General features: G+C 49.0%; 1 protein-coding gene and 1 long non-coding RNA gene across 5 annotated transcripts; both read right to left on the bottom strand.

Moving 5' to 3' along the window:
- Positions 1–1715: 1715 nt before the first annotated feature.
- LOC135828759 (uncharacterized) lies at positions 1716–34875 on the bottom strand. 4 transcript variants are annotated; one of them, XM_065341184.1, is made up of 13 exons: positions 34491–34875; positions 30904–30975; positions 26669–27757; positions 23237–23506; positions 22660–22830; positions 21753–21957; positions 21125–21324; positions 20003–20586; positions 18849–19057; positions 16737–16837; positions 9490–9635; positions 7605–8616; positions 1716–6855 (listed from the first exon to the last, which is right to left on the bottom strand). In XM_065341184.1, exons 1-13 carry the CDS (start codon positions 34533–34535, stop codon positions 4912–4914), a joined length of 6048 nt encoding a protein of 2015 aa, XP_065197256.1. In that variant the 5' UTR covers positions 34536–34875; the 3' UTR covers positions 1716–4911. The 4 variants fall into 4 exon arrangements, with proteins under 4 accessions (XP_065197256.1, XP_065197255.1, XP_065197258.1 ...); XM_065341183.1 differs by having other exon boundaries at positions 20003–20589; XM_065341186.1 differs by lacking the exon at positions 34491–34875 and adding an exon at positions 33423–33644 and having other exon boundaries at positions 20003–20589.
- An 11866-nt stretch (positions 34876–46741) lies between these two features.
- On the bottom strand, positions 46742–60150 carry LOC135828760 (uncharacterized). The gene is made up of 3 exons (XR_010555744.1): positions 60005–60150; positions 58430–58507; positions 46742–46861 (listed from the first exon to the last, which is right to left on the bottom strand). It is a non-coding gene; the product is annotated as an uncharacterized LOC135828760 (long non-coding RNA).
- Between the last annotated feature and the right edge of the window lie 11939 nt (positions 60151–72089).

Raw genomic sequence — 72089 nt, forward strand, 5'->3', positions numbered from 1 at the left:
CTCCAAGCAGTGACTACAGGTACCGGGTATTAAAGCTCGAGGAGGGCAGGTAATAATCACAATGGTCATGCTTCGTACGATTGGTCGTTCCGAGATCCTGGGCTGACCCCATGTGTTGATTCCATAGAACCAGCGCTGCCAGTGTCCCTCAACTAAACTGGCAGTCCGTTCAAAGTTTAGACAGATGAAGCACTACACCATCTACTTTTATTTCTGTTCAAAATATCCAAGAAATCACAAAGTACAATTCCATGAACGAGATGCTTCGAAGACGAAAACAAATCCAATGACAATGTTCAATGCTCCTTTCCAAAAAAAAGAAAAAAAATCGTAGACCTAGATTCGAGTCCACGATCAAAGCGGCTTCATTTTGCTCGCGTGACTCCAGCGGCCATCTTGGATTCTGGCCGCGTCGTAACAGCCGTGGGAGCTCCAAGCGCACTCAAATTATTTTTTGAATTTCGGCTTTCAGCCGCTTGTACAAGCTGTGGCTGAAACAAGCCGGAAAAAAACGGCTGAGAGTCAGCCACGGCTGAAAGTCGCTGTAGGACATTTTTCAGCCATTTCCATGGTAATAGTGACGTAAACAAGCGCTTGTTTCGGCTGAACGGCTGAATCGAGCTCGGTGTGACCGCGGCCTAAGGCCTGGCCAGAGAAATTTGTCATGAAGTTGGTTGTTCCAACGAGGAACACACGAAATTTGACTGCATGAATTAGTATTTTGACTGCATGAATTTGACTGCGGCCTTAGCACCACACAAACGCATGCGCACGTGCACACACACACACACACACTCACCTCAGACCTCAGACATGCCCATCGCGGAAGCACACTCACACACACACACACACACACACACACACACACACACACACACACACACACACACACACACACACACACACACACACACACACACACACACACACACACACACACACACACACACCACACACACTCGGATTCACAATGAAACAACACCATGCAGCTCTGGGAGTCCATGATCCATGCATCGCCATCCATCTCTAAAGAATTCCTTTGCTGATCTGCCATGCGTGCAGCGCTGGCTTGCACATGCATACATAGTGCCCATATGCATAGCGAATCCACAGAGAAACCATTCACATTCGATTCATGCCATCATGGTAGTCATAACCTCTATTGTAGAGTCAGACGATACATACACACTAGTACTACTAGTCATTACTCATGTACATACACAAGATGATCCTTGATGGTATTCAATGCAGTGGACACAAACTTCCACCCAAACACACCGTCAGTCACAAAAGGCCACACGAGACGAGACTACGAAAGAGTACTATAGTAATCGAAAGAGTAATCGAGTGCTCAATAGTAGTAGTACTACTGCCAATACTCTTCCTTGTATCAGGTTACAGAACCCTACACAATTTTCATTTTTCAGATTCCACAATGATTATCGTGGATACAGCATGCAATGGACCAAGGTGGGATTCTATGTGGATGCAGGCAGTGACTGCAGTTTCAGCTTACGCACAAGCAGACCCGCTGCCAACACGGCAACAGTGGCGCTCACAATCTCCAGCAAGTCACACACACACACACACACACACACACACACACACACACACACACACACACACACACACACACACACACACACACACACACACACACGCACGCACACACACTCTTGCAGCATGCACACACCACGGAGGTCATAACCAGACCGTTGACTTTTTTTACAAGATGTTCAACAACAAAGTGAGCCTTGGCAGCAAAACATACTTTGAGCAAAACAGAGCTTGGCTCCCTGCGCACTAAAGAGCATACATACGAGCCAGCAGCAGAAGTAGTAACCGAGACTCGAGCAGGCACGCCGCACTGTGCCTCGACGAGCTGGAAATGATACATTCTGCCCCGGCCCGGGGAACGCTGGATGTCCTCAGCCGGTGCTCAGTAGCAGTGCAGGCGCAAAGAAGTGTTTTAAAACAGCAGACCAAGAAGATCCTACAACGTCATCGTGAGTAGTGGTCAGTCGCGTGTGACACCATCGCAATAACTAGCAGCCGTTTGGGTAACAGGGTTCAGAAAGAGGAGGAGGCCTGGGGATCTAAGAAATGAGATGCAGACACTCCAGGCCGTGAGATAGAGGGCCCTAGTCTAGAAGATCTACTATAATCAGCGAAGAAGACATGGCAGCGGGATGTTCAGAATCAATTACTACACAGCAGCACAAGACAGCATGCCAGCCGGGCACAAAAAACACATACACACGAGACAGATAGATTCTCGTTGCGAGCGAAGACGAAACGACGCGCGGTTCTATCAGCGATACAAACCAGACTGGCAGAGCTGTGCTGCGCCGATGCACAGGTAAGGGGATGGCGACGGGGGAAGTGAAATTTAATCTATGTGTGAGTTCTAGGGTGCATGTGCCAAACGCATCTCTACGAGGCGAATGAAGCCGGACGCAGATGGGGGTAAACAAAAAAACAAACAAGAGAAAAAAGAGCAGCTATGCAGCGCAATGCAAAAAAAGTGTGAGCGGGCAAAGAGAGACACAGACTTTCCTGCGTGTGTGCGTGTGTGCGAATGCAAGTATGTTACCCAGCTGACACGGCTGAAGCGATGGGGCACAAAAAAACGACAAACAAAATAGGATAGCGAACATGAGGTCCAATGAATGGGGACCGAGAAATAAGAACAAACCAGCGGAGAATTAAAATAATTAGACATCACTAGGATTGTGAATTAGGGGAGGAGGTTCCAGAAATAGAACGATGGCAGCCTACTCTTTTTTTTTCTTTCGTCAGTTCTCACCTCTCATCTGGCTCTCAGGGTCGCCATCACAATCTCAGTGCGTGGGAGCAACATCATCATCGTTGTTGTCGTCGTCGTCGTCGTCATCACTCACTCATTCAACCTCATCACTCACTCTCTCTCAGTCTCAAAAGCGCTGAATGGATCGTGTGGATGTGCAAAGTATGTGGGGAAAATAACAAAAGGATGAAAACAGCACAAGACTGGGCAGTACACATACAGGATGGGTGGGTGGGGAGGGGGAGGGGGGGGGGGGAGTGACAGTGGCGCCGAAAATCAAAATACAGACGGTTGTCTCACAACGATCAAGGCGATCGGGTCCATCTCGTTGGCTCAAAGGACAGAAGGCAAGGATGAGCTGTTTTGCAGTCGGTCAATGAGCTTGAATCTCATGGTTCAAGGGGGTGACAAGCGGGGAGGCAATAGTAAGACGGAATACAAGTCGGAACAATGTAGGAAGGTGAGGCAGAGTGACACACAACAAAACAACACAAACTACAAAAGCAGCTGCAGCAACAAACAAACAACAAAAAACAGAAGAAGAAGCGGTCTTCACGGGCCAGGGGGGCCAGGGGGGGGGGGGGCAGAGGGGCAGATGGAGGAAGTACGAAACACGCATGGAGTCGGCAAGACATCTAACCTGATTGCAGGCGGGCGGTTGCTCAGTCGGCGGGGCCCGGACGATGAAGGATGATGCGAGGGTGGGCAGCGGATGCACATGGGGGGCATGGCTGGTGATTGTCGTGTTGAAATGCGTTGATCGGAGAATGACAGTTTTTGCAGGGCATGTTCGAACAGGCTACTGGCTGGGTACGACGATACATTTACAGTTCAGCTCATCTGTGCCTTCTACAACAGCGGTCAATGGCACTTCTGCAGCAAGGATGTATAACAACCGTTGTGAATCGTAAACTAAAGTTACTACTGATGGGCAACAAAGAGTCGCGCAGGTCATTTTTTGTCAGTTGCTTGTCCATGGTGAAGGCATGCAGCGATAACAGTAGGGAACACTCCAGCGGTGAACCCATGACAGCAGATAATCCAGGATGAAGACAGTGTAGCCGATGGATGAGTGAAGATACAATGGCGAGGCCAACAGAGGTGGCGACATTGCAGTTACGGTGATATGAATGGCATCGATCGTCGAGCCTTCTTTACCCAGGGTGTGAAGCAACCATAGGGAACACTTGAGCAGTGGAACCACGACAGCAGACAACTCAGGATGAAGACAGAAGACGAGATGCGTGCCGATGGATGAGTGAATATGCATGGAAAGGCCCACAGAGTGGCGACAATGCATTCTGCAGGATATTGTGATATGGATGGCATCAAACGTCGAACATTCTTATGCAGCTACAATAGGGAACACTTGAGCAGTGAAACCGCGACAGCAGACACCCCAGGATGAAGACCGTAGACCAGACATGTGCCGATACACGAGGGACGAGACATGGCAAGCCCCACAGAGCAGTGACAATGCATTTTGCAAGTTACTGTGGCATCAATGGCATCTATCAACGACCCATCTTTCCCGAGGGTACGCAGCAACAACAGCAACGGATTCAGCAGGTTATTGTGATATACGTGGTATCAATTGTCGACTCTTCCTCACCCAGGGTACGTAGCAACGATGTGCAACAAACAAGCATGCACCATAACTATCCGTCACCGAGGAGCAGGAGCGAAATCACAGCGCACCTTCAACTCAGCAACATTGGTCCTCGGCAATGGCTCAACATGGCTACGTCAAAAATGATGTCGAGCATTCAACTGATGGGAAATGAAATGACTCGATCTCCGCTTCGCCTTCACAATGGCCGACATCGGTCCCAGGACATTGCGAAGAGACGCGTGTACACAACAGCGCCATGCAATCAACACCAGCTGGGTGAGGCAAGTCAACGACAGGTGTATGCATAGTCTACGACAGAGGCATGTAGTGCACCACCAGCGCTGTGCAACCAACGATCATGCAGGTAGGAACAGTGAGCAACATCGGGTACGCGTCTTACGATTACAGATTATCAATTAAAACTAAGCAGACACACCTCCTGGCAGTACCTCTGCCCGCGACGAGTGGTGGAGGTGGGCGGTCGCCAGCGAGGTTACTGGTGGTGGGAGTTGGACCAGCACATCTCCTGCCACTTCTGGATGAGGTCCTGCGGGCGCGGCGCGTGGCCTCGCACGTAGACGTTAACATCGCTGGGTCCCTCGGTGCGGCCAATGTACGACGTGTCGTTCTCGTTCAGCTCCACGCACATGGTGGCGGCCAGCATGTTGAGCTGGTAGCGGTCCTCCTCGCGCACCGTGAACATCGTCTGCCGCTCCTCAATGGTCGACTCCAGGTAGCGCTGGAACTGCTCCACGCAGCGCTCGGCGTTGTTGTGGAAGCAGCGGATGCTGATGGCGAACGAGCGGTACTGGCTGGGCAGACCCTTGAATCCACAGAGCTCGTGCTGGTTGTTGAAGATGGCCTGCTGCGAGCCCTTCTGTTGCTGATCCAGGAACATCTTGACTGTGTTCAGGTAGGTCTGCGGATGCTCGCTGGATTGCCACTCCATCGTGTGCTCGCCCTCGAGCACGGCCAAGCGCTCGCAGACGGTGCCTGTCAGGAGGCTGGGCACGCACACCGGGTTGATGCTGACGGCGACGAAGCGGATTTGCTGGCTGATGCTCTCGATGTGCTGATGGATGATGTCGCTGACGTGGCGAACGGCCCCCTCCGTGGGGCCGCTGATCTTGATCTGCTTCAGCACTCCCTGGTCGTCGAGCACCGGGTCACACTTGGCCTTGACGTGGGACGCTGTGTTGGCGATGAGCGAGAGCTGACGCTGGAACAGCTCCTGCGCGATCAGCCGGTCGTTGGGCATGTCCAGCGTGTGCAAGTAGCTCTGTCCGTCAAAGCTGAGCGAGGCCATGCCGTGCACCAGGGCCGCCGTGGGGTCTGCGGCCGCAGCTTGCGACGAGGCCGCGGCCAGTATCTCCGTTGCTCCGGCGTTTGCGCTCGCGCCAGGATTCTGCAAGCTGGCACCGGGGGCGGTAGCCTGCAGCATCAGGCCCTGCTGCGACAGATCCATCACCGTGGCCCCCGCAGAGAATGCGTTCGGATCGGCACCCAGCCAGCTGGCCAGCTCCATCTTCGTCTGCTGCATGACGTACTGGTTGGCCGTCACCATGGCTACAGTGCCTGTGGCCAGATCGACGTCCAGGGCGGCCTTGAAGCGTTCGACCAGCAGGTGGTAGTCCTGTTGTATGTATTGGAAGAGCGTGTTGGCAAAGTCAGTTTGCAGCGTGATGGTGGACTGCGCCATGCGCTGCACACCGTCCAACATCATCGTCAGGGTGTCGGTGGCGGACGTCTCGAAGAAGCCGAGCGCCTCCAGGTACACCTCCACCGGCATGAAGTTGCGGCGCAGGATCGACTCGGTGGCGAAGGCCGTCAGGTCGATGGTGGCAAACTGCTGGTACTTGAAGGAGCCGGGCAGCATGAGGCCCTCGCCGCGCTGCACGATGTGAACCTTGGTATTGTACTGGTTCTCTGCCTGCTCCTTAAGCGACTTCCAGATGTCCAGGACGAGCGGAGCGAGCGACGGCGAGACACTGACGCTGCCTATGCAACCAGACATGTTGCTGGACAACTGGCCGATTTCCGACACCAGGTTGTTGATGTGCCCGGCGTATCCGCTGATGTTCAGAATGCCCGAGCTCCAGTCGGCCGAGGTGCCGAGGGCGACCGCACAATGGCCGTCGCGTGCATCCGTCAGGTAGACGGTTGCGTTGGTAGCGAAGAGCTTAGCGGAGAGCAGCGGCAGCTTGAGCGAGTGCTGCGCCACGCTGTACTTGGCCAGCAGCGACTTGACCTCGTCGATGGCGCTGGTGATGTTGTTACGAGTCAGCGCGCACAGGTGCAGGTGCGTGGTGCCGGGAATCCGCTCGACAACGGCGCCGCAGTTCCTGTACAGAGCGTCCCGGGTGGCCGGGTCCAGCTGCTCGTAGGTCTGCAGCTGCTCGGCAGTCAGCTCCATTTTGCCCTGGTGCTGGGATATGCGCTGCCAATAGGAATGGCCAAAGAAAACACACACACACGCGCACGCATGCACACCCACGTACACACACACACACACACACACACACAGACATGTGAATAAACACACACAATGACACATGCACAACACAGAATGGGCATACATGAGTGCGCTGTACGCTAGAAAACCCAACACATGCCTCCCGGGATTACGGGGGGTACCAGATCCCGCCTCATTATATTCACAGCTGCACAGAAAAACCCAACACCATTCACAAATTGTGCCCACGACATCATCAACGCAAGTGTACATGCTAGCACATGTAAAGCACTGCTCATTGAAATCCAATCAAGTGAGCCAGCTTTCCGCCCTGCACCCGTGAACAGCCCAGTGTTGCCAGATCGTGTAGGTCTGCACAGCCCCCAGCATAGACTTGACTCGCATAGCGAGATTTCCTTGTGCTGCTCTGCACAACGCTCCAGGCCCGGCTGAGCTTTGCAGGTCCCACCCACTCTATCTGCTGCATACGTACTCTTTGACGCAGCTTCCAATTGTCCATCATGCAAAGAGTGTTCTTTGGAACAATAATAACAACAACAACAATAATAACAACAACAACAACAACAACAACAACAACAACAACAACAACAACAACAACAACAACAACAACAACAACAACAACAACAACAACAACAACAACAACAACAACAACAACAACAACAACGTGAGAATAAAGATTTGAAACAACAACAACAACAAACCCCCAGGCTTACCTTGATATCTTGCACAGCTTGGTAGACGAGCTCGCTTGGCCCGATCAGCTTGACCAGGATGTCGGTGTTGTTGCCTGTCGGCAAGGAGATGGGACGCGGCAGAGCCAGGTCCTCCAGCACCTTGGAGCGGTTGGTTATGGTGTAGTAGACGCGCTTGTCTACCTGCACTCGCAGGACACGCTCCTCTAGCAGCGGGATAAGGCCCTCGTGCAGCGCGTACTCGATCTCCACGCTGGTGATGCCGTCCAGCAGCGGGGTGAGCAGCTCGCGGCACACAGCAATGCCGTTGTCGTCGCCGTGCACCTCGATGAAGCGCGTCGACGCCGTCATGACGACCTGAACGCGCTCCTCGATCCGCGCGGTGACGTCCTTGGCCTCCGAGCTCACCGTGGAGTTGTGGCGGAACCACTGGCAGCGGTCACCGGTGGACTCGATCAGCGCGATCTTCAGGTTGTTCATCTGCGTCTGGAGTCCCTTGATGGCTCGTCGGACGTCGTCCGCCATGAAGCCGCGCACAATGTACTTTGAAGCTGGGCTCGAGTACACGGCGGACACTGCGTACAGGTCGGAGATCTCGGCCAGTTGGACGCTGGCGCTTTCGCTCTCGACGTCGAGCGACTCCTCGGCGGGCGCCTTGCCGAAGATCTCGGCCACGCGATCCACCACGCTGGAGTCCAGGCCACTGAGAACGCACTGGACCTGATCGGTGGCGGAGTGCTGATCAACACCGCCCGGTATGGTCAGCATGACCTTCTTGTCAAACTCCAGACTGGCCAGGCACACCTGGGCGGACTTGACCAGGGCCTTGTTCTCGATGGTCAGGCGCTTGCTGGCGCACTGGGTCACCAGCTTGATGAGTGCCTGGCGCACCAGAGGCAGCTGGGTAGTGTTCTCGCCCGTCACCCAGATCTTGGGCGACGTGGCCGCGTAGCCGATGGCGAACAGCTTGTACTGTCTGCACAGCATCTTGATCAGCTCTGGGCGCACGGCACACAGCAGCTCCATCACAGACCTGCACGTTTAGAAGTACGATAGCAATGAGGGCACAGAAGCAGAAAGAAAAAGAGGAAAGGATGATTAAAGACTGCTCCGTGTGTGGGTAGTCCCAGGTTGTGAACGCCTGTCAGCAAAGTGCGTATTCCGTCTATGTGTATAATAATGTGGGTGCACCAGTATGTGGTACATTGCTGTGTCTCGGTGTGTGTGTGTGTGTGCGTGTGTGCGTGTGTGTGTGCGTGTGTGTGTGTCTGTGTGTGTGTGTGTGCGTCTGTGTGTGTGTGTGTGTGTGTGTGTGTGTGTGTGTGTACCGTAGTTCCGCGCATATAAGCCCATGGGCCTATATCCGGATATAAGCCCACCTCCGTTTATAGGCCCATGGGCTAATATACAGACCCAAACACCGTAGTACAGCATGTCAGTGCAGACTACATTACCAGTACCGGTACCTATGGTAGGCGGACAATCACGCACGGACTTTTACTTTTTCGCGTGCCAGCTGCCTTCAAAATTCGAATATAGGCCCAGGGCTAAAAAACGAACCATTATTACTGATTTATTTTCCCGGAAAATGCATTATTTTCATATATTAGCCCATGGGCTTATATGCGCGGAACTACGGTATGTGTATATGTGTGTGTGTGTGCATGGTGCGTGTGTGTATGGTGCGTGTGTGTGTGTGTGTGTGTGTGTGTGTGTGTGTGTGTGTGTGCGTGTGCGTGTGTGTGTGTGTGTGTGCGTGCATAAGCGTGCGCATGAATGTGTGTGCTCGTGAAACCCGTGGGCACACATCCATTGCATATGCAGAGTTACGTGTTTCTCTTGTGACGGACGTGCACGCGGTACATTTCGTGTACGTGTGTGCGTATGCACGAGTACGGAAACTTACTGTCCAATAGCGAACGCGGTGGATCGCATGTTAGTCAGGTGAGTGGTGGCGGCCATGACACATTTTGAGAAGCCAATGCAGGAGAGGGTAAGGCCTGTGGTAGTAGCCTGGGGGAAACCCCACTCCACCTTCTCCTGAAGATCCATCTGCAGTCAGAAAATGTATGAAAACACAAGAATTTTTTCAGGCAGGCAATGTGAAGCATTTACCGTAATCTCGCGCATATCAGACTATAAGACCCTGGTCTTATAACCCTGGTCTTAAAATCGAAAAGTCGCTGCTTTTGGTCCTTTCACAAGTGCATTTTCGCTCGATTATAAGACCATGGCAGCGGAGAAAAGCGGACCAGCGAAGGAAAAGCCGTTTTTAGGTGATTTTTGTAAGTATGCCCAAACCCTTGCTCCGTAGATTGGCGAAAGGAACTTTCGAAGTTGCAGCAAAAAGTGACAAGTCTTAGGATTGTGTTCGGGATGCTGAGTGCCGCACCAATGGACTGCTGTCGGAGCTTCTTGCGTTCCAAAGTGCAGAGAAGCTGAGCACCGATGAAATTCACACACTAGTGCTGCGGCTGTTTCCTCAGAGCGGACCGGTCGTCAGTGTAAAAACATTTAATCAGTGTAAAAACATTTAATCGCCGCCTCCACCGCTTGAAGGGACGAAGACGAAGCTCTGCAAGTCAGCGAAGCATTCGCCAGATTCCCTTGACCCATACCTAAATAGTGTATTTAGTCTGCATTCTGGAGCTGCAACACGTCCTGCGCAGGAAGAGGAAGAGTACGCCGGGCAGCTAGGAGAGGCCAGTGGCAGTGTGACGTCAGCATCGAGTATGCCAGAATCGGATTTGGAGGAATGGCCGCAGGTCATCATCATAAGCGATGATGATGATGATGATGACGACGTTGAGGATGGGCCACCAGCACCACCACCACCACCACCACAACAACAGCCACTACAGCAGCATCTTAAAGGATATGAGGAGGTGGTGGTGGTGCGAAGATAGCTCCGCGACGATGGCCTCGTGAAGGTCATGACTTTCACTACAAAGACCTTCATTTACACTACGGGTGAGGAGGTCACACACGCGCACCTATTTGAACAAATTGAAAATAATTTACTTTGGTTGGTGTTGCAACATCAGTGAGCTGACGTGCCTCAGAGCCTGTTACATCTTCTGTCAATTTCGAACTTGCTGCCGAAATGTACAGTCTGTCGGACACTGTCGCTAAGCTCGAACAGCAGCTCCGAGCGAGGAGGTCCAGACTTCAGAACGTCTGTAGACGTTTACACCGAGAGGAAAGCAGATCAGAGGAGTTGCAAGTAGCAGATGTAGAGCTACATGGGCTGAAAGAAAGCCAACAGGCACTCCTGAATAGGCATCACCAGAAGGAGCTGAAAGAAAGCCAACAGGCACTCCTGAATAGGCATCACCAGAAGGAGCACTAATTTTTTCTTTCTTTTGTGGTTCACATTACCTTGTTGGTCTCGCAGACCAGGCAGATGCCTGTTGAAGAAGTGGGGGGAAGTCCACTTTGATGGAGAGAAAGTTGGAGCTGGTGCCCTGCCTGGTGTTTGGCATTCAAGCCACAGTTCCACCAACCGCCTAATCTACTCTGCAATCAAGGCTTTTTGAAGAACATGGTGACGAGGCAGCAGGTTGCACTGCGGACTTTAAGGCTTTCCTCGAGAGGTGTGGACCTGAAAGCTCCGCTATCCGATTTCCGTGGCAACCGGAACTACATAATCTTCCACAATGGTGCAGGAGTTTCGTATCTTCACGAGATCATGTTGGATTTCGGGTTGACGTGCATGGCGAGACGAACCGCTTGCCGAAAGCCACACCAGAGTTTCGGCAGCAGTTTCAAGATACGCCAGGAGGAAATCCAGAAAGTTCGGCTTCAGCGCTGGAAAGAGAGGAGGCAGAAATCACCAAGAAGAAAGAACAAGAGAGGAAACGAAAAGAAACGCTGACAACCGAAATCACTGCTCCTGGAGGGATGTGGACGTCTAAGGAAATGGCAACGGAAGAACTGTCGAAAGTGTCACGACTTACGGACAAGCGCCAGACCCTACGTTCGCAGCTGTACTTTCGCAAGTAAGTGTTGCTCCAGAAAGTCTCGACGTCTATATACGCACTCTCCACAGGCGGAAAGCAGTTGTCGATTGGGGAGATGCTGGACAACCTGGTGACCTTCTTCTCGTGATTTCAGTTCTTCAGTAGATTCATTTGCTTGGAACTTCGTAGTTTGTTGCTGCAATTACGCTTGTTCGAATGTTAAAAGCTTCCTTTGCCTGCATGGTGAATGCAAGTTCCACCCAGGTGTGTCTTACAACGCCTATTGTTCGTCTGGAAGCCATCCACAGCACTTCTACAATGCTTTGAAACTGTTGTGATGATGTTGCTATGCTGTTGCTATGCGGTCTCCAAGGCAAACGTGACCAGGGTCGCCAAAACATTGTTTATTTCCATTTTCCGTTGGTATGATGTGTGTAATTGAGACATCCTCTCTGCTTTAGAGTGCTGTTTACAAGTGTACCTTGCACTTTACTAACTATGTCCACTGAAGTACTTCAAGGGCACCCAGAAATACAACGAAATGCACTAACTTCACCTTGTGAAAGTTGTATTTCTCGCCGGCCGAGCGCAGCGAGATAGGCGAGAAATGATTTCTCGCGAAATATTTTCAGTTGCAAATATGGCATCTGGTGTGTTCTTTGTTGTCGCTTCTTTTCCTGACTTCTTCAGTCAGTTTTGAGTCTCACCAGTGTGGACCGGTTTTTTCGATCTCCGTAGGATTTTCCTTGAACGAACTCCTTTGTCAGGATCCCTCGACCATAATGCTTCTTTCTCAGTGCCTTTGACATCCCCTCCGATCACATCGTCGTCGGCTACCCCCGCGTCCCCCGAATCGCCATCTTCGCCATCCAACTGACCAACATCCGAGGCGGACAGGTCCCCTGCGTGACGGAATCTGACACGACCCGTGGAAAGCCAGCAGTTGAAACCGCAATACCCACAGGACAAGATCCAGGAGCTGAGGACATTGTCTGGAACGGGCCTCAACCCCAAACTCCAGCAAACAAAACCCTCGCTCATACTCGTAGCCAAAAATGCTGCGAACAAGAGTTTGAACAAAAAATCGAACTGTTCGCAACCAAGGACGGCGCCAAGCCCCAGGTCCGTGCAAGACACCAGCAAGGCGCTATGTCATCCATCGACCATCGCGCGAGCCTGAGATACACATGAAACAAACTTCTGAGAATTGCGGAGGAAAAGTTTGGAATGTTGTGGTGATGATTTGATGCTGATGATTACGCTGCACGCAAAACAGGCAGGACGAAGAAACATGCCATCTCCAGCAAAATCAATGACCACTGCAGTACCTACAGTAGCCTACAGCCGCAGCTGCCACTGGGCAATCAGCCATCGCCAGCCGCGAGATCACGAGGCCAGATGACGGATCGTGGCTGCCGCCAGTGACTATCCAGATAAGTTGAATTTATTGTATGCTTTTTCTCATAGGTTTAACAGATTGGTGCCATAGTGTACTTCAGTCACCTCCGTTCGGGCTTTGTTGCGGTCGTGAATGAAATTACTTGTTTCTGTACTCCAAGCATCCTATTATAATGGAGATTGTCTCTCCCTTTCTCTTCCTCCGGCACGCACCAAATCATTCGGTAACGAGAGTAGCGCCGCCAACCATGCCGGATTTGTATATGGTGGTATAAAGTGCTTTCTTACGTGTAGGTGGTCAGGCGTAGTTGTACAATTGAATAAGCTCCAGCTTATAGTAATCGTGCGATTGCTTTACACCCCTACAGCAATGTTTGCAATTCCAGTACTTTATGCGGGGTAGGGTACTACACTAGTTCCGCTTCCAGTATATCCATTGTACAGCATCGGTGCATTATTTGTGCGTCAGTGGATGAATCTACAAATTCGTGTATGCGAAGCTAACTTTAGTAAATGCGCGTATGGCACACTGTGTGCTGGTGGCATAACCGTGTTTCGGAATGAGTGTGCTGCGCATACTGTGCGGGCGGACAAGTCCTGCTGTATCTGTCTTACTGAACGCATTGTGCGTCGTGCTATGTTAGATCGGTCCTGCCTGATGAGTGCATCGTGCACTGAGTGTCGGCTATGATTCCTGGTGTAACTGTCCTAATTGACAAGCACATTATGCGCTGTGTGGTAAAACTGTGTTTCTGGATGAGTGTACTTCGCATAGCGTGTTGGTGGACATGTCCTGGTGTAACTGTCTTACTGGATGAACGCATCGTGCGATGTGCTATCCCAGACCTGTCTTACTTGATGAGTACATTGTGCGCTGAGTGTCAGTGTTGATTCCTGGTGTAACTGTCTGAATTGACGAGCACATTATGTGCTGTGCAATGTCATATGAGTCCCGATAGAACTATCTCACCGAAGGAGTGCATCGGGAGCTGTGCGATGTCCAACGGATCCCGGTATGTCTGACTGGAAGAGTGCATTGTGCGCTGCGAGGTGACGGTGGATGCCCAGTATAACTGTCTTACTGGAAGAGTGCATTGTGCACTGCGAGATGACGGAGGATCCCCAGTATAACTGTTTTACTGGAAGAGTGCATTGTGCACTGCGAGATGACGGTGGAGGCCCGGTATAACTGTCTTACCGGAAGAGTGCATTGTGCACTGTCCAATGCCAGACGAACCCCTCTAGATCTGTCGCCCTGGATGATTGTGTTCTACACTGTGCGACGCCAGATGAGTGCCCATATAACTGTCTCACTGGATGAGCGCCTTATGCACCGTACAACGCAAGGCACTTCCAGCCCGGCAGTGTCCGCCACCTCCCAATATCAATGTCTTACTAGTTGACGTATTGTGCAATGTACGATGTCAGTTGTGTCTCTGTACGATTGTGTCAAAGAATGAGTGCATTACGCCACGTACAATGTTGGGTTGAGTCCCAGTAGAATGGTCTTACCAGATGTACGTATTGTTTACCGAAAGTTATAATGTCGATTTCCAGTATCATTGTGTCTCATTGGAGGAGTGCCTGCATACTGCGTGGGGTCAGCTGTGTCCTAGTCAAAATGTCTTACTGGAGGAGTTCATTCCAGTCTTATTCGCTCATCAGATTGTGTACTATACAATGTCAGACGGGTCCCCGCATAACAGTCTCTATGGGTGCATTGGGTACTGTGTAATGTCCGCCACCTCCCAATGTGCATGTGCACTGCGTGCACGTATCACTATCAAGTCCTGGCTGGCCAGTTCCTGACACCTGAACTACTATAGACACCCTACATGCTCTTACACTCAGTTTGGTGGGTGGTTCCTCATCACTGAACTGGGACGTACTGCACCAGATCAGGGTGCTAGGTCCTTGGACTTTGAGAAACTTTGTGTAGGTCATAGCCTACTCGTTTTGTCCCGTACTCTCTCTCTCTCTCTGTCAGTCTTCCTGTCTTGTTTGCATCTCTCTGCCTTCTTTCTCGTTTTCGCCGCGCTATGCTTTTTCTGAGTCACATCTGGCTGCGGCCAACTACCCTTCACTTTGTGTGTTGTCGCTATTGCTGTCTATGTCTCTGTGTATGCCAGTATATGTGGAGCGAGAAGTTGTATTTCTCGCCGGCCGAGCGCAGCGAGATAGGCGAGAAATGATTTCTCGCGAAATATTTTCAGTTGCAAATATGGCATCTGGTGTGTTGTTTGTTGTCGCTTCTTTTCCTGACTTCTTCAGTCAGTTTTGAGTCTCACCAGTGTCCCTGCCCTCCCACCCTTTATTTCTGTGCATATTATCAATGCTTTTTATCACTGTTTGCCGTGATGTGCTTGCCATGCCTACATGATGCCTAATCGCCATTGGGGATATACACCCGATTTTTTCCCTCACAAATGCGTCCGTCGGCGCGAGGGTTTTTTCCCGGCTGGCTCGGTCCAGGAAAATTAATCTGACGGTCCCAAGTGGTTCTGCATCATGGCCTATTTCTGCTATCCACTGGCACGACTATTCTATCTGAGACACTCTGTTCTCAGTCCTTGCTTGCTTCCATACCTCACTCGTTATCCGGTTCACATCTGGCTGCGGCCAACTACCCTTCACTTTGTGTGTTGTCGCTATTGCTGCCTATGTCTCTGTGTATGCCAGTATATGTGGAGCGAGAACTGTCCGTCTTTGAACGTTTATATCTTCTGTATGGCGTGTGTTCACCTCATTGTCCTCGCTCGTTCCTCATTTCTTTGTTTATTTGGCTTATGCGAAGACTAGCCAAGCTTGCTTGGTGATGTCTACGCGAACAAGGATATAACAAGAGTGTTGTAACTGCCTAAGAGTATAAATAAAAATAAATGAAAATAATGGAGGGGAATTTCCTACTGAAGCTTTTCGTGCATGGTCAGAAGGAACGGCTTTGTCGGATCCCCAAGTAAAGTTGTTTTTCACTTTTCCAAAAAAAACGTTGAAGTTCCTACCAATGGGCAAAATATTGGCAATCACTTCCTTCATTCTATGCAACTAAGCGCCTGTTTGGGGAGTGGAAGTCTTAACAAGTTAACTATGGTGTTCCTCAATGAATTCAAATAGAGTGAGTCACTGGACTGCGGAATAGTGCAAGGGGGGGGGGGGGGGAGTCACTGGACTGCGGAATAGTGCAGAGGGGGGGGGGGGGGGGCGCATACTTCACTCCTACATGATTAGACTTCATAGGGCAGCACTGTGCCAGTACTCCGCTTGTCACAGAGTCATGGCACAGTAGCAGATGACAAGACAGCAGGGCTTCCCTGCCGCCGACATGGTTATCCCGGAGTCACAAGTACTGGAGGCCTACAAATTTTCGGCGCATTTAAATTTCGGCCTCCCAGGGCATAAACCCCTTTTAATAGGCCGCATCAATTTTTCAGCAGCCTGTACTGCTACCGCCTGTATACAGTGTCACACTGAACATTGGAAAACAAGATTTCGGCCAAACATGACGAGGCCGAAAAAAGTCGACAATAAATATGCGCCGAATACTTGTTGACTTACAGCAGCCTGAACAAAAGCTCCTCTGATCTGCAACAAGATCTGCTGCCACTTTACGTCAGCACTTAGGCAAACTGCTAATGTCAGTTAGGTCCTTGCAGGGTGGCGCCGTTCCTACGGATGCTGACATCTCAGTCTACCGGAGTCTCGAGCGAACCGTGGAATTTTTTAAATATCTTATAAAGCAAACTTCAGAACTGAGCAATATACACACGGTTGGGCACTCGTCGTATTGCCTTCTAACCTTGTCAAGCAGCTTGGTCAAAGGTACTGCACCGCTCTCATCAGCCTTCAGCCACCAGTCGTACTCGCTAGCATCCAGTGTGAATTTGCTCTTCACGAGCTCTGCAGGTCGAAAGCAAACACGCACACGCACGCGGGTTCACGCACACGCACACAAAGACGCACACACACGAGCACATACACATACAAACATTAAAATACCTGATTAGACGAAACAGGTGCATCGTCATCATCAGTGACTGTCCTCAGCGGATAGTGCCAGGGAAACGCCACAACCTGAGCAGAGCATGGCGGGGCCACCAAGCTTACGAACAACTACAGATTCTCCATCTGAGGACCTATATCACACAAGGCAGGTTAAAGGCAGGTTGACTTCACATTACTCCGTATGACAGGTACAGGTAGCCGGGCTTAGTCCTGTAGAAGCCAATGGCAGTGAAAGGCTTCTAATCGAGCAAGGTATTTCTATGTAGGTCAACAGTAAAACCAGGCACATGTGTCATCAGTGTACAGTAAAACCTAGTGCTGAAACGATTATATCGATTACTCGTTCCTTACTCGATAAGAAATAGATCGAGCGGTTATTTCGATTTTATCGGCTAAACAAGTAGAATGGTACTTACGCTCGGTACAGGATTTCCCCCCTTTTGGGGTCGCACAAAGTGTGCATGCACCGAAAGTGGTGCGAGTACAACACGAATATGTACATGACTGTAAACTTGCACCATCGATGCACGTGTAAAAGTACAAGCACGATCTGAGAAACATCGACACGATCACTGTCGCCGTCTTTTCAGCTGACTACTTTTCTTACATACAGCATGCAGGACTGGCAGGCTCAGTATGTGTCTACACTAGCTGCAGGGGCTGGAGTTCCCTCCACGTGCGGGTAGTCTTGAGTTAAAGACAGTAAAGTGGTCTTCAGTTTCGTGTTTTCCGTTCTGTCGACGGTTCCCTAACCAGTTTTCTCGACGACGAGCTAGGCCTGGCGTCGGAGCCTACGTTGAGCATAGACAGGAAAAGCAACTAGTTACTTGTTGACGCGCCTCAAGTCTGCTCATCTGTCGAAATCTTCCGATTTGCACCCCTGGCCAGCTTCACTGACTTCATCGTCGGAGTCAGCGAAGTCACAGGCGAAGGGCACCATCAGCTCTTGGGTTGCAACCAGTGCGTCGCCTCTGTCTTGTCTGTATCCGTCTGGTCAGTCCGAACAGCTGACGGACTTGTTGCGGGATCATCGGATCTATGCGCCCGCTTTCCGTCGTTGGCAATGTTGGACACTTATTTTTTTTGAAATTCACAGAATGTACATTGTACTGATGTAGTTACAATAATAATCGTTTAGCCGATGAGCCGATCGTTATGGTATCAGCTTAGCCACTAAGGAAAAAACGTAATCGTTTCAGCACTAGTAAAACCTGTGACTAAGGAACACCCCTTGGGGCCCAGAGAAAGCGGTCTTTAGAGGCAGGCGGTCCCTAGTTAAGAGGTTTGCGCCGCACAACCATATTATGAACGTGAGACCGTCCGTGCCTGGCAAAGTGGTCTTTCGTACCAGGCTGGTCGCTAGTCACGGTGGTCTTTAGTTATCTTGAGCAAATCAGTCTTCTTCTCAAAACAGGCTTCTACAGTTCTGCTTACTGCAAAACCCGAACGTCTAACGTTTTAACGACCAATTTTTTCGTTATTTGAAGAAACGTTATTGCGACATGTTTGTGTAAAGATGCGCATCCAGATGGGTGGCCAGGTAGCCATCGTTAAACATTCTGCATGTTATCATGCCAAAATTACAAAAAAATGTTAAACTTTTTACGTCAACTTTCCGGTTGTACAGTATACCAGAGTGGTGTTGCTCAAGTTTTCGGCCTTGCACCATATCGCAGCCCAGTGTTTGCAAGTCTAGGGTTACACAACGCCCAGAGCGTACTTGAGTGACGCTGTGACTGCATTCCACTGAGCAGCACTGTCCGCCAGACGGGCCTTTATACGGACAATACTGTATCTAGAATGGACTCGGGTGGAGAGCCAAGGATGGTGGTGTTCGTGAACATTATAGCGTAACTTGTAGTTTCTTGGTCCTTCTTTCTTTACTATAAATGCTGTATCCGCTCACCGTAGGTGATGGTGACAGCTGCATCGGACACCTTCTCGGCGTCACCGCCGGTCAGAACGGCCTCATCGCCACTGTACTGGAACGAGACGGAGCTGTAGTCGGGTCGCTTGCCAAAGTGGCTCTTGGCAAACTTGTAGACGTCCTCCTCGATGGTAACCTGCGCGCTCCACTCCAGTCCCAGAGAACTGCCCAGGGTAGAGCCGGAGCGTCTGCAACACGCAATGAGATGAGTGAACGAATGCATACACACATCCACACACACACGCGTGCGCGCATACACAAGGAAGACAACTTAGGATTATGACATACGGAGGTCTATGATGGATTCAGGTAAAAATAATCCTGTTTTCTCTTTCTCTTCACAGTGTTGCATAAATGTTTACAGGCTATCAGCTGCACCAGTTAAAATCGATAGCAACCCTCCTTGAACAGTGCAGCTGTGAGCCTACGGTGGAGAGCTTTGAAGTGTTACCTGATGCAGACAAACCGTGTTTATCAATGAGATTGATTGGGTGCTATAAAGAATTGATTAGCATCCTGTACTAACACACAGTGAAGCGTTCGCAGGTCTGGTCCTGCATTGCACCGCATACCAGTGCATAGCTCCTTGCTCGTACCAGCAGTGCATGGTGTTGGAAGGTCTGTGGCTGCACTGCACAGCAACCCACACCAAAAGCGCACAGCCGGGTGTTGGCAGGTCCAACACTGCACAACAGCCGGATTGGATTTCATCGAACAGCGCTGTACATGCATAGGAAAACCTGTAAAGGCGACCGCCTCTCCTAGAAGACCACTGAAACCAGGACCAAGGGATGCTATTTCCAGTCCAATGACCCCTAGATAGGGAGACCACCTGGTACCAGAGACCACGTTTCGAAGGTCCCATGAGTGGCCGTCTTAGACAGGTTCCATGAGTGGCAACTGCTCGTACAGTAAAACCTGGTGTAAGCGACCTCTGGGTTTAGCGACCACCTGCTCTTAATGACCGTTTGTCCATGCACCGATAGTTCTACACAGACACTGTGGGACCTGGTTCTAAAGACCACCTGGCTTAAACGACCGCTTTTTCTTGCACCGTGGGGTGGTCGCTTAAACCAGGTTTTACTGTACAAGCCAAACATCTCTCACTATGATACTAGAACATGAGTGCTTACTGCAGCTGCTTGGCCACAAACTCATTGACCATCATCTGATGTGTTTCTGGGTTGGTGACCAGAGAGGAGATGGGCGGAGGGCCGACAGAGGCAGCAGCAACAGCAGCAGCAGCACCGGGTAACATCGAGTCGACGATGGGCTGGACGGCCACGCTCTGCGCCGTCTGCTGCTGGTGCGGCCCCGTGGAGGTAACCAGCTGCACTTGCTGAACGGCCGAGCGCCCGGGCTGCTGCCCGATCACGCCGGCGTTGGGACGCGGCACGATGGGAAGGGCCTGGGGAGAGCCGAGACGAGCGGCAAACGCAGCGCTTGCCGATCCGTACGGACCGACAGTGCTGGCGGTGGCGGCGGCGGCTGGAGCTACCTGTGTCACCTGGTGGAAAGCGTAGCCGACTGGGGCTGCGGCCGCTGCTGCCGCTGGTACTGGTGCTGCTGCGGCCTGAGGTGCGTTGTAGGCGGCCTGCGGTTGAGCTTGTGCCGCGACGCCACCGACCTCGGCTGCCGGGAATGGTGAGGGGGTGGCCGCATAGCTACCGGCGCTGGGGAATCGCTGGAACAGCGGCTGGTTGGTCAGCGGAAGCTGCTGCTGTGGTGGTGGAGACAAACGCAGACACGTACGCCGCATACGTTCATGCACGTGCACACACACACACACACGCACCCATGCACACACACATACACGCACACGCATGCATACACACACATTGTCAGTCAGCATTTGCTTCACTAAGACCTAGAGAAGGTTACAAGCACGAGGTTTTGGGGAACAGATGACCGAGATCCTTTGATAGAGATGGCATCTGTGCCCACATCACCCATAGTACGAGCCAGAGCATGCGGCTAGCATATCCAGAAGGGACTTCAAATGCCGCGTTTTGGGTGATACGTAACTTCTTTGGAGCAAATTCGCTCCGTCCGTAGGAAAGCTAGGACTAAACAACTACATTAAAAGAAAACCGGCCCAATTTGACCCATGTGGGAGCAACAACTAACGGCCGGTTTCTTTTTTTTGAAATCCCAATCGGCCAAATAATGACGGCCAAATGTTTCATTTCGAAATTGGCCAACGATTTTCATCGGCAAAAATGTGTTGATTTACAGAGCATGTAGAGGAGACTTACAGGAGGCAGGGTTTGCCGTGGGCCGCCAACGGCGGTGCTAAACTGGCCGAGCTGGACACCAACTGGAGTAGCATGTGCTGCTTGCTGCTGCGACTGCTGTTGAACCTGCTGCAACACCTGCTGGCTGAGGAGGGTCTCAAAGTCGTCAGAATCGTTGGCGGACGGTGGCCCAACGGCCAGAGTCACTTGGTTGCTGGCACCTGAAAACGGCAGAGGAGAAAAAAACAAAAACAAAGGATGAACGCGTGTTAGATAACTGCACACAAGCAAAGACAGCTACATGTGCACACACAGAGCGTATGCACATGTGCACATGTGCACATGAGTACATGAGCGCATCGCACACACACACACACACACACACACACACACACACACATACACACACACACACACATACATACACACACACACACACACACACACACACACACACACATACATATATTATCTCTTTTTCCGCAAACCCAGACCGGATGTGGGTCCAAGCGATCGGTATGCGAAAGGTGCCCTTCCAAACTGGATACAGTCACTGCTGTTGAGCATAGACAGACCCCCCCCCCCCCCACACACACACACAATTTGCTTGCATGGGTGATTGAGACGCGGGGAACTACGTTCCACTTGCCTCTTGGCGGCCTGGCATGTCCAGGCGTCAGGCTTCCGGACGGCACGTTGGAGTAAATGAGGGATCTCCCCACCATGGATGGAGAGTCGGCCAATCCACCAGACATGCTGCTGGGGTTGGCGATGATGCGCGCCTTGTCTTCATCGGTCAGCTTCCAGGTGACATTCTCGTTTCGGATGAGACGATTGCGGCACGCCTCGTATGCCTGCAGGACAAGAAAAGCAATGGAATGGGGAGACAATCTATGGCTTATGTAACGCACAATAATCTTCTGCGGCTTTCATGTGGTGACGAGGCCCTGGAGCTAAGCATTGTGATAACACCGTTGTTTAGGATACAGCCAAACATTTATTGCACACCTAAGCGCATATGCTTCTACCCGAACATGTTCACATAGTAAAAAATCATTTTCGTAGCAATGTTTCACTTCATGCAGCACATAACCAGCTCCGCTAACTGACCACCACGACATCATTCGCGGAACCTCCACAGCATGACTACTATTAATATTTATTCTAGGGGTGAAAGTTGGCACTGAGATGCCGAGTTCGAGTACTCTGATTTTCTCCGATCGAATATTCAAGTATTCTTCATCACCTAAAAATTGCACACCAAGGGCCTTAAAATCACATGATGCAACCCTGATCAAAGCGAGTAGCAGTCATTTTTCTCGGGTATATTGGTTGGTCACATCAATATCTACTGACTGCTGCTCTGAAACTGCAGATATCTGTGGTAAATGCATGTATCATGTATGAACGAGTACTCTGATTTATTCCGAGTACGATTATTTTTGAAAAAACCGAGCGAGTACTCGAGTATTCGGTATAATTCTTTCAGCCCTAATTTATTCATATTTCTCTAGGGCAGTGCCCACATGCGAAAAGCACACACGGTGCGTGCTCACCGTCTCCGCAATCTCCGTGGTCTGAAAGTCGACAAATGCGTAGCACGTCCTCTTCTTCTTGTTTGTCCTGACGCGGACGTCAATGGCTTTGTCGGCAAACTCGCTCAGAGCCATGTATATATCTTCCTTCTCCACATTGGAAGGCAAGGAGCCGATCCAGATGTAGCTTTTCTGAAGAAAAACAAGAACAAAAAAAAAAAAAAAATACTCAGTCACAAATTTCATTGATAAAATGCGGCAAGAAAACGTTCTGGAAACTTTCAATTGCTGCTATGATTGTCATATGAGTGCGGACATAGTTTTTTTTCATTGCTCTAAAAAAGAACATCGTACACCCATTAATTTATAGAAGAAGAAAAAGGATCAAGGAACTACAAGTTACGCTATAATGTCCACTAACACCACCAGGCACTAAACAATCAGCTCATGCGATAACATTGCACTTGGCTCTCCATCCGAGTACACCCATTGGATAGAGATTGTGGGTGCAAAAGTCTCTGAGATCACCAGATCAGGACAGTTATTTAGCCTGGGCAAAAACTGTACGAACGCATCAGCGACTGAAAAGAAATAATACCTTGGGGCCAAGAGCTACAGCGGCTCCTACGGCCGAGCCACTGGGATCGTCTCCCATGTTTCCGTTGATCTGCGGCAAGTTGCCGAACGAGGGGCCGTGAGTGAGGTTGTCGATGGCCCTCTCGAACTGGGACTGCGGCAGCATGCTGGACTGTGGCTGAGCGGTGGCGTTACCGGCGAGAATGTCGTGGTTCGACCAGACGGTCGCCTGCTGCTGCGAGTTATGGCTGTATATCTTCCAGGTCAATTCGCGACCTTGGTACGGCCGATTCTGCAAGACGGCAACACACAAAGACCACGTGTACACACACACACACACATACACACACACGTACACACACACACACACACACACCACACACGTACACACACACACACCATACACGCACGCACGCATGCACACAAAAACAAACACACACACAAGTGCATCAAATTCAACGTCTTCAGCGACTCATGGTTATATGAATAATTTGTACTTATTCATCCGGCCCACTTGAAACAGATGTGGGAGAAGGGCATACAACTAGACATAGCATGCAAGGTAGTGAGTGCCACAGCTGGTTCATATCAATGAGTTTAGCATGAACTGAAGTGAAGTACCGCTACTCAATAGGGCTTGAAAGTGATGATATCAGAAGTCAAAATCTAACGACAAATAACGACCTTTGAATCCACTTACGTCCAGTTTTTGTATGGGTCCAGTTTTTGTATGGGTCCATACACGTTTGGGTGGTTTTCCTTGGCAGCATAGTGACACATCCACCGGTTGGTGTGGGTCCACGACCCTGGTGGATGTGTCACCATGCTGCGAAGGAAAACCACCCAAACGTGTCTGGATCCATACACAAACTGGACCCAAGTGGATCCAAAGGTCGTTAGATTTTGACTTCTGACGTCATCACTTTTAGTGATTGCTCCAAATGCACCCTCTGCTGCTTCTGACGTAGCCTCTGTTGAGCCTGCGTGCAAGTCGCATTGCGCGTGTGTCCGCGGCCTCATTGACCGTGTAAATGAGCTAGAGGATGAGCAGCGAGAGACACATGCTTGCACACGAAAGTATCTGGACGCTGTGAGTGGTGAGCTCCAAGAAACGAAAGCAGAGTTGGCAGGTCTGCGGCATCATGTTGAGAAGCAGCGCGACTTCTCCCTGAAGGCGAAGGCGTTCTCGCATGATGACCGAAAGATCCGGTACTAGACTGGTTTCTTCAGCATTGGTCTGGTGATGGCTTGTTTTCGTTTCTTGGAGACTTCGGTGAAGTCCAATCGCTCTTGACAGGGCCAAAGCACTCGCTCCTCTCACAGAAAAGTGGAGCCCCGGTAAAACTGTCGCTTGAAGACCATTTCTTCCTTGTGATGGTCCGGTTACGTCTAGGCCTAGACGTTCAAGACTTGGCAGACCGGTTTCATGTCAGCCCTACGACTGCGAGTCGTATTTTCACTTGATCAACTTGATGTATAACACGTTTTCGGAGTTGCCGCTTTGGATGTCACGCAAGAAGATGACAAAACTCATGCCTCCCTGTTTGAAGCAGTGGTACACATCCACCAGGACCATCATCGACGGCACTGAGTTCTTCATAAAGCGTCCATCCAATCTTGCTGGCTAGAGTGCCACCTGATCTAGCTCCAAAAATCACGATACGGTAAAAGCCCTTATATGTATATCCCTGTATGGCACAATAACATGTTTCAGTAGGATCAATTTCCGATGTAGAATTAGTGCATCAGTGTGGCCTGCTATCCCTCTTGGAGGCAGGCTACAGTGTGATGGCGGACAAGGGCTTTCACATTCAGCATCTCCTCAGCTCGATCGGTGTCCAGTTGAACATGCTCCCCTTCCGTCGAGGTGAGCGACCAGTCACACCTGATAACGTGCTAAAAACCCAAAAATATTGCTGGTGTGCGCATTCACATTGAGCGTTCTATCAATAGGATTAAAAGGAATTTTCATTAATTGGCCGAGTTATTCCAAACAGCTTGTTTGATATGGCTGAACAGACCATTCATGTTCGTGCTTTTCTACCCAATTTTCAGCCCGCTTTGGTGGGATGAACCACATCCCTGCACATGCATTGATAAACTAACTTGAGGTGTGTTTACTTTATTACGAAATCAAAACGACTCTTACTTGATAACCATGCATGCGGTGCTGATACAGTAAATCCTGGAACTAACGACCACCATGACTAGCGACCACCGTGACTAGCGACCAGCCTGGTACTACAGACCACTTCGCCAGGCACGGACGGTCTCGCATTCATATTATGTGGCTGTGCTGTGAAAACTTCTAACTAAAGACCACCTGCCACTAAAGACCGCTTTTTCTGGCCCCAAGGGGTGGTCGTTAGTCACAGGTTTTACTGTGCCTAGCTCTCTTTCTCATCGTATTTTAGAACAAACAAGACCCATCCGACTGTGTGCTGGGCAAGGCAAGGACTACCTTCAGTATTGTGTGTATGGCATATGCGTGTGTTTATGCCCATGCGTCCTTGCGTGTGAGCGTGCATGCACGCCTTTCAATATCATACCAACTAGACTACTAGTGAACTATCCCGATCATTCAACGCAACTATGAAAGTAGCCAGCATAAGTCTCTTTTATTGTTATATTCCATTCCAGGGTATATTCTAGGACGAATTTCCAACCGGTTACGGTCCAATGAAAAATACAACCCAAATATGGCACTCGACAGCAATTTAACAGATTTCTTGGTGCTTGGTACAAACTCGTGACCCTAGAACCAGCCCACGCGGCTTCGCTGGAAGTATCCGTCCAGAAAAAAGCGTTTGACCATTCACAGCTCCATTCACCCACAGAAAAGTACGGGCGGTTGGAACTGATTTGTTACTTTTCAACCGGTCGCCAACAATTTCAACCGGTCTAAAACCGGTTGGGGCGGTAATAGAAAATTTCCTGCATTCGCACTGCTTCCGTTGCAAAGCTGGATACAAAAGCAACTCAAGCAGACACGCTATCCAGATGCTCATACTAAGCCTTCGCGTACAACGTTTTACTTTCCCTGGCAGCTTGCGTTGTTTTTAATCCATCTTTGGAACCAAAATATTACACAATGGTGTCGAAGCGGCAACAAAGTGTTGAAGCAGAAGTCAAAATGGCGTAAGTATGGCTTTTGCCACGACTACACGGGGTATACCGCCGAATACTTTCACACGTGCATTGCACGAGGGGAAATGGGAGAGACACGGTATACACTGAGTGAACGGTATAATGTACTTATCCCATCGTACTTCCCCAAGTATAGAGCGTTACCGAGCGGGGTATGTCTTTGAACCGAGCTGGGTATACATATATATTTGAACAATTCAGGACGCACAGCTGTTTTCATGATCACTCCGGGTGCGGGGTAACAACACATTACGGGGTTGGGTCGGTTTTGGATGAATGGACTGAAAGTACTATTGATAGTTCTTACCATGACATGCTGGTAGCAGTCCAGAGCGGCAGCATCCGACTTGAAGTCAATGAACGCGCAGCAAAAGCGGAAGCCGACCCTGCTGGGCTTGATGCGTATGTCGATGATGTCCTGGCGCCAGATGTGCAGGTAGGCCTCCATCTCGGCAATGGGGATGTCGGGCCGCAAGTTGGCGACCAGCAGACAAGCGGCAACGCCGCGGCGCGGAATCGTATCGTAACCACGGCGCTGCGTCGCCTGGACAACAGGGTCCAGTCCGCCGCCGACGCCGTGCGAGAGCGGCGACTGATGCAAGCGCTGCTGCACTGGCGAGCGCATGGCCACCATGCTGTTAGCGGCGGCGGCTTGGAATCCGCCGTGGCCGTTGCTGAGGCCAGTGCCGGCGTTGGCTGCCCCGCCAAACTGGTAGTTGGAATTGCTCTGCATGAAGCCCGGGCCGGACGAGCCCCAGTTGCTGATCCCGTACTGGTTGGCCAAGCGGTCGGATCCCATCGCACCGCCGGCGCTGTTGAACGAGCCGCCGTTCAGGCCCAGACCCTGCGGGTCGTCGTCTCGCGGCACATTTCCCTGGTGCAGACGTCGGAAGTGCTCCTGATCGAGCTGCTCGTTGATCCTCAGCATGACCGATCGGCAGTCGTCCAGCGGTTTGCCGTGCAACTTGTCCAGTGCGCTGCGTGCGGCGTGCAGCGAAGAGAAGTTGACAAAGGCATACTGGTCGCCTTTACGCTCGCCACTTTTCAGGTGGATGCTGGTGATGAACATGGCAAAACTGCCGAAGAAGCCACGCAGCGAGGCCTCGGTCGTTGACTTGGTGAGCCGGCCCACCCAGACGGTGTTGACCGCCTTCTTGTCCGACTCATTTTTGCCGAGCTGGTTCACGGGCTGAGACTGGGCATGCTGAATGGGTCCCCCGGCAGCAGCGGCTGCAGGTGCAGCTTGCAACGTGTGCTGCAACTGCGGTTGCTGATGATGGTGATGTGGCTGGTGCTGCTGATGCTGCGGCTGCAACGGCGCCTGCTGGCGCAGTTGCTGCTGCGGCTGCTGCTGGTGCTGTTGCTGGTGGTAGGGGTAGCCGCCGTGCATTGGGCCCTGAACACACATACACACACACACACACACACACACACACACACACACACACACACACACACACACATACACACACACACACATGCAGGGTTATTATTATTATTATTATACGCATTCCCGCGTTGAAGTGTAGCAGCAGTATGCTGCGTCCACAGCTTCGCTTATGCAGAATGGCTTGGGTGAGAGGAGAGGGGAGAGAAAGCAACAAGGCAACCAACATCTATGAAATTGGCCACAATAACATGAAGAGAACCAACCTACATAATGCATGATTGCACAAGAATGGAGACGACCAAATATAATGGCTATAATCATTGTGCCACAAAACCGGTACACAGGAGATCTGACGAAAATGTAACGAAACATAAAACTCAGTTACTCAATACAGGTTCCACTAAATTACAAGAGAACAACGCTACAACGTTAGAATTGCCGCTAAATTATCGCAAGTGTAGAGAACGAGTCCAATACAAATGAAAACCATGAACAGACTGTCCCGAAGTTATTTTGGGAACAAATTGTACTACATGACTGTTAGGTTGAGTTGGGTAACTCCGCTCTTCTTCCTCGCTCACCGGAGGAATTTCTCTAGTCTCCTCGCGCAACTGGGGAGCACTCCAATGGAGAGAGAAAGATTTTTATAGGGCGGCTTGGTGTGAGAGGTGGACTGAGACTTGCCGTGACGGCGCTAACGGCGAATATCAAGACCTTACGGCCACGGAGCTGCGGGACTCTGCGCTGGTCGTCTATCCGTGTGGAGGCAAAGCAAACGCGGGCAACATTCTGCTGAAGCGAGCGTGGAGCTGAAGCTGGATTGGTGACTGACGTACCTGCTTACTCCACAACACCGGCGCATAATGATGTGCATGTACAAGACTTCGTGAGTATTCAACTCAAATTCGTGTTCCGTCAGCGTCAGTATCAGCAAGTACAGTCATGTAGTGCAGGGTTATAGCCGGAATAAAAGTGAAGACAGGCGGGGATAATTGGACCCAAAATTTCGTAGTTTTACCGCAATTTTGAGCCGCCATTTTATGCTGTGCTACTAAAGTGTACTTTATCATGCATATAAAAAGGTGACGCTAGCACTCTGAAGGGTGGCACATTCATTTTGAAAGGGGGAGGTCAAAAAGTGAAGGATGGAACAGCGCCCCGCTATGTCGCTTTGGTGAGAACCCTAACACGTACTGTGCACCATGTACACGCGCGCGCGCGCGCGCGCGCGCGCGCGTTGCAAGACATGCACGCAAATCAGCAAATGCAATGGATGTACACCTACAGCTGATGTACTCTTATAGCAATGATAGTGGACAAACTCTGAATGAAGCTGATCAAAACTAGACTACTAGACAACTAAAGCAAGCAATCAGACTGATCGTGCATGAAGTCATCCATTTTTCCAAACAAATACTCGATCAATTCGCTGCTAAACGGAAGAAGTTAGCCATAATTATGAACTCAGCATACACATGATAGGATTTAAAACAAAGAGTTTCAGGTTTACTAGTAACACAGGTGTATACAGCGTCAGAGTCTACGTTATACTGGTTTTAACCTCTTTAGCGCGAGCGTCGTACTAGTACGACGCACATGAGTTGCATGCCCCACGGCCGTCGTACTAGTACGACGCGCGCTGTACACTGTACAGTGAACCTGCATCTCATAGTCGTGGGGTCCGTGTTGAGTCCATAGTGACTTGTTCAAACTATCGCAACTCACTCAATACTTGGTCGATTCTCACAATCGAAACATGTATCTGCAAGAGAAAACTCTCAGCTGGCGATAGAAACAATCGCCGAAGCGATGCGACTACCGGTTGTTGAGATATGCGACTCGACACGGCAAATTTCAACTCGATTTTTTTGCGCAGTCTGCAGAACGCGTATTTTCCATCATGGATCCTTTTTGCGCTACCTGCTGCCATGGAAACAAGATTCAAATGATGGTAGTGGATCCCGTGAGTCCTCACAAAAAATTTGAGCTCGATACGAGCAAGGAGACCGAAATGGCAGCTGAATATTTGAGCTTGATTAGTTTTGGCCGTGCTCAAGTCTGTCGAGCGCGTGGATGAAGTTTGCCAGACTGTAGCACGGGGTTTTGGTTTCGCTCCGAGCTGGGTTTGATACCAGTTTGTCCCTCGTCTCACGACCTTTCCAGGAAGCTCAAGATCGTGGAATTCGTCCAAGGGAAGGTAAAGTTATCGATCCTTGAGCAGCTAGTACTTTCATGGGAAAATGCGACTTTTACAGGTGTTGACGTGGGGCGCGCTCAGGTAGCGTCGTGCTAAAGAGGTTAACTTATGATATAATCCAAAACTGGTAAACCGGTATTAGATAAACCTTGTTGTCGTTCACGCAATTGTTAGATTGACAGCATGGAACAAGGAGGAGGACACAGTGTCCTCCACCTTGTTTCATGCTGTCAATCTAACGATTTAGTTTTAACTTCTGTCCCACAGCCTTCACCCTCACATGGGAGTGCAATGCACATTTATTGACTAACTTGCTGCCTTCCACTGTTCGCACTTGTACAGACTACCGCTCATTTATTCGCTCATGCTTAACCTTCCTAGGGGCTCCCGTAAGAAGACCATAGGTCTGCGGGAAACACCCTAGTAAAAAAAAGGCCTCTTTAGCTCGTAGCTGTACTGATGAGGCCTTTATGGCCGAAACAGCTTGCTGTCTGCAGCATTGGGTAATATTAATAATAATTATTATTATTAGGGCTCAAACAGTCACGGTTTTACCCCTAACGGTTAACTGCTAAGCTAACGGTCGGTTTAACGGTTATAACCTATAAGCCACAGCAATCCTGCAGACTCTTTTTTATCCGTATATTTGACTATACTCATTCAAAAAATGTACCCTATTCAGTACAACGCACACATGTACATTCTCTTGCATGCTCATTCATACATACTCTCACACCAAGAGACCAGATATGGCTGAGTTGGCAGCCCAGAAATTGCGTACGCGTGCGACAGCCTGCGAAACTGCATACTTTGCAACGACCTGATACTTGAAAAATTGACTGAAAATTGACTGCGTAACCGTTATCTTTATCGGTTAACCGTTAATTCTTCATAAGCAGTCTGCAACCGGTTAGTCGGACTAACCGTTCGAGCCCTAATAATAACAATAACTTACTTCATTGAAGTCACTACCCGGACCAGAGTTCAGTACGTGTGGGAAACTCTGAGGTTGGTTGGAGTGGAAGTGCTGCAGAGCAACAATGATATAGCACAGCGCAGTCAGTATGAGCAGAGACACACAAAGGAGTGCATGCATGTGTGTACATGTGTGTGTGTGTGTGTGTACTTGAATATGCATGTACAACTACACACACTCACATACACACACTCACATACACACACAGACTCAGGCACATACACACAGACATTTGCATCTCCTTGGCTGCCAGGAGCGCCTGTGCGTACAGGACCTTTGGAAGATGTCTCAGAACGGTCGGACCAGAAACCCCGACGCATAATCAAAAATGAAGCTACAGACATGAAGGCACACACGTGCACACATCCATTTTTTGCTGTAGGTCCTCCATATCAGAGCCTAGCGATCATGCGATGACTTTACTAGTACATGACGTGCAGTTGCACTCTGATACGATCTACCTCCATGGGCAGGAGGAGGTCGTGCTTAGTATCCGACCTACTGTAAGACCAGGTATCGTAGCGTCAATTAAAGTTAACGATCTCCTGATTTTCGTGGGATAGGGAGGTGAAATACTGAATAGGCAAAAGGAATATACATGTAATAAGAACACACGACATGTCAACTATTTACTTAAACAAATAAACTGGAAACGGATGAATACAGGAATCATGACAGCTGACGGTACATAGTGGCCAAGCGACATAACACGAGTATACTGTACATTATAGTACAATTCTACTTATAAACTACAGCCGAGAACCACGTAGTCGAAAACTAAACAACGTGCCGTTCTATTGTAAACATTAAAAAAAGAAAAGAAAAGAAGAGTAAGCCACTGTACTCCAGGCTATTTCCTAGGCTGTTCCTGGTTCGTTTCCAGGAATATTATGCCCTAAGAATGGTTAACGTCAGATTGGGTAGGGTTTTCGGTTGCATCCCTGTGCCCACAAAAATACTTGCATCCAGGGTCGTGTGTGTGTGTGTATGTGTGTGTGTGTGTATGTGTGTGTGTGTGTGTGTGTGTGTGTGTGTGTGTGTGTGTGTGTGTGTGTGTGTGTGTGTGTGTGTGTGTTGCTATATCTAGCATAGCTTGTTCACTTTCATGGCTTCAACAATGTGCAAGGGTAAGTGTGGGTGGGTGGATGTGGTGTTGCGATGATCAGGTGTAAGTGTAAGTAAGTGGGTGTGTGTTGATGTGTGTGGATCTGTGTGGATGTGTGTACCTATGTCTAAAATAGCTTGTTCATGTTCATGGCTTCTGCAACAGGCATGTGTAAGTAAGTGGGTATGTGTGCATGCATTATTGTGTGAGTGGATGTGTGTGAGTGGATGTGTGTGTGTGTGTGTGTGTCTGTGTGTGTGTTTTGAACCCAGTCTCATGAACAATACAGGACACCAGGATCTGCCACAACAACCCAACACAAAAACATGCATAACTGTACTACTGACAGGACTTGACAAACATCCAACACACACACACACAACCTAAGAAGTACAGGATACCAAGCGAGTGAGTGCATGTGTTTGTGTGTGTGTGCGTGCGTGTGTGTGTGTGTGCGTGTGTGTGTGTGCGTGTGTGTGTGCGCGTGTGTCTGTGTGCGTGTGTGGTGTTGGTACATGGTGTGTGTGGTGTGTGCGTGTGGTGTGTGTAACACATTCATTCATCTTGGGCACCCTGTAAAGAAGAACTAACTTAGGGTCTACTGGGAATGCCCAAGTAGAAGTAATAAAATACAATACCAAGCGACCGCGCAGCTGTGAGACTCACGCTATACATGTGCATACGCAGCTCGACACAGGCCACAGCCACTCTTGACGGTCCAACCGGGACGCTGCCACTGGGACGTCCTCCGCGATTTACTGCCAATGACCAGCAGCTCGAGTCTTGCAGCAGTGCGGTACTAAACAACACTTCCCCCTAGTGGCAGCCTCTAGCCGCTGTTGTCGACAACGATCCAGAACATTATTTTTCCGCTGGCTGGCTTGGAGAAAAAAAGACAACCCTCGGCGACCCCAGTCAAATTTCTCCGCTCCTGGGCACCACGCGATACCAAGAACGGACAAACGGCAACACTGCCAGGACGTACAAGTGACACTCGCAGGCCAAACGCCAGGCTCGTGGAAGACCTCGCGCGCTAGCTTGTCGCACGAACTAGGCCTAACGCCGCTAGGCGATGCCAGTCAGCGCGCAGAATCAGTGCGCCAAGACTACTTGTTGTCAAGCGGGGTTAGCACCTACCGGAACAATCGGGAAACGACTATCGGTAGACCTCCGTTTTCACCCTTGGCTGAGCCTGATGACTCTACGATGTTACTTTTTGGAGCGATGGAAATTCGAACACACTATCCATTCAAAGGCGCCTAACAAAGAATAGAATGCACTAATGTTTTCATGCGGCAAGTAATAATAATTGCTGAAGCACAAAATTTCAGTTTTCGATGAATTGCTAACAGTAACAATCTTGTGACCAAGCCACAATCAATTCCGCCTGTACCTTGCGACGTCCGCGCCCCAATGGCAATGGTCTGCGTTGTGGATCACGCACCAGCCGTCACCTATCCCAATGCAAACGTCGAGATGAAGAAGGACAGCAGCTAGCAGAGCCTCGTATCCCAGATCTCGCTAGACATGTGCAGACAAATTATTATTTTTTCTAAAAATGGACTACGACCACGGTACGAGTCAAGACTCAACTCAAGTCGACTCAAGATCATAACTCTCGTTGAAAGCGCTCCGTCTAGTAGTCGTACCTGCACCAACCATCGCACGCGCAGCGGCGCACACATCAGAAGCCATTCGAAGGCTGACCTCTAACCTAGACCATTCAAGCCCACTTGCCCATGTCGACGCCATTACTGTTTTTTTGCGAAAAAAATATTTTACAGAAAGTCGGCAAGAAAAACAATCGTAGAGCTAGACTGCAGTGGAGGAAAAAATAATCAATTTATTTGTGGCAAATGCGCACGACAATGTCGGGGCAATAGGACAACTGCTAGCAGCATCCAGCTGATAGCAAACACGACTTCTGCACGCACATGACTGTACAATGCGGTATTCACGATCTGACTATGGGATGCAAGAAGGCGGTGGTGGGTAGACGGAGGCAAATCGCTCAACGCGTCTCACTATTCGGCGAACCTCCACGCCACATGCGCAAAAACTAGAGCGTTTCAAGGGCTTGTTGATCGGTCACGCTGCTATGTCAACAACAATATCCTGCCCCATAAATGAAGAGATAATTGCTACTGGAAACTTCCCGACATCTACGAGCCAAACACGACGCGAGTCCCCTACAGCAGCAATATCTAGAAATAATGTGCACTCACATTAGAAGCGAAAGGTCCAAAGGGAAATAACCCATCGCTATTGGTTCACAACAAAAGCCAGCATGAATTACAAAGCATAGCACACCGCACCCAATGAAGTTCATTCGGTCAGTCACGGCTCAGCTACTTTGCGAGCGAAAGTTATCGCTAGACAAAGAACAAGGCAGAATTTCATTGAACAAACTACAATGAACGCACCCGTACAAGCCAGGGGGACAAGAATGGACAAGACTTACCGAGCTCGACGGCAGCTGCTGTCGGGGTCGTTCGTTCAGCGGCATTGATGGCCGCGAACGAGGATCCCTCACTCTAGCGACCTGACGGTTCTCGTTGGGATACGACCTTGACTGCTACACAGGTTTTGGGCAAAGTGCGCAGAAAAGGTTCAGTGAGCTACGGTGAGATAATTATCCTGACTATGAACGAACCAAAGATACATTTCAATGCGTTTGTCCAGCTAGTGCCAGAATATAGGCCTCGAGACTGCCACGATTCCAGGCAACTGCTTGGCGCTGCCTGCTTTAGCAGCCCACAAAGAGCACCTCTTTTCTAGTACTAGTACTACTGCCTATGGAGAAGAGGCAAAACAGAAGACGAAACTCGGGCACACGAAACATTCAAGTGCACACACAGACAGTAGCCAGTACAGCGATAGTCTTACCATGCTTACTGACTGTCATGCCACCGTTCGTTTCCTCACTGTGTAGATCCACGCAGATCACGCGTAGATTGATCTACCACCTAGGCTACAGGCTACACTGCACTAGTAGTAGTACTTGCTGGCAACTGAAATCCGACCCCCTAGCGCCTCGTACGAATCGCTAACGCGGCTAGCGCACCGCTAGGGGGTCGGATTTCAGTTGCCATCACTGTAGCTACAGCAGTACCGTGTAGTACAGGTCAGCAGTACAGGCTTCAGAAGTGTAACAGTAGGCACTTCAGTCACGTGACAGGACCTGTCAAAATTTGCTAAGGTGAGAGTGCGTACTTGCGTGGCACCAGTCAAGTGCATGCGCAAAACTGCACAGGTACGCGCTATGCTTCGTTGTACGGGCTGATAGTTGGGCGCATCGTGTTGCTCTGACGTTCAGCTTTCGGTAGATCCCGCATACGTCATAGTGCGTACATTTTTGCGAGTTGTAGATCACGTATACTTCCAGCAAAGTGTTTTTTCACAAAGAACTGTTGTTTGCTCGCGTTTGAAACGTTGCTTATCGTCTTCAGCGTCGTCTTTCCATTCGGAAACAGTAGAGTTCTGGTTTACCAGGGTTTGCGCATCGCTGCGCAAGGAGACATTATGGACGTAGGCACTGAGAAGTATGCGCTTTAGGCGGAGGAGAACGACGATGCGTCGTCCTACCTGGGCGAATTCTCAAAGCGTACTGAGAGCCAAATTTTGACACGGTTGCGCTGGAAGGCCTGCTGATGTTTACGAACAATCAAAAGGCACAGTGGCTGCCGGAGAAACCCTCCGATGAGGGGATGCTTTGATATACGCAGCCAGGCACGCTTCACCGAAATTTCAAAGCTCACTAGCAGGCAATTCATGATTGCTGCATGGCGCAGTTGAAGGAGAGGGAGGCAGATATCACACCATGGAAAGAAGCTACCAACAGAGGTCCTGAGGAACTTCTTGCCAACTTGGAATCACTTGAAGTGGCATGACTGTGGGCACGAATGTCCTGTGCAGTAATTCGCGCGCGCGCGCGCGCGCGCGCGTACTCACCCTCCACTTTGCTGTGTACGGCGTACAACGTGGAAGTTCTCTGTTGTTTTTGTGCCAGAAGAATGTCTTTATAGCTCTTACGCTTTAGTACCCGCAGGAGCCTGCCAGTATGTCGTTATCAGTTCATTTCACAGCAAACTGAAGCTGTTACTATGGGTTACTATGGCGTTGCTATGGGTTGCTATGGAGTTGCTATAGTGATTGCGGTCACAATTGCCGTATTCTTGACTATTCTGAACTTTGATCTGTATTGTTTCGATCCATACATGGTTGTTGGTGTAAGTGAGTGATGTGTGCTTGAAAAAAACACTCTGATGTTTTGTGACTATATCCACTGATAATACTTCAGAGATGCTGTTGGTGCCACAAATTGTATTGATTTCGCCTTATGCAACTGCCTATCTTCAACCCTTCATAGCTGAGTGGTATCACTGTGGATTTCAATAAAATTTTCTGTGTGACCTTGTGATACCCACCACCATCGATTACCGATGATAAACCTGGAAAAAACCCGATTTCAAAAAATGGGGTGAAGTGCCTAGTAACAGTCAGTAAACCGTACTACTAGTACTAGTACTGCCAGTACTGGACCTGCGCGAGTGCGCGTGCGAAGCTGCACTGCATCAACCATGTCAACTGATCAAACAAGGCCAAGGGATCAATCATGCGCATATATATAATATGCACGAACGCCGTCCACCCAGGCCACGCATGCCATACATGGCCCACAGGCCCAGTGGCAGTCCCTTTCTCGACGTCACGTCGTCAGCTTCATGTCACTGCCACTGTGCCAGTACATACACAGTTGTACACTGCACTGTAGATCTACTTGCAAGTACATTGTAGTTGCATTAGTCCAGTACTACTTCAAGTACTTGTACTTGCATGCTGTGCTGTGCCACAACTTTTGAACGCACGTCAGACCCAGACTGGGCCAGAGTTGCCACCGCGTACCGGCTACCGCAGTCGATCGAGGGTACTACATGATGTAGTAGTAGTAGTCGTGCACTTACTGACGTCTTTACTCTTTATTTCCATGTGAACAGCCTCTTGTACGGGCAAGCAAAAACGTATTAACAGTTACATCAAAATTCAATTAGAATGAAAAAAGAGAGGAAAATGAACACAACGTGCACTGGAACTCAATATAAAAGGGAACGCAAAGTGCAGTTGAACACAATGAGCATGGGGCCACCAATCGGAGAAGACCTCATAGAGAAAATGACCCAAACCCAAACAAACAAGAACAATAAAATAGGGAACAAACATTAAAAAAATTTGAAGACACCGTACACATCAACGTGCTCTAAGGGTAAGGGTATGGCAGCTTCTTAAAAAGCTGTGGCGCTGGCGCTTTACTCTTTATGATCACTCTCTTTACTTAGTCTTAATATTGACTCCCATTGATTTTCGCTATATATGCAGAGCTCACTGACTTGTCAGTTTGAGCACTCTGGCAAGGTACGTTCGGGCCTGATTGGAAATTTTTATTTCCATTGCTATCAGGTTCGGCCTCATTTTCTCTGTGCTGCGCTGATGAGTTCAAAAAGAACGAAACAGCATGCTGTCCGCAGATTGAGGATTTTCGCTATACATGTACCTCAGCAGTCAAATATTCCTGCATATTTCACTCCTTAGGGCTATATTGACTGCTTATATTTGACTGCTTAGGGGTTGCGCAGTTGAACGGTGCCTAGTGCAGCATTGTCACTGCATGCGTAGATGGTGGTGCAACGGTTGTGCACTGATCATAAAACCGGGACTCTTGAGGTTATCGTTCTGGGATTTGAAATACGGACTCTTACGTCGTTACACTGAGGTGGAGTACACCTAGTTGGGAAACAGTGACCTTACCACAACCATCCACGGTTGGTAGAGCCCCCCCCCCCCCGGTCGGTTGCGACCATCTGAACCGTATGGGTGTTAGACCTAATTCAGAACAAAACTCGCTACTAGTACTAAGTTTATGAGTACAATTATTGTATTGTATTCTTTATTTTACTTCGCAAAGTCAAGCGGGAGCATTGCCCAATAATGATAGCGAAGGGGATGGGGGGTGACGTAACTGACGTTACATAATAATTATCTGTCGTAATCAAATGTGCCAGTACTCAGTAGTGAGGGATAAAAGAGCAAGAGCGGCAGAAAGGTAAAACTAAAAGTAGGCAAGGTGTATCACCGTTGTGTTAGTATCATCGGGTAAGGACATACGATAAAGGCACTAGTGGTATCACAGTATGGGTGGCGAGACACTACTAGTACTACTACTACTACTACTACTACTACTACTACTAGTAGTAGTATCACCAAGAGTGCATAAACAAGAGTACCGTATTATCTCTAATATAAGCACAGTCTCCAATAATAGCACGTCTCCAATAATAGAACACCTTGGGGCGGCATTCAAAAAATAAAGTGCTCAGTCTCCATTATAAACACACTGTGTAAATTCACTATCTGTACCGGGGAAAAAACCGTGAAATGTGTGTGTCTGACATATAAATTTGGCATGGCAACATGCCTCTGAAATGAGGTTGAAATAATAATGGAACAGTCTCCAATAAAGGAACGTCTCCATTAATAGCACGGGGCGGAGGTACATTGAAAAAATAAAGGACCGTGCTTATATTAGAGATAATACGGTATGCAACTGTGGTTATCTGGTTAGGCCACACCAAGTTATTTCATTGTTTCTCGTCACCTGAAAATCTCAAAAGGAACGCGGGCGGGCGGAAAAAAAACAAAATAGGGTTTGAAAAACAAAAACTGCTATTTACACTACAAAGGCCCAATTTATGACCTAAAATCAGACTATACACCACGCTTGACTTGTACCGGAACTGTGTGTAGCAAAGAAGACGACCAGGTCGTGTGGTGGTGTGGTACTTGAACTACCGGTATGCGTACATACACGGTGCAAAAGTCGTCCTTCGGTTCGTGCACTAGCACTGCACTCCAGATTTGACGCCGCGCGTACTTTTACAACGCCTTTTTATGCGTGTTTACCGGGACGCGAGATTTTTTTTTTGGTCCAATCCTCAAGAAAGGTACGCGCGCGGTGACGAGAAACAATGAAAAAACTTGGTGTGGCCTTATGGGTCAGTGCGCGGCGCGCTGCCTGCATTACGTAACTAACTTGCCTTCATCACGCTCTGAAAGCATGCATCCAAACTCTCAATTTCTCGCACGAGCCCATCCGTTTTTGCTCGATTCGTTCCAGTACCTACACAATCTCTGAATTCTGGCGCGTGAACTCCAGTTCCGTACGAAAGTTCATTTCAAACTGGAGGGAAAGTGCGGTGTTTGATTTTCCGCAGTACTGCGCGGACTGCAGCTGAATGATTGTAATGAAGGCAGCGCGCGCCCTACCACGCATCTGGCCCATAGAAAAGAGATCACAGTTGCATGCTCTTGTTTATGGACTCTTGGTATCACGGATAGTCGGCCAGGCGTTAGGCAGGAATGGACTATAGTCACACATCGCAGCAATGCGGCAGGCAATTCAGTTTAAATTTAGAGAGCCACGAGATGGTCCGCACATCTTCCGGTAGCGGGTTCCACAAAACAGCACTTTGACCGTGGACCGGGATTTTCCGGCGCGAGTGAGGCTTTTCTGGCTGAGAAGTCCTCCGGTTTGTTGACGACGTGTTCTTCTGTCGGTTGGACGAGAGATGAGGGTAGTTAGGGAGGGGCTGATCCGTGCTCGGAGTTGCCTCCGCACGAGCAGCTTACGCTTGCAGAGTTCCGTGAGGCCAGGCGGAATAGACTGTTCTTGGTCAGCAGAGGTTGGATGGCTGTGTGGACTGCGGGGTGGGTTCTCGTCAATGGCTTCTATACATGTACAATCTACAATGTAGCTGTGTGCCGCAGACGGGCGCAGTGTTCGCAGGCGATCTAACTGGCGGCCAAGTAGCCCGGCACAGACTGCGTTTGACCCATACTCCCCCCCCCCCCGCCCCCCCCCCCCCATAGTCTTCAGCAAGTCAAGCATGATCACCGCCTGAACGAACATGCGTCGCGATTTACCGAAAAGTGCTCGTCGGGACCGCCACAAAGCGCCAATTTTGCGGGCAGCCTTGGTGATGATCATCTCAACGTGGGGATCCCACGACAGTTTGGCGTCTATAATCACACCGAGATACGTAGCGGAGGTGGTTCAGGGAAGAACTGTACCATTGCACAAAACCTGTAGCTGGCCATCCATCTGCCGATGGGGCAGGACTGTGACTACCTTGCTCTTTGTTGAGTTCAGAATCAGTCCACTCCGGTCAAGATATCAAGAAGACATCCAGGAGCGAACAAAGAATACAAGACTGAAGAGGTCTCCCCTACTACTACTACTAGAATAGAGAGGGTCACTCAGAACCGGGTCTAACACCCCATACGGTGCAGATTGTCGCAACCGACCGGCGCTCTACCAACCGTGGACGGTTGTAGAAAGGTCACTGTTTCCGAACACGGTGTCCTCCGCCTTGGTTCATGCTGCTCAACCAACAACATGTTTGAACAAACGAAGTTTATCGAATATGCTTCTACTCGGATGGAGAGCCAAGGATTAATGTATAGAGAGGGTCACTCAGAACCGGGTCTAACACCCCATACGGTGCAGATTGTCGCAACCGACCGGCGCTCTACCAACCGTGGACGGTTGTAGAAAGGTCACTGTTTCCGAACACGGTGTCCTCCGCCTTGTTTCATGCTGCTCAACCAACAACATGTTTGAACAAACGAAGTTTATCGAATATGCTTCTACTCGGATGGAGAGCCAAGGATTAATGTATAGTATACAATGTACAAAAAAAACAAATGGACCAAGGAACTGCACGTTACCCTATGTCCGCTAACACCAGCTACACCACCAGTTACTAAACAATCAGCTCATGCAATAACATTGCACGACACTGACCGACGAACATCCGCCAACGTCCTTCACAGCTGAGACTTTCAGCTCGTGATTATCTTGGTTGCGCTCACCTTCTCCTCTGGATGTTATTTCTATAACTTAGAACCTTCAAAGTGTGAAGGCTGTTGGAGTGCGCATCCAAGATGTGCTAGAGCTGTTAGCCAGTTAGTTAAAGAACGTCAGTACCGTCGGTCAGTGTCGTGCAACTATGTCATCGCACGAGCTGATTATTTAGTAACTGGTGGTGTCCGCAGTGGACATTATAGCGTAACTTGTAGTTCCTTGGTCCATTTTCTCTTTTGTAAGAATATGATTGTATATGTACAAGAGTACTGGTAACCTTGGTAACTGGTAACCTTGGTATGAATTCAGCTCACTACACACCCTGCACACTGCACACCCTGGCCGCATAATAGAGGTCTACATACATGTAGAGTTAGGGACCGGCGGATTCTGCTCGAAAAGGTGGCAGATTCTGCTCGAAAAGCAGTGAAATTGGCAGAACCATACAAACCTTATGGCGGGCAATTCCTCGAATTCTGCTCCATTTTTTTATCCACATACCAAACATGCATGAAGCTTACCAGAAAAAGTACCGAATTCTGCCAATTTTTTCTGCCGGCAGAATCCGCTGGACCCTACATACACTGTACATATACACCAAGAGTATTACATGTACCGTAAAGTACCGCCAGAGCGCCCCGTCTCGCGAGAGCGCCCCACCTTGATTTTACAGCCAAGGGAAGAAAATCGTATGGCAGAATGCTACTAAGTTTGTACGATGTGAGAACCTTTGTGTACTAAGGTCACACTTGGTATGCTTGTATGTGGAGCTCGAAGGTAAACTGGGTACGGATTGACTGCACAATGTGCAATGTTTGTACAAGGTCCGTGTCGTATGACCTACAGACAGGAATACACCTCCACAAGGCGACCACGAAAGGACGAGATGGTGGGGCGCTCTGGCGGTACTTTACGGTACATGTATAGGCTTTTCTCCCTTTTGATTATCAGCACAATGAACCTAGTCTAAAGCCGACCGCTCTGGGGGCCTTCAAAATGCGGTCCCTGTGAACAGGTGGTCTTCTTTTCCAGGGTCATTTGACTGGCGATATCATCATCATCCCTTGGTCCTCGTTGTTGTGGTCTTCAGCTCTGGGATATGTGGTCGCCTCATCCAGAGGCATTCGACTGAAAAAGTGAAAAGAACATCCCTTTGTCGCGTTCAAAGTTGTGCTCTCTAGTCTAGGACATGCGATTGCCTTATCAGGGTGGTCGCCTTGACAGGTTTGTTTTACATGCACTACAAATAATTACATGTACATGTATAATTATGACTCAGACTGTACTAAATAAGTCTTGTTGGTTGACAGCTTGGTCGAGGACACCGTGTTCGGAAACAGTGACCTTTCTACAACCGTCCACGGTTGGTAGAGCCCCAGTCTAATAATGTAATATCACAACATCTCAAGACTCTGTGGAGACACTGGCTAATGTGAAGAGAGTGGGTGATAGCCAACCATTGCGAGAAATACAGATGTGCTTCATACATTACTATTGTACACAGAGTCAGTACAGTGTAGCGTTTAGCACCAGTCCTGGACTCTGGAGTCGAAAGCGAAGCGCCCTGGTTCAAGTCATGCTTGTTGCATGTACCATTCTTTCAGACCCTTCCCCTTTTTGGGGGCCCTGAAAGCGATGACATCACTATGAAAAATGACGCACGTACAATGACGCATGTACATGTAAGTCGTTCAGTCGGCACTCACGCAGTCGGTTGACTCGGTTCATGTCTCACATGAGTGATGATATCCCATGTTCGCGCATCTACATTGTACGTCCACTCTTCACAATCATGTTGTTGGTTTGACAGCATGAAACAAGGTGGAGGACACAGTGACCTTACTACAAGTACAAGTAAAACCATAATGGTTCAAATGGTCCGCAGGGACCGGGGGCTCTGCCAACCGCGGAAGGTTGTAATAAGGCCACTGTTTCCGAACACAGTGTCCTCCACCTTGTTTCATGCTGTCAATCTAACGTCTGTAACGATAAGTACACCCATCCACCGGTTGCAGCCTATCTTCGATAAACCGGTAACTACGGTAGTACCTATTAATTAAAAAGCCTCCTGAGTAGATGAACGTGCTGTGTCATGGTCTTCCGTCATACGATTGTACAACGCTTGTACCACAGTTGTTCTGCCTCGTGCAGTACCCTCTGCCCTTGTTAAGGTACTGAGCACTATTTGCATCAAGGTCCAAGGACTTCAGACACTTTGTGTACTATCGTATGACGGACGTAAGACCATGACACACCGTCACTCCCATCTACTCAGGAGGCTTTCTAATTAAAAGGTTTGGATTGTGTTCGCGTTTCACGTACTAGTAACGCAACGTCGTCGTTCCTCGCTCTCACGTCACTCACTGTGACTCAGCGTCATCAAGGACCATGTTATTCGATGACCATGCAAGACGGATGGAAAGCTGTTGATCGAACAAACGTTGAGCAGGCAGCGCGTCCCAGACGGCGTGATAAAACCAAATGTCACGTCGTCAAATGTCACTGTCAGTAGAATTCGTGCGTGCTGTGCCAAATGTGGCACATTCTGGTCACGCAGTACCATGGCTTCGCCAGTGGCCCTTAGCCTAGCCTTAGGCCTACCCTTCAGTTCACCGTTGCCGTTGGAAGGCTGTTGATTTGCGCATCGTGTGGAGATGCAATGACGTTGGTGGCTCCCACGTGGAACACAGGCTTCCCGCCGAATTACTAGTACTAGTAGTACATCACACTACACAGTAATAATAATAATAATTATTACTATTGTACTAACTAACCGTTGTTAGTTGACATTTGACTGACTACCAATTGCCATCTGGAGCACACTTCTTAGTTCAAAAAAGCAGTGCTTGTTCTTTCAATGTTCTTTTGGACAACATCTATCTTTTCATCTTTTATCCGTTCTGACGTGACGGTGGCTGACTGACCCGAAACGTCAATACTCTTTTTCGACATCTCTAATAAAAGAATTTTCATCCAGCGCAGGGGCGTACGCAGGATCCGGAATGAGGGGGGGGGGGGGGGTGCTCCAAAATTTCCCCAAAGATAATGCATTATTTCTGTGCGTTTGATACATGGATGGTTGATATCTTGATGTTTGCTTTTATTGCGCCATTTAACCGTGATTCAAGCATTTACCATGATTTACAAAGTCGAGGGAAAATGTAGGAACTTTTCTGTAGAATGGAGCAACCACGAGGCCTTGAAGTACCCAATCCCAAATATACCCCTCCATTTGGAGGACAAAATGTACTTCCTCTGTAAGCTAGGTCCAAGAGTACACTACTCTTGCTAGATCATAATTATCACGAAACCATTTTCAATTTGACTAATGTACTTTGAAGTACGAGAACAACTTACAATACTTCACATATTGAATGGGGCGAGAAGGCAAAGGTACCATAACAACTTCTGGCAGGAGTCACAGAAAAAGCTCCCAGGAGTTTTTATACACTTGCTTCTGGTATGGAGAAATAGAATCAGGTAATAGAGGAAGCAAGTGCAATGGATGGTGGTAGCTTCACAAACAGGATACTAGCAGAGGGCTGCCACATTTCTGTTGGTAGAAATCAGAAGCATTGTCTGAGGTGTTCAATGTCAGGATGGCAAGGGGGCAGCTACCCTTTAGAAGCCATAGCATTTTTAGGATTTCAAGGGCCCGAAACAACAGATTATTACACTTTCGTGAACAATCGTTTTCAGTTGGTTTGTCAGAACAACTGATCGGAGGAGCGTTTCCGGAAAATCGGAATAGAATAAGTCGAGACCCCTGACAATATGGATAACCCTCTGTCCTGCCACATGAAAGTACATGTAACATGGTGAGCTATGATCACCTAGTGACGACAGCGAGTGGAAAGCAAAACATCCGTTAGAAAGATCTGATAATTGTGCCACGAAAAGTCGCGTTCAAAAGTGTCTGATTTATGAACATCTCCATTTCACAATGAAGTTTACTAAATATCAAATTCAATCACATCTCAATGTATAGCGTCACGCAAGACCTTTCCAATGGGCGGTCATTTGCGTGAATCGGACAATCGGTTGTAAAGTTGTGGTACTTTTAGCGGCATGGGTACATCAAGTTAGTTGGCCTACATGTACATATATGTCGAAAGTTTTGAGGGGAGTGCTTCAGCACCCAAAGCACCCCCACCCCCTCCCGCCTGGGTACGCCACTGCAGCGCATGTGGCAAGAGTGAATAGCAACTACATTGTACATGTACATATAAATAGAGCGGTTGTCAGTTGAAAAGCCCCCCTTTTATTTACAGTGCAGTTGCTGTGATGTCCACCACTTTCTGAACGATCTATCTTTTCCGAACTCACTTTGGACGCTTTCTCTTTTCCCAATACCAATGTTCATTGTACACACAAATAGGAGATCCCCTCGATAGGCGTCAGCCTTTGCTAATCCTGAAATGCTTTCTTGCAGGTTTGCCGAGTGGAAGGTGCGACGTGCTCCTCGTGTGCTCCGGATGGCAGCCGTCAATCAGTCAAGTGTACAGCCATCACTATCCGTTTCTCCCGTAAACTGTATCTTCCTGTATTCAGGTGCGTTCATTCACTTCTGTGCCGCCTTTTCTGCCTTCGTGCCAATTCTGAGGTACGTAGCCGCACCTGCACAAGGTCTCAAGTCTCGCTTGGATTTGTACTGCCACGAGCCTCCTCTCAATTTGGTTATTCCTCTCTTTCTTATTTAGCCGCTGACCGCTGGAACTCAGTTCCGGCATCGGTCCGCCTTGCTGCTTCACCAAATCAATTTCGTATCGCAATCCTAGATTGGCTAGGGTACCCTGTAAGGAGACCATAGGTCTGTGGGGACTGCCCTTAATATGAATAAATACTAAAATAAATACTAAGTGTCAAGTTCGGCAAGAAGCGTGTGTTCCTAGTTGGAACAATCAACTTCATGACTATTACCACCGAAGTCGCAACTTCTAAGTTCTGAAATAAAGGTTATATTAACTTAAAGAGGAGATTCGTTGGAGCAAGTGTACTCTATTTGTTTTTAAACAATCCACAGGTACCAGTAATAGTTAGCGTGATCAGATCTCCGCTATTTCTGAACTGGCTACATGGCCATGCTTGTATGCTCTCTACCGTTTCTTTTTTTTTTGTGCGAAGGCGGACATGGGCGAATCAGCTGTCAGGAGGAATTCCAGAATCAGTACCCGTAACCGTTCATTGTTGGAATATTTATGGTATGTATTGGCTACCGAGGGTAAGTTATAGCTACATACAGTGGTCGGATGACGGGCGCATGGTGGAAAGGAGTGCAGGATTAGAGGAATAACATTTAAAAATAATAAGTTCATGTATCATAACTCGTAGCATAGTTTTCTATAGCAAAGAAAAGGACCAAGGAACTACACGTTACGCTGTAATGTCCATTAATACCACCAGTTACTTGACAATCAGCTCATGCGATACTGACCGACGGTACTGACGTCCTACAACTAACTGCCAATTAGCTCTAGCAAGTCTGATATGCGCACTCCAACAGCCTTCCAACTTCCAAATTAATCCTTGGCTTTCCATCCGAGTCCATTATTATACATTTCCCCTGTTGCTGTCGGATTATTGCCGATGGGCATGAAACTATAACTAGTATCAGTCACAACGAATGATGCGTGGTGCTCTGTGTCGTGTGTATACCGCTATCCGTAATTTCCTTGGCAAACATTGGAACCTTTTACAGCATGGTCTTAGACACATGTTTAGTTAGAGGGTCTTTTTATTTTGTCAGCTCATGAGTGATGGCATTGAATTAAAAAAAAAAAGTCACTTACAGCTGGGTACATGACGTCCCTCCGCCTCATATCATAGAGTCTCTGTCTCTCAAACCAGGCGGCATGCCAACGCCTGACATCATCGGCGTGTCTCTGTCTCTCCCACTCTGCCTGCCGTTCACATGACTGTATCAAAAGAGGCAAAATCGTCTTTCAGCCGAGCGACATGATAATAAATACACTTCACCAACAGCAACAACATTATGCCAGTGTCAGTGTACATGTACTTATGCCTGAGTGCACTGTGATTAAAAGATAATGATGAAAGTATTAGTTTCGCTGTATTTCACATTATGCTCCTGCATGTTGAATGTACATGTACAAGTAGAGGAAATGCTTGCAGCGCAACTAGTTCTCCTTGTTGCTGTATAAAAAGTATTCATCGGGTTGAGGGAATTGGAAATGGGGAAAAAAACCTAAGGCTTGCCTCTAAAGGAGGATTCATGGTTTCTCTCTCAGACTGAGTTGGCGTCCAAAGCTCCGTGGTCCATGGTGGACGGGGTAGGTCTCTTGCTCTGTCCATCAAGATGGCCCGGGTCACACAGTGGCTATCCGAGCAGCATTACTCTCACACCGACAGGTCGGGACTGATGCTCGCTACAATCAATTACATGACTGATTGTATAGCCCGTTGGCCAAACCTGAAAAAGGCCTCCTAGAAAAATCTCGTTCCGACTTTTGGGGGCACCGCGATTTTATTGGCCACGTCTGTCTACTCTAGAAACCTTACTGACCAGGATTCCGGTTGTTGTCACTCTGACAACTATTACTAATCTTTCTGAAAGGTGTCCAAAGAGCTGCTTTTCCATGTGGAGAATTTCTCTCTCGGCGACCATTGTTTTGTAGGCATTCATGCATGTACATTGTACATCATAGACATACATCAGTACATGACTGTACAATCTTGTACAGTCATGTACTGATGTATGTAGCCATGCCCATGGCCATGGCATAGGTGGGTGTAAGTGCATGCACTCCTGCATTATGTCGATGTTCCGCACAGTGCACGCTTGCCGGCATGGAGTGTTGGGTGCACTGTTTGAAAAGTGTTTCAAGTGTTGTGCATCCGTGCACGCACGTATCTCACTCGCAGCTAGTAGCTAGCTGTCCGATCGAGGTTTGCGAAATGATCGCGTTTTCATGGCGACACTGGGTACCGACACTGACGACAGTACAGGTCACCCTGCTTTCCGTTTTTCCATTATTCCAAAGGATGCATGCTGTGCAGCTCTGACAAGTAAGTTAGTTGGCCGGCACTGGGCTACTCCCTGGCTGTACCGCTTGAGGTAATATTTATTTAAATTATTATGATCGCTCGACGTGTCTCAAGCATATCTGCCGACAGCGGCGTATTCGCCGATGCTGCCCCTACATATCGCAATGCATTAGCGGCCAGCGGATTACCTGCCAACATCAAGTACATTGATTGACCCAACGCCACCTGCTGCAATGAACGGCAGCAAGCAAAAAAGGAAACGGAATGTGGTGAGGTTTAACCCGCCATACTCCAAGACTGTCCGGACCAACATCGCCGGCACCTTCCTGCGGCTGATCGACAAGCATTTTCCTAAGGGGTCCAAAATGAACAAAATCTTCAACCGCTTCAACGTGAAGGTGAGCTACTCCTGTTTGCCGAATATGGCCCACATTATCAGTGGCCACAGTAAGCGTCAATTGTGCGTCCAGGAACCGGACAAGCCGTGCAACTGCCGTCGCAAGGACCAGTGCCCTCTCAACGGAGCGTGCCAAGCATCCAGCATAGTCTACGCGGCGGAGGTGTCGAGTGATGGCCACAGCGATGAGCCCAAGGGCTACATTGGCAGTACGGAGCCTCCATTCAAGCTTCGATACGGGAACCACAAGACATCCATCAAGCTTCCTGGATACCGCAAATCCACGGGCCTCTCAAAGCATGTGTGGGAATTGAAAGATAATGGCAAGACGCACGACATCAAGTGGCGAGTGGTTCAGAAGGCGAAGGCCTACAGCAACATAACGAAAAGATGCAGCCTGTGCCTCGAGGAGAAGGCGAGAATAATCACTGCCGACAGGAGATCGAGCCTCAACAAGCGGTCGGAGTTGATATCTAAATGTCGACATAAAAATAAATTCATGCTATCAGCACCGATAACATTATCTTCTCGGCACCCTGCTTCCAGGCAGTAGGGCCAGTTGATAGCTCTCTGCCGCCTTGTCACCATCATCATCTTTGCACCGCGCATCTCACTAGCTGTGCCAGCTCGGTTTTATCACCTCTATCACCTAGTCCTTTCTTAGTACTTCGATCCTTACTGGCTATGACACTGAATCGGATATGAGTTGATAGCGCCCCTAGCGCTTTCTGTTATCCTTGTCCCGCCATACTGGGCTTTAAATAGTGGGTTATTTTTCTTGATGTTCATATCACCTGATGAGTGCCTGAGATGGCATGAAACTTTAAGTTGTGACTGATCAAGCAATCTGTTGTTCTGACTAGTGTATTTAAATTATTATAATTTGAAGTGCATCGTTGGAAGTCTGTGGTCAAGCTGCAATAAAGCGTCGTGATGAGGAGGTGGAGCCCTTCACCCAGATACTGATGTGGAAAAGTGCGTGAAATTGGAACAAACGAAGCTGTCTGTAGATAATTAAGCTGAGTGCAGGGAGCCTTGTGGAAGTGATGTTTGGCCTGGAAATGGAAGCTTTCGCGTCGCCCCCGTACACGCTCTTCTCTAGCTGCTCCCGTCGTAATGTTAGCTCCGAGCACGAAGAGCTACACGTTTTGGGGAAAGGTCAAACGGCAGCAATCATACCGGAAGAACGCAGTCCGATCAACAAGCAATTATGAATACATGCTTCTGCCAAGTTCTTACAAGCAGCAAATATGAGAAAAGACGAAATATCCAAGTTGCCATTGGCCGATCTCTCGTCTCATCATACGCAGTATAACAATTATCGCAATCTGTACGAGAGCTTCAACGCTGGAACGGTGTACTGCAACAAATGCCTCAGTATGGGCTTGACTGCTTTGAGGATGAAACCATCTTCGTTAGGCCGATACGACTATTGAAACTGAGTGCGTCTATGCAACGATGCATTGTAACTCATTTCTAAACACTTTCTTCGCCTTTTCATCAACTCGCCAGCCATCACGATGAGGGGAGGAGGGTATAGAGGAGGATTAAGCACTTTACAATCGGCGATGCAACTCAGGCAACAGAGACAGATGACAATGTGTCAAGCTAGTCCAAAGTTGCGCCGCCAGATCTGCTCGCTTGGGGAAGAGTTTATCATGTGCGGCTGTACTGCAGTACAGCCCCCGAAGCACATTACTCTTGCCGCCAGTGTTGCTTTGCACTATATGTTTCAAAGTTCAAAACTGTATACTATCAGTATTGCGAACCACCTTGGCCACGGTGCTGGATTCATACAGGTTTCGAGCTCAAAACTGCGTTGCGTGGATGCCAAGCCAATAATCAGCAAGCAACTGCAGCGTCTCTTCCCATGGGAGTCGTGATCGGCGGTACCTACTAATTTTTGTGGAATAACAATGATCTGTGCGAAGAAACATTGTTGGGAGAAGGAACAACCCTCTGTGCAAATGGCATACATGTACTTGTGCAGCCATCTCAACGCGCACATGTTCACAACTCAGCAGTGTCTCCTGCAGCTGTTCATCTGGATGATGCCACACATTGGTGTTATGAAGGAGATGTCATATTAAAGCCTGTGTTCTAATGATGAAGTCTCTCACATCATTAACAGCCACAACGGTCGGCATGGTATTCTTGGATCACACGGTCTTTCAACTCTGGTCTGCCACTGGCAGTGTATAAATGTAGGTTTGCAACGGGCAAACCAAAGTTATCATGCCACAGAAGCACTCGCGGCCAGCGCCTCGCAGGCAGTCCGCAACGCCGGCTGTCATCGTACATCGTCCCCAAGCGTGGGAAAATGGCACATGCGCCAGCGTGGGACTCGCAGCCTTGCTGGCAGAGAACAGCAGCGAGACCTTTCTATGCAAACAAATTTGTTTGAGCACCTTGGCTTGCAATATCAGCAGTGTTGTGCGAATTTTCTAGCTAGCCTATCATGAGTCGTTTTCAAACAGCAGCACCAGGAGATCCGCGAGCTAATCCGCTCCTCCATCCGAGAAGCCATTTCCGGGGACGACTCTGGCGAGCCGGATGCTGATATCGCCTGCGCACAAGACCTGAACTCGGCAGGTACTACTGAGGTAGGCTTGACTCTGACGTGCCTGTACATGCATCTCCACCACATGCCCACACCCGTCCCCTGTGTGTTGCACATGTGGCCGAGAGTGGTGGAGAAAGTGCTGCGAGGGGAGTTCGTAGATTTAGCACTCCTCCTCAGGCTCCTGCGCCCCTCAGCAGTGCCCGCTGAACCCTCAGCCAAACTTTTCAGGCTCGAGAACGACTCGGATGGGTCAGTAGTGCTGGCCCCAGCATAGCAGAAACAGCGAGAGTCGAGTATAGACAGTGGCCTGGGCCGAAGCGTGGGCAGTGTTGTCCATCATTGTAGGCATGCAACGCACACACTACCTGAACAAACTGTTGGTAGACCAGCATCACGTCCTAAGGGTGTTAAGCATTCTACCCTCAGCAAGAATCTTAGATCAGCTTTTGACTACCCTGATGTTGTGGATGCTCACCTGGGGCAAGAGGGCATGTCTTGGTGTCATGCCAAATAAATCGGGTGGGCATCGCTTGATCATGCATCTTTCAGCCCCGGAAGCTGGTCCGACCCGTGCGCATGCGCTAGTCGTGTCTCTTGCACTGTCATTGCTGTTTTGACTCTGGAGCATGTAACTTGCGGAACATTTGTTCCCACACAATTTCCTTCCCAACCTCCCACCCGTTACCTCAACTCACGTTTCTGGCGCACACATGACGTTGTATTTCTCGCTCAACATGTTTCGGTTGCATATACGGCATCGGGCGTGTTCTTTATCTCTTGCCAATATGTGCTTGCCATGCCTACATGATGCCAAATCGCCATTGGGGTTATACACCCGGTTTTTTCCCTCACTACTGCGTCCGTCGGCGCGAGGGTTTTTTCCCGGCTGGCTCGGTCCAGGAAAATTAATCTGACGGTCCCAAGTGGTTCTGCATCATGGCCTATTTCTGTTATCCGCATGCACATCTTTCCCATTGGAGACACACTCTGTTCTCAGTGCTTGCTTTCATGCCTCACTCGTGCTTCGGTTCACATCTGGCTGCGGCCAACTACCCTTCAATTTGTGTGTTGTCGCTATTGCTGTCTATAATCTGTGTGTACCAGTATATATGTGGCGCGAGAATGTATTCTTACAATCCATGAGAATATATGCTCTCAACTGTCATGCATACCTTTATATTTAGCATTAGGTGGCTCTACTCAGAGTCATTGGCGGCTCCATGCGGAGTCATTTGCTCCATGCGAAGTCATTTGCCAGCTCAGCTCTAGCGGTCCCGAGCAGAGCTATCATACTAGTTGCTCGAATCGGCGCTCCCATGGAATGGCATTGCCCTATTCAGAGACATCAGTTGGTCCAAGTCCCCCAGCCTTCAGCTCTTCACTGACACGCCTGGCGTCGGTTTCGGAGGGCTTTACAACACAGCACGGTTCTATGGCACATGGTCAGCAGACCAGTCGGATGGCCTATTTCGCAGCATTATCTGGCGGGAACCCTACCCAATTGCCATTGCGCTCTCTTTATGGGGAGAACAATGGGCGCATCATGCTGCCCAATGCCAACAAACAGACTACTTCAATAGAGCACATCATCTCCGTCAGACGCTACTGATAAAGGCCGGCGACCTAATTAGGGACTCAGTAGCCCCAAGTTCTGCCCGCACATACCCGCCAGGGTCTGGGGCGTATCTGAAGCTGTGTACACAACTGGGATGCCAGCCGAGTAGGCCGTCGGTAAATAACTTACTTGCATTCATCACCCACTGCGTACCCGGTCACAGATCTAGCGCAACCATCCTAGTATATGTATCCGCCGTGAGGTATTACCTCCTCTGCCATGGTGGGCCGTCACACACAACTCAGCACGATAGAGTTACAGCAGCCCTGAAGGGAGCGGAGCGTCAGCAATGGCAGCACCGCCAGCAAGCAGCACCGACACAATGTCAACGCCAGGCTATCACCCAATCAGACCTGCAGCAGCTCTTGACCGTGATCCAGCGCTCCCGCTACTGCGAATCGGACAGGTGCATGCTCTGGGCCACCTTCATGACAGCCTTTGCGGGATTGCTCATAGTGAGCGAGGATACTGCCGCCTCTCCCCGCTCCGCTTCGAATGGCCGCACTCTGACCCTGGGTCAAGTCTCACTCACTGGGACTCAGATCAGCATACGACTCGGGATAACGAAGACCTCCCAACGTGGCACTGGGGGCAAGTCATCTTGCAGCCATGGTCCGGCAGCCAGCTCTGCCCTGTCCAAGCAATGCACAAGTACCACGCTATCCGCCACGCAACGCCAACGACGTCACCGCTGTTCATATTCCGAAGTGGGCAATATTTCACAGTCAAAGATGTGAACTACTGGATGACGAGAGCCCTAGATCCGGGTGTTAGCAGTCACTCCCTCAGGATTGGCGGGGCTACTGCAATGGCCGGAAGGAATGCCTCAGCTTGGCAGCTCCAGAAGGCCGGCCGCTGGGCTAGTGACATGTACAAAACGTACCTCCGTGTGCCGGCTGGCCTGCCTACTGGCCAGCAATGAGCCGGCTACACTGCCATGTGTGCATGCGCGTGCTGCTGGGCACTGTTTTTGTATCAATCCTGCCCAAAATACTCTAAGCACTCTGCACCCCCTTATGTGAGAATATGACCTCTCAGCAGCTTGCCCGATTAAGGATCTCTGCTCCAGCCTGGACCACATACTCAAACTCTTTAACGCATTGTGTTGCGCACTGTCACTGCTAAACCTATCTGCATGCATGTAGCACAGCGTTTACTCAACCGCGGAAAGAAAGCAAGAAAGAAAATATGGCTAAGAGCAGTGTGTATAAGCGGGGTTGCCACTAACCACTGACTCTTCTTGGGGAAGCAAGCAAAGCCCCTCAGCTGAATTCATTTTGGAACAATTCTCTGCATGAGCTTTCAAGCACTGGCGGCACGCGCTGCCCAGCAGCAGGACCACATGGTCCCAGCAGGACCAGCTGGTCCCAGCATAGACACATTGTGTCCAGCAGCCGGGCCAATTGGCCCCAGCATACAGCAGGACCGTCCAGTCCCAGCAGTCATTTGACTACCTGGGCACAGCCGTGCCCCACATGGGCACAGCAGCATTAGTTAGGACCACATGGTCCCAGCATAGACACATTGTGTCCAGCAGCCGGGCCAATTGGCCCCAGCATACAGCAGGACCGTCCGGTCCCAGCAGTCATTTGACCAGCAGTCATTTGACTACCTGCGCACAGCCGTGCCCCACAGGGGCACAGCAGCATTAGTTAGGATCATTGGCCTTAATTTCTTGCACTGCCTGCCATCTACCAGCATTGTTACAGAATTTTCTACAATCCCGCTTTGCGGGGCCGCCGGGTATAAATGCATTGTTGCAAACAATTCGCTGATTACAAATTCTGTTACAAAACACTTGATATGATCCAGCCGCAGCAGCTCGGCAACCCCAACTTCCACTTGCTTGATGTGCGTGTGGGTGATAAATGTAGGTTTGCAACGGGCAAACCAAAGTTATCATGCCACAGAAGCACTCGCGGCCAGCGCCTCGCAGGCAGTCCGCAACGCCGGCTGTCATCGTACATCGTCCCCAAGCGTGGGAAAATGGCACATGCGCCAGCGTGGGACTCGCAGCCTTGCTGGCAGAGAACAGCAGCGAGACCTTTCTATGCAAACAAATTTGTTTGAGCACCTTGGCTTGCAATATCAGAAGTGTTGTGCGAATTTTCTCCCGCCCACCACAACCCACTTCTAAGTTCTAGCGCCTCCAGAAAGGGGGGAAGCAAGCAAAGCCCCTCAGCTGAATTCATTTTGGAACAATTCTCTGCATGAGCTTTCAAGAACTGGCGGCACGCGCTGCCCAGCAGCAGGACCACATGGTCCCAGCAGGACCAGCTGGTCCCAGCATAGACACATTGTGTCCAGCAGCCGGGCCAATTGGCCCCAGCATACAGCAGGACCGTCCAGTCCCAGCAGTCATTTGACTACCTGGGCACAGCCGTGCCCCACATGGGCACAGCAGCATTAGTTAGGACCACATGGTCCCAGCATAGACACATTGTGTCCAGCAGCCGGGCCAATTGGCCCCAGCATACAGCAGGACCGTCCGGTCCCAGCAGTCATTTGACCAGCAGTCATTGGCCTTAATCTCTTGCACTGCCTGCCATCTACCAGCATTGTTACAGAATTTTCTACAATCCCGCTTTGCGGGGCCGCCGGGTATAAATGCATTGTTGCAAACAATTCGCTGATTACAAATTCTGTTACAAAACACTTGATATGATCCAGCCGCAGCAGCTCGGCAACCCCAACTTCCACTTGCTTGATGTGCGTGTGGGTGATAACGTTACTTTATTAGCAAAACATGTATAATGTATATGTACATGTATATGTATATGTACATGTATATGTACATGTATATGTGTATGTCCAGATTGTCATGTTTTGTGTTGGTGATCATTTTTAGAGAAATACAGATGTGCATCATACATTACTATTGTACACAGAGTCAGTACAGTGTAGCTTTTGGCACCAGTCCAGGACTCTGGAGTCGAAAGCGAAGGGCCGGCCCTGGACCCCTGCCCTGGTTCAAGTCATGCTTGTTACAAACATGTACCATTCTTTCAGACCCTTCCTCTTTTTGGGGGGCCTGAAAGCGATCACATCACTATGACAAATGACGCACATAAAATGTACATGTACGTCGTTCAGTCGGTTCATGTCTCATCACAGTGACATGCGTGATTATGATATCCATGCATGTTCGCGCGTCTACTTCCACTCTCCACATACAATACAGTACACACACTTGAGAGGGACGAAAAGCGTTTCTTCTGTAACTCTGTATATAATACAGTACATGTACATGGCATGTACGTGTTGTTGGTTTGACAGCATGTTACAAGGTGGAGGACACTACTGTGTTCGGAAACAGTGACCTTTCTACAAGTACAACGTCTTCAGTACAACCATCCACCGGTTACTCATGTACATGTACATGATTGTACATGTATCTTTCACCAGTTGCTAGTACCTATTAATTAAAGAGATGCTGAGTAGATGGTCATGCTGTGTCAAGGTCTTCCCGGTTCCGTCATACGATTGTACAACGGTTGTACAACAGTTGTTCTGCCTCGTGCAGTACCCTCTGCCCGTGTTAGGGTACTGAGCACTATTTGCACCAAGGTCCAAGGACTTCAGACACTTTGTGTGCAATCGTATGACGGACGTGAGACCATGTCCATGACACACCGTCCCATCTACTCAGGAGGCTTTCTAATTAATAGGTTTGGATTGCGTTCGCGTTTCACGTACTACCGTACTGCCAATATAATAATGGTCGCAGTGAGGCCATGAAGCGTTACATTGGCACATGTTTACCGCACGCAGGGCGTTATATGCAAAGTCGCACAGGAGCCGTTACACAGGTTTCTATATTGCCGCAGTGCTTTTTTTTTGCCACGCGGTACACGTGCTTTCAGCCTTTGCAGTGCAAACTGCAATGAAAAGATCGCCGTACCCCGCCGGACGCACGTTACGAACGCAACGAAAATTTGTCGCACTAGCCTGGTCGCGCGTTACGCCGCACCCCCCTGCGTTTTACGCGTTACGCGGCAACATAATTGCCAGTATACTAGTACGGTAGTAACGCAACGTCGTCGTTCCTCGCTCTCACGTCACTCACTGTGACTCAGCGTCATCAAGGACCATTGTATTGTTATTCGATGACCATGCAAGACGGATGGAAAGCTGAGTGTTGAGCATGCAGCGCGTCCCAGACGGCGTGATAAAACCAAAATTAATGTCACTGTCAGTAGAATTCGCTCGTGCTGTGCCAAATGTGGCACATTCGGATTTCAGGTCACACAGCACCATGGCTTCGCCAGTGGCCCTTACTGGGCCTTAGCCTCGGCTTAGGCCTACCCTTCAGTTAACCGTTGGAAGGCTGCTGATTGGCGCATCGTGTGGAGATGCAATGACGTTGGTAGCTCCTAGGTGGAACACAGGCTTCCTGCCGAACTACTTGACGCTCGCCTGACTCGCAACTGCCATCCGGAGCACACTTACCGGTACATGTACATGTAGTTCATATGCAAGTTACTGAGACCTGATCTCCGCTGTTTCCAAAATCGCCACGTGGACATGCTTGTAAATTTGTATGCTCTCTGCCGTTTCTTTTTTTGTGCGAAGGCGGACATGGGCGAAACAGCTGTCAGGAGGAATTCCGCAATCAGTACCCGGTACCCGTAACCGTTCACTGTTCGAATTTTTATGGTATGTATTGGCTACCGAGGGTAAGTCAGCTACGGTGGTCGGATGACGGGCGCATGGTGGAAAGGAGTGCAGGGTTAGAGGAATAACATTTAAAAATAATAAGTTCATGTATCATAACTCGTAGCATAGTTTTCTATAGCAAAGAAAAGGACCAAGGAACTACAAGTTACGGTGAAATGACCTTACTTGATATCCTCAGCAGAGCTCAGAGATACTGGCCGAACCATTAATCGCAAGGAAGTCTAGTGACCAACAATGCATGTTTTTTTACACAAGTAAATGTTGTACATTGCACATGTACAATCATGGATTGACAGCATGAAACAAGGTGGAGGACAATGTGTTCGAAAGCAGTGACCCTACTAGTACTACCTTCCGCTGTTGGCAGAGCCCCGGTCCCTGCGGACCATTTGAACCATATGGGTATCGCACCCGGTTCTGACCCTCATTATGCTAGGGGGCTAGGAGACTACTCCTGATGTCGTCTTGTTGTCTTCGCTCTTTTTTAACTTGCATAAAAACTTCTTTTTCTTTTTCTTTCCAACTTCTGCCCATGGACCGGGGCTCTGCCAACCGCGGAAGGTTGTAGTAAGGTCACTGTTTTCGAACACAGTGTCCTCCTCCTTGTTCCATGCTGTCAATCTCACAATTGCGTGAACTACAACAAGGTTTAGCTAATACAGTACTGGTTTACCAGTTTTGGATTATATCATGTACATGATTGTACTTACAGTCATGTACATGTACATATACACGTATACCGCTAGAACCGTGGTTGCCTGATGATGGCCGATGATGGGCATGAAACTATTACTAGTACATGTACTGTATACATGTAAGTACAAATTTTCGTTCACGAAATCGTTCGTTATTAATGTTCCCCCCACCAGCAGGTTCGTTACGTACTAAATTTCGTTTTTTGGTCGAGATCTGTCACTCCAAACGTTCAGAAAAAAACTTTATAGTTTGGTACAAATTTTAGTTATTTCGTGCCGCGCTAACGAATATAGCGAAAGGTTAATTCTAAACGAAAATTTGTACTTACATGTACATGCATACAGTAGTATTAGTTAGAAGGAATGATGCGTGGTGCGTGGTGCTCTGTGTCGTGTGTATACCGCTATACGTAACGTCCTTGGCAAACATTGGTACCTTTGTCAGCATGCTGCTAGACACATGTTTAGTTAGAAGATCTTTTTTTGTCAGCTGATGAGTGATAGCATTGGTTTTAAAAAAAAGTCACTTACTGCGTCGAACACGGCGTCATTCCAACGCCTGGTATACTCGCGTTTCTGCCTGTCCCACTCTGCCTGCCGTTCACATGACTGTATCAAAGGAGGCAAAATCGTCTTTCAGCCGAGCGACATGATATAAATGCACTTCGACAACAGCAACAACATATGCCAGTTACTATTTATGCCTGAGTGCACTGTGATTAACTTAAAAGATAATGATGAAAGTATACAAGTGACCACCACTGTGATTCAAGCAATTGCAGGTGTTGGAAGCTGTGTATATTCGTACTCGTGACCCTGTGCTATGTAAACAGAAAGAAAACGTTGTATCACTCACACTCTTCAAGTAATACACACGCACCATTACATTCATTCACACAGTATCACATTCATCTGCCACTACCTTTCTCACATACACTATATTCACACAATGCAAAGGTGCAAACTTCGCTTTTTGTACTTGTTAGCTGCTGTATTTCTACCTGAAACCATATTAGCTACATGTATATAAGTGTGTGTTTTAGTTATTACATTTTTATGTGACGGCGTTCCACTGATGACAGTCACAAGAAAACGTTATGGAACTTGACTTTCTTCATTTTTGCTGTTGTTATGAGTGCACAATTTATCTTATTTTTGCCATTTTACGATTATTATTATTATCCACCACTGTGGTGGTGACAGTGAATTTTTTCTTCAGACTTTTCCCGTTTGTGTCTTTCCCTCAAACTAGTCAAAATAAATTAAAATATAAATAATTTATTGTTTCGCTGTATTTCACATTATGCTTAATGCTCCTGCATGTTGAATGTACAAGTAGAGGAAATGCTTGCAGCGCAACTAGTCCTCCTTGTTGCTGTATAAAACGTATTCATCGGGTTGAGGGTACAGTCCATTTCAAAACTATAGACGCGTACCTAGGCAAAAACCGTTATGCCAGCATCTATACCACATAAAATCTGTGATCACTTTGTGCATAATTTTTTCCAAATTGGGCGTCTGTTATCCAATCCTTTAGAAACTATATGAGAGTAATTGTGGAGCGATCCTGAGCAATATTCCGAAAACTATTCTCAAAAAGTTCCAGCCAAATTTGAAATATTTCAAAACCCCTACGCGTCTATAGTTTTGAAATGCACTGTAGGCACCGGCGGATTATGCCGGCATAACATAATATTATTATTGGCATAATTTGATGGTTGAAAATTTGCAGCATAATTTGGCATCCTTTCGGAGGTAGGAGCATACCTACATGTACATGATTGTACCACAGTTATTAGTACATGTACATGTACATGTATGTAGGCTACACAATTGTGTGTAATGCACCTGATCAGTGCTGGTGGTCTGCATGGTAAAGGGTTCGGAGGTCATGCAGACAGTGTTTTCGATGAAAAGCTGGGTAGAAATTATGGCAATACATTATTGTATGCTCGAACTCGTCTTCTTCAAAGTTTTTTTCTCACACTGATACAGTACATGTAGCAGAAGATGCGAGTGAATCAGCCTTTATCAAGTATCCCGGGCCGGACGAGATAGTGACGGGTAGTCCACAAAATTGGAAATGGGAAAAAAACTAAGGCTTACCTCTAAAGGAGGATTCAGGGCTGCTTTCTCAGACTGAGTTAGTGCCCAAATTTCCGTGGACCATGGTGGACGTGGTAGGTCTTCTGCTCTGTCCATCAAGATGATCCGGGTCACACGGTGGCTACCCGAGCAGCATTACTGTCACACCCGACCGACAGGTCGGGACTAATGCTCGGAAAAGAACGCTCGCTGACTGTAGTGCTGTGTGTAATCCGCAGCGCTGACCAGGAGGAATGAACTGCTAGTGAGAACGAGTGTAATCCGCAGCGCAGACCAGGAGGAATGAACTGCAAGTGAGAACGAGTGTAATCCGTTGCGCTGACCAGGAGGAATGAACTGCAAGTGAGAACGAGTGTAATCCGTTGCGCAGACCAGGAGGAATGAACTGCAAGTGAGAACGAGTGTAATCCGTTGCGCAGACCAGGAGGAATGAACTGCAAGTGAGAACGAGTGTAATCCGTTGCGCTGAACAGGACCAATGAACTGCAATTTACTTGTGAGAACGAGTCAAACCTTGCACAACCTTGCACAACTGGCTATGAAGACATAATGACGCCACAACTGGCAACTGACTAAACCTTTGTAGCTGTGCTGTGCTGTGCGAGTTTGATCTTGGCTGTTCGAGCACCATGTGCCCAAATTGTGTCGCGGAGAAGTTTTCGCCAGCATCAGCGGAGTAGTCGTGTCATAGTGGCTTCGTTCTACATCCGGGCGGCGCGCGAGCCCGAGATGTGATGCCGATGGCGTCCCGCTCTTGCTCACGGACCTGTGAGTGTCTGCTGCAGTTACGCCATTGTCGTGCGTCTCTTTCAGCGTCCCGTCTGAGCCTGTGCTGCGCCTGCTGCAGTTACGCCATTGTCGTGCGTCTCTTTCAGCGTCCCGTCTGAGCCTGTGCTCCGCCGATGAGTCTACAATGTATGATTACGGAATGGTTCGTCCAGAACGAGCACCGGGCATGACCACACTCTACTCGTTATCACAATACACTTACCTCCCCACTGGGTAGTAAGTACATGACATGTATTCGAAGCGCCCAGTGAAGTTTCCTTTGGCAACTTTTGCACGTAGCAGACCGAAAACGAAGAGACCATATACTGTACATGTTGGGAGAGTGTCACCTGTAAGCTGTTACGTCGCCATGGGTTCAACCTAATGAAAGGTGAATTCAGAGATGCACTTTGCTTACGACATGGTTGGATACTCCAGTGGCTTCCGTCATCATTATGACTATGGGGTGACCGCAAGTTCGCCACTGTGAGCCATGCATCTTGAAAACCATGACGATGTGAACAAGATGTGGGACAAATGGCACCCTGCGTTCATGTTCATGCAGGTCCTCAATTGCCATGCACCTCTGGCATCGACAAAGGCAACGAAGGCTTCTCTCCCTCCCTGGTCAGATAGAGAGCTGTTCCAGCTGGTAAAGACAAAAAAACAGATGGCACGCCCGCTGGTTGAAGGATAGAGCCAACCAGTCGCTTCATCAGGAGTATAAGCGAGCCCGATCGCAGGCAAGTAAATGCCAGAAACGCGCGGAAGACCTGGCAGTTAGTCAATGCCGTCACCGGCCGCACACGCCACAAGCAAGAGCCAACCTGCAAAGTTGATGAAGTCAGCGAGGCCTTCCATCGGATTGTCAGGGATCGTGAACGTCCCAATGTTCTCTTTGTTTCAAGCGGCCCTCCCACCATGTACTCGCTCCACCGCTTCGATCCAGTCGCTCCATCGGATGTCTACACGTATCTGTTGCAGATTGATGCTTCGAAAGCAACTGGCAGTGACGGAATTCCAGGATCCATTTTAAAGGAATGTGCTGATGTTCTGGCGTATTCACTTGCCGTTCTATTCTGTGCTTCTCTCTGGACTGGTGTAGTGCCCTCAGCGTTCAAACTGGCTTCAGTCGTGCCTCTGTATAAATCCGGCGACCTCTCTCTCCCCAATAATTATCGACCTGTTTCTTTACTCTCCATTGTCTCTAAACTACTTGAGAAGATCATCCAACGCCAACTTGTCCGCCACCTTTGAACCAACCAGTGCCTCCCTACTACCCAATTTGCCTACCGTCAGCCGCTCCACTGAGGATGCCCTCTGCCTTCTCACTGACAGTCTTCGCTGCCAAGGACAAGGGAAATGTGACCGGGCTATGCACATTGGACATGTCCAAAGCATTCGACAAAGTCCGCCACGCACAGCTCATTGTCGATCTGTTTGACGTCGGTGTGTGCGGATCGGCCCTCGCCTGGTTTGCCAGCTACCTAACTGCGCGAGAGCAGATGGTCTGCATTGGGCCAACCACGAGTCAGGCCACTCCCTGCACGTGTGGTGTACCACAAGGATAAGTGCTAGGTCCTGTTCTATTTTCCATTTACACCCGCGACGTCCCCTCCGTCATGCACCCTGTACCCAGCATCCAGTTTGCGGACGACATAGCATTGTCTTCCTCGCAGAGTTCTGTTGGGGCAGAAGATGAAGTGACGGCTTTCTTGAACACCGACTTTTTGTCTACATTGTAGCTGAAACATCTCATCTGGCATCTAGAACGCAACTATTATGAGTTGTGAGTGCCAGCTGAGCTGAACACAAGCTGGACACCATTCGTCAGCTGGGATTTTGCATCGAAGCTCTTGATAGCCACGATAAGCATGATTATACAGAGGTAACATTGTTTGACTCAATACGCATGTAGGTGATACCACTAGTGGCACAACAATGTAAATGGTGCAAAATTGATGCAACAGCGAATATGTACTTCGTACAATCACGAAAAATTGTATGGCAAGTGTTCATGCCTGTCATAGAAGAATTTCAGCCCGGAATACTTGTTGTCATGGTCGTAAATAATACAGGACTTGAGTTGGCTCTGGACATACATGTAAACACATTTGTGGTGAATACGGTCATTATTGCGAGAATAATATTTTAGCCATTGTATGTTAACACCTGATGCCGCACTACAAGCAATATTTCATGTACATGTACATGTATGTGAGACTCAATTGCATCCACAAGGCCGTAGATGCATGTAAGCACACAATGCTGTACAGTATAAGTAGTAGTCGACATGTGGTGCCTTCCTGCTGCATGCGCTTACGACGGCAGTCACCAACCTAGCTGTTCGGCTACAGGCGAGGGGCTTTGTCCTCAACCCTGCCAAAAGCCGAGCTGTGACCTTTCTTCCTCACCGACAGGTGGACAACCCTCTCGTAACTGTCCAGTGTCGTGGAGTAGCCGTTCCAACAGCATCGACTACCACATACCTCGGTGTTGTACTTGATAGTAAGCTTTCATGGGACGCTCAAGTCGACCGAGTTGTCAGCAAGACTACCCGTAAGATTGGTGCGCTGTGGCGAGCCCGTCGTTCCCTATCCCGATCTGCTCGGCGTCTCTTCGTCCAGGCTGTTGTCATCCCTGACATAGTCGATGGCAGTAACGCCTTTTTTCCCGCGCTCCTTGGTCGCCAGCTCGATTGCCTAGGTCTGCTACAGAACAGGGCTATCCGAGCTAGCTATTGACCGCCACCCACCCTACACAACCGTGCATCCCCTGCTGGTGCAGCACGGCTTGTACCGGGATAGGCGAACTCAGCAAGCGCAAGCTACTAGTGTTTGTCTGGAGGTGCCTTCACGGGAAAGCTAGTGCCACGTTGTCAGTACTGTTCGTCAGATCTGCTGGCAGGAGAACCCGTCATCAGAGGTCCAGTGGTCTGCTCAGTCAGCCATCCTCCACTCGCTCTGGCGCTTCTCGGCCGCCCGTAGCAGGATCTGCACTCTGGAACCTGCTGCCGGATGATGTTCGGACCATAGCAAGACAGAAAAGGTTTAGCATAAGCTGCCTTTCATATTGTTGCTCAGACTAGCCCACCTACTAGCTCTCCTCGACCACCCTGTCACCCCTGATACTCGCTTGACTCCTCTGTCAGATACTTCTTCTTTCATAATTTTCTAATTCCTGTCCTCTCTTTTCTAAAATGTGGCTTATCCATTCGCCTTTATATCACTGGGCCTAATTCCCGTTTATTGTGTGAATTCAAATACACCAACCAACCAACCATCTATTACCGTGCCCAGTGGGCGGGTTTCCATCGATCAGACGCAACGAGATTAGAGACGTAACGGCTTCACTTTTGAAGATCTTATGCAATAATGTGGCCATTGAGCCAAGTTCACAACCATTAACCGGAGAGCGGCTTCGCTATCGCATGGCAATCGCCGAGGACCAGGCACATCTCGATATCGGTGTCAGTGGATTGTGGGGCAGTTGTTTCGAGCGCACACTCATTGATGTATAGGTGTTTAACCCTCATGCTGTCTATCACCGACATGAACCGGATTCCTCACTGTAATTTTTACAAAATCACCGACATGAACAGGAAAAACAAAGGACGTACATGTATGAGGAGCGGGTCCGGAATGTCCAACATGCGTCGTTTGCCCCCGTGGTTATGACGGCGTCAGGTGGTTTTGGGTGTTCGGCAACCAGCATGTATAAGAGAAGCGCATCGCTGCTGGCTGACAAGCGTAATGAACCGTATTCACATGTCATGGCGTTTGTCAGGTGCCGCATTTCCTTTGCCCTCCTAAGGTCTTGTATAGTGTGCCTTAGATGGGTCTAGAACATTATTTGGAAAACATCAACAAAGAATTGATCAACAAGAGCCTCCCGCCACGCTGGCGGTTTCAGAGGCAGCTATTGCTGTTTAGTATTTGTTTTTAGAACTTTATTATTCATGTCTACGGCCACACCGTGTTTTACATTGTATTGTATTGTATTGTATTTATTTAAAGTAGTAGTAGTAGTATTGACATATCCGCAGCAAGCCGCTTATGTACAACGGCATGGGAGAGGATAACAAAAAATGAAAATATAATTATTGTTGGGGAAATCCACGCTATTATCGAATATTCAACAATGACGGGTGTGGGGTTATACCAAATTCCCATAATGTGGAAGTACGTTATTATTGTTGAAAGCACTAGGTGATCTGCACTCTACAATGTGACCTGTGCGATTATATCGTTGAATGATTGCCTGTTCCGAGCCACCAAACGCAGTGTCTCCAGGTCCTTCAGACTCCGGAGACGCATGGACGTTGCCTTAGCTAATTCGTTGTCTATCACCACTGGTAGGGTGATGCGCGGGCGTCCGAGCCAGCCCCGATTCTGTCGCTGGAAATACGCTGTCATGCTCACCTGCGCTGGAGTTGCTTCAGGGAGGCGTAGAATATGACCAAACAGTTTCCACCGTGCTCTTCTGCTTAGTACGGATATTGGCTCGGCATTGCAGCGGGCATATAGGTCTGTGTTGGAGATAATTTCCGGGTAAGATATCCCTAATAGACGGCGGAGCTGCTTTCTGTGGAACGCATCCATTGCTGTAGCATCCCGGGATGAAAGCACCCACACGCCGCAGTTGTAGGTCAAAATAGATAGCACAAATGCATCAAACAACCTCAGGCGTGTTGCTTCAGAGATAACTTGTCTCCGCATCCACAGGTTGACAAGTGTGTTGAAGGCAGCTGCGGCTTGCTGGCGCCGGCGCTTGAGGTCTTCTGTGACTCCGTACAGTGAACCAAGCAACCGGGTGGACCTCCATCGTTCCTCACCTCTTCTTGCAACATCCTCTTCTTGGTATAGATGGGTCCACTCGGTCTTGGTAGGGTTGATGTTGAGGTTCCACTCTTTGAACACTACCTCTGCCTCTGTTAGTGCGCACGCTAGATGTTGACGGTCCGTGGAGTACAGGTTAACGTCGTCCATGTATGCTGTTTCGCAAGGTATGGACATATCGACAGTCGTGTAGGCTGTCCCTCCAATATTCAGTATGGCAGGTCTTGGCGATATCCTGGGACGCAGGCAACGCATTGTCGCTTCGAGATAACAGGTGAATAGCACCGGCGACAAACTATCTTCTTGTGGGATGCCTATTGATGTTGGAAATTCTGCCGAGAGCGCATTCTTTATCTTCACTCTTAGCCGTGTGTTGTGCAACAACATCTCCACCATTCGTACCTCATCTGTGTTAACTATTTGTTTCATTACCTCCACCAATCTTCCCCGCTGCACTGTGTCGAACGCCTTGCTCATATCCATTCCGAGGACCGTACATTGCCACTTGAAACGTTCAGCCTTGGCTGCCAGCCACCGGCCACACCAGACAATATCCGCGGTACTCCGACCCGGACGGGAAGCGCTCTGGGTTGGAGATAGGTAGGAGTCAATCTTTGGCATAATCCTGCGAAGTGTGATTGTTGACAGGCATTTGCGTATAGAGTTCAAGAGTATTATTGGCCTGATACTGGTTAGCGGCCCTCTGGGTTTCCCTGGTTTCGGGAGCGGGATTAGTGTTCCACATCCAAGATCCATTCCACTGCCATCCGCAAAACATTGGTTTAGAATGGCAGCGATCTCATGTGCGACTCTCTCACCAGCATGCTTGAACAGGTCCCCGGGGATGCCATCCGGCCCAGCTGCCCTCTGCGATTTCAGTAATCTAATTGCCAGGGCAACCTCCGCAGCGCTGATCCTATCTTCAAGATACTTCGAGCCCAGCGGTCTCAGAATATCATTTACTGCGGATGGATCCCGAAACTGCTGCCTGAAGTGGTCAGCTACCTTCTCTGCCGCTTCTTTATCGTTGGCGATTATCCGTCCAAGAGCGTCATGAACAACCAATGGCGCGGGAGACTGCCGCCGCAGCAAAGAGGCTGCTTGGAAGACCCTTGCATTGTTTTTCAGCTTCTCTACTTCTTGAGCGAAGGAGTCCAGGCGGGCTTCAGAGTTGTTCCGGGCGATATCTCGTATCTGGTGTAATATCTGATTCCGATCGCGTTTCAGTGATTTCCTCCCGTCTGGGCATTTTGTCGAGTCGATTTTTACCCGCAGTTCTTTTTGTTGGGCTGATAGAAGGGCTATGCCAGGATCATGGGCTTTTCGGCTACATTCGGCTCTCTTTTTATATCCAACTGTTTTTGTTGCAGCCGACTCCAGTGCATCCCTCACACCTCCGAAACGTGCCTCAGCTGAAACAGTTCCCTGCTGCGTTTGTTGCGTTGCCAGTGCTTTGTCTACCTCCTCCTGGAATTGACTACAGACCTGGGGGTTCTGAGTAAACATCGAGGTGTTGAAGCTACGCTTAGTTGTCTGGTTTCCCTTCCGCCAGATTGGAAATAACGCACGAAGCTGCAGTGTGGCAATGACTATTCTTTTTATTTAAAAGGATTCTCCAAAAGCAAAAGCAAATGGATGCTTATCACGGAAGTCTCCCACATAAATATCGCAAGAAAAATGGGGAAATGGGGGAGAGGAGAGTGGAAGATGAAGCATGGGAAGAAGGGAAACAAGTACCTAAATATCGAGGTATAAAAGCAGGAAAGAAATCGACGAGGGAAGAAATCACCTCTGCAGATAATAGCGGGACATTTAGATGGAAAAAACCCCCAGCAAGGATTAATTTCAAGGAAAAAAAATTCTCAAACGGAAAAGTTCGGAATTCCAGTCAGAGAATATCTATGCTGTGAGTAATGAGCCTTTAGAGCAATGCGAAAATTGACAGAGGACTGAACGCAGCGGATGTGTTCTGGAAGTTTGTTCCATTCCACAGAAAAACTGAAGAGAGGGGATTTAATAAGGAAATGGGCGCCAGAACGAGGTAAAACTATAGAGGACGGGTGACGACAACTAAGGGATACATTGAATTTGAAACGAATTAGCAAAGACGGAAACTGGTAAAAGACATGATGAAAATACAGCAAGGACAGAATCTGACGACGCCACTTCAGGGATGACCAGTCACAAGTACGATTAAGAATCTGCTTCGGGGTTTCCCACTCAGGAGGGTGCCGGGTCTTACAAAGCAGATATGAACGAGAAGCAACGGCTTGCAGTCGGTCTAACGTAAGCGAATCTGAATGGGATACGGCGAATGACCAGACAGGGACTGCGTATTCTAACAGTGGTCGTACGTAACACTTGTAGAGCAAATTCACGGTTGAAGCAGGAAGGAAATGGGCCATATGGCGCAACAGAAAAACACGACTGCGAAACTTATGGGTGATAGATTTTATATGGTCAGAAAAATTTAGTGAAGGAGTGATAGTCACGCCGAGATGACAGTGGCTATCACCTTTCTGAATAGGCACACCGTTCATTGTCAAGGGGGATGACGGGCCGGGGGCTAATGCATATTTTTGAAAGGGTAGGTGGACGCATTTACTGGTGTTAAACGTCATGGCAGTAGCTGCTGACCATTGACAACACTTATCAATGTCAGTCTGGAGCAATGCATGATGGATAGGAAGTGAGGTGTTTGCTGGAGAAACAAGAATTAAATTAGAGTCATCAGCAAAAAGGGATAGGGTACTAGAAGCAGGGGCATCAGGAAAGGAGTTGATGCACAGGTTAAAAAGAAGCGGGCCGAGATGGGAACCTTGGGGTACGCCAGCGGTGATGGGCAAAGGGTCAGAAAGAGTTTGGCCAATGCGAACGCAAATACTACGATCACTGATGAAGTCCTTCACCCAAGAACAGGCAGAAAGAGAACACCAACCTGAAACAGATTGAATAACTAAAATGATGACTAACTCTGTCAAAGGCCTTAGAAAAATCAAGGAACAGCTGGTCACAAGAAGACTTAGAGTCAAATGCACGCGAAACAATTGAGGTAAGCTGTACCAATTGGTCAACTGTTGACCTCTTTCGACAAAAGCCAAACTGGCTGGAACTGATAATTTTATGGCTCTCAACAAACGAGTAAAACTGACGGCTAATCATAGACTCATACAATTTGGCAACTGCATTTAACAGCGATATAGGACGGTAATTGACTGGGTGAGAAGGATTACCTTTTCCCTTGAACACAGGTACAACAACGGCAGATTTCCACTCCCTGGGCTGAGTACTGGACAGCAAGCAGCGGATGAAAAGGGCGGAAAGAGACTGTGACGTGACCTCAGCTGTTTCACGGAGGATGCGATTGTTCAGCAGTCCAGCGGTTTTACGTTGAATGGGAAGTCTGGATAGCGTGTCAAATACGGACTGCACAGAGAATGGTTGTATGGAGAACTTCACAGTGGACGTGGGTGTTAAAATACCAGCTGAGTGCAGGTCAGGTGTTAGCAGTGGCGCCTGGCTGTAGCTCGCAAACACTTTGGCTAGGAGATTCGTCTTTTCCGTATTACTCGTGGCTGGGTAGGCTTGGTTGTCATGGTAGAGGTCAGGGATAACCGGAGACGGGCGATTCACATTACAAAGGATCTTTGCTTTGCGCCACCATGTACGGGTTCCATGATGCTGAGCCATGTCTCTCACCATCCTCTCGTGATAATGGCGTTTCGCCTTCCGGAGCAAGGAAGTAAGACAGTTACGTGAGAGTCTATACGCTATCCAACTATCTGTAGATCCGAGACGTTTGGCCTTGGCGAAGAGGCGATCCCGAAGCCGCCTCTGACGATGGTGAACAGCAGAGTACCAAGGCTTGTTCGATGGAAATGTGCTTCTCCGGACAACGGGAACAAACAACGATACAGAGTCTTCCAGCGCTGTGCGCCACAATGACCAGGCCTCATCAACTGTTTGCGCATTTTGGACGGCATCTAGCAAGGGTAGTTGCCACACGTGGTTGTTAAATGCTTGCCAGTCCGTGTGGGCAAAGTCGAGCCAGGTGTTTTGTGCAGAAGATATTTGGGCTGTGGAGCCTGCTGATCGGTTGTGGACGACATCGAAAACTACAGGACAGTGATCAGATACCGGTGGGAGGATGGTGAGATGGGAGACTGCTATTGGAGCATTAGTGATAACTAGGTCGAGTAGTGATGAACTCTTACCACTTGCGGAGTAGCGGGTAGGCTGTTGATCCACAAGTTGCGATAAGCCCAGATCATCCAGGGTGTCATACATGCTTGTACCAGCAGGTGTATCAGGATCGGATGCAAGCCATTTCGAGAGGCGAGCGTTAAAGTCGCCAATGACAAATATGGAAGCTTGAGGACAAGATATTGATTGAATGCAGGTCCGGAGTGCGCTGCAGAACTGATCGGGTGGCTGCCAAGGAGGACGGTAACAACAGAACACAAACGTGGAGTTGGGGCGATGCTCTAGTTCTATGCACACAATTTCAATGGTTGGATCAGCAGGCTGAAAATCTGGACGATGTTTGGTAGTATGGGAAATGGAAGGGTGGAGGAGGAATGCCACTCCACCTCCACGTCGCACGGTATTGTTGTGACGGTCATGCCGGATAATTTTGTATTCAGCTGACGGTGTTAATATTGAACTTGTGATATCAGGAGTCAACCAGGTTTCGGTTATGCCCAAGATATCTAGTTGAGATGTGCAGAATAAGTTTTTAATCTCATCAGCCCGCTTCAGCCAGCTGCATGCGTTAACTGTGCAGATCCTGATACTCGACGGAGACTTCATATCAGGAATACAAGGTGAACAGTTGAAAGTCAAAGGGGACGGTTGGAATGGTGGAGCAAGAGGGTTCAGTGCGGTCACTTGCGATTGTCGGCCGGGAGAGAACGGGGCTGCATTTGGGTTAAGAGTAAAAGCGTGTGGTGATGTGGGAAAAAAGATGGGTGCATGTGGATTCAACATCACATGTAGATGACGACGACGCCCCTGCTCCTTCTTCTGATGTCGAGCGAACCGAGCTGTTAATTGCTAACGCTTTAAAAGCATCCAAACGCCAGAGGCCATCCATATCACCGGAGTACAAACGTTCCGGGCAAGACAAAAAGAAGCTGCCAAGTTTCTCAAGCAGAAAGCCCCCTAGCCGGAAGCCCGGCTGGCGTAAGTAGACCATGCAATCATTGTTTCTCTATGCACTCACAACGTTTTTTGTTTGTTTTTCATTCTACTGTTACTATGTCATTGCTAAACACTCCCACCCCTCTACCTGCATTACCAAGTGCATCAGCAGGTCCGGCTCCATCCCTCCGGATCCTTGTGACAAATGCGTTCAGTATCACAAACAAGATGAGTAACCTGCAGCATACAGTTTCCCAGAACGATGTCGACATCGCTATTGTCACAGAGACTAAGTTAGTAAATGGCACTCTGGACTCGGATATCTCACTGCCTGGATACACTGTTGCTCGAAAGGACCGTAACGTGAACGGGGGTGGTGTCGCCATCTGGGCTAAGTCCGAGCTCTCCTTCACGCACCTCTCCCACCTGGAATGTTCAGCGCACGAGGTTCTGTGGGCGTCTGTCTCCACACAATGCGAGAGCCGAGTCATTATCGGTGCCGTCTACCGCCCAGGGTCATGTGCCGAGTCAGATGTGTCCCTGATTGACCATCTAGATGGTGCCCTTGAGGGTGTTCGCCGCCTTGGCACCAACATAATATTGGCTGGGGATTTCAATGTCCACAACGATGAGTGGCTTCGCAGCACAAAGACAACTGTGGCTGGGGAAGCTTTGGAAGTGTTGTGTGCAACCCACCACCTTGACCAGCATGTACACCATCCAACACGCGGTGAAAATACGTTAGACTTAGTTCTTTCCGACTTCACTACCCCAGTATCAACCAACGTCCGACCATGCCGTTTTGATATGCAACTTCCAAGCAGTTTCCGCCCGCCGCGATCCAACAACCTCCCGCAAGGTGTGGAAATACGATAGTGCTGACTGAAACAGACTCAGGGCGTTTTACGGCGGTCACGGCTGGCAGTCGATAATGTCAGACGATCCCACTCTGTATTGCGAGCGATTAACCTCGGCCATCCTGCAAGGTATGGACCAGTACATCCCCACCAAAGTCTTCACCACTCGCTCCTCTGACCCTCACTGGTGGACTCCAGAGTGCACCATTGCTGAAGAGGCAAAGGAGAAGCAGTGGAAGAAGTGGAGGCAGAACCCGCACCGTGATGACCTCAAGACCTCCTTCATTGCTTCTGTCAACCGAGCTGTTCGCACACAGCAGAGCGCTCATATGTCTAGCGTCAATCGACTGCGCCACACACTCAGCTGCCAGTTACTTAGTGATAAACAGTGGTGGACAAACATGAAGAAAGCCACTGGCGCTACACGCAACTCCACTGATGTTCCTTTGCTAGTCGATAGCCATGGCAAGGAGTTCCACACCT

This window comes from Sycon ciliatum, chromosome 12, assembly GCF_964019385.1.
Source record: "Sycon ciliatum chromosome 12, ocSycCili1.1, whole genome shotgun sequence".
Lineage (NCBI taxonomy): Eukaryota > Metazoa > Porifera > Calcarea > Leucosolenida > Sycettidae > Sycon > Sycon ciliatum.

Coding starts and splice junctions, on each gene's coding strand:
- LOC135828759 (XM_065341183.1), bottom strand. CDS start 34,535: ATGCCGCTGAACGAACGACCCCGACAGCAGCTGCCGTCGAGCTCG. Junction 16,838..18,848: donor AGCTGTCACCATCACCTACG/GTGAGCGGATAC, acceptor TTCGACCTGCAG/AGCTCGTGAAGAGCAAATTC. Junction 8,617..9,489: donor ACCGCGTTCGCTATTGGACA/GTAAGTTTCCGT, acceptor CTAAACGTGCAG/GTCTGTGATGGAGCTGCTGT.